Source organism: Buteo buteo, chromosome 18 (assembly GCF_964188355.1).
Source record: "Buteo buteo chromosome 18, bButBut1.hap1.1, whole genome shotgun sequence".
NCBI lineage: Eukaryota > Metazoa > Chordata > Aves > Accipitriformes > Accipitridae > Buteo > Buteo buteo.
In genome coordinates this window covers 4087982-4159114 of record NC_134188.1, presented here as the reverse complement: position 1 = coordinate 4159114, position 71133 = coordinate 4087982, and the positions used below count along the sequence as shown (strand labels likewise).

At 44.3% G+C, this 71133-nt stretch overlaps 2 protein-coding genes and 2 non-coding genes across 6 annotated transcripts; 2 read left to right on the top strand and 2 right to left on the bottom strand.

Moving 5' to 3' along the window:
• The first annotated feature begins 19008 nt into the window (after positions 1 to 19008).
• Positions 19009 to 38997, top strand: USPL1 (ubiquitin specific peptidase like 1). Of its 3 annotated transcripts, XM_075050643.1 has the most exons (11): positions 19009 to 19081; positions 19301 to 19367; positions 24772 to 24938; positions 25505 to 25633; positions 27937 to 28594; positions 31467 to 31553; positions 31973 to 32102; positions 33358 to 33483; positions 34156 to 34316; positions 35483 to 37385; positions 38627 to 38997. In XM_075050643.1, exons 3-11 carry the CDS (start codon positions 24840 to 24842, stop codon positions 38634 to 38636), a joined length of 3303 nt encoding a protein of 1100 aa, XP_074906744.1. In that variant the 5' UTR covers positions 19009 to 19081; positions 19301 to 19367; positions 24772 to 24839; the 3' UTR covers positions 38637 to 38997. The 3 variants fall into 3 exon arrangements, with proteins under 3 accessions (XP_074906744.1, XP_074906746.1, XP_074906745.1); XM_075050645.1 differs by lacking the exons at positions 19009 to 19081; positions 24772 to 24938 and having other exon boundaries at positions 19363 to 19367; XM_075050644.1 differs by lacking the exons at positions 19009 to 19081; positions 19301 to 19367 and having other exon boundaries at positions 20578 to 24938.
• A 3609-nt stretch (positions 38998 to 42606) lies between these two features.
• Positions 42607 to 42679, bottom strand: TRNAV-AAC (transfer RNA valine (anticodon AAC)). The gene has a single exon. It is a non-coding gene; the product is annotated as a tRNA-Val (tRNA).
• A 235-nt stretch (positions 42680 to 42914) lies between these two features.
• On the bottom strand, positions 42915 to 42988 carry TRNAN-GUU (transfer RNA asparagine (anticodon GUU)). Its single transcript has one exon. It is a non-coding gene; the product is annotated as a tRNA-Asn (tRNA).
• A 6900-nt stretch (positions 42989 to 49888) lies between these two features.
• On the top strand, positions 49889 to 58579 carry ALOX5AP (arachidonate 5-lipoxygenase activating protein). Its single transcript, XM_075050407.1, has 5 exons — positions 49889 to 50026; positions 54620 to 54719; positions 55812 to 55882; positions 56827 to 56908; positions 57538 to 58579. The coding sequence occupies exons 1-5, from the start codon at positions 49957 to 49959 to the stop codon at positions 57698 to 57700; spliced, it is 486 nt and encodes a 161-aa protein (XP_074906508.1). The 5' UTR covers positions 49889 to 49956; the 3' UTR covers positions 57701 to 58579.
• Positions 58580 to 71133: the final 12554 nt, after the last annotated feature.

Sequence of the window (71133 nt, the reverse complement as noted above, 5' to 3'; positions counted from 1 at the left end):
AAAGGAGAAAAGAGCTAAAAAAAAATAAAATGTTTTAACCAGTGTGTTCCCCTTAGGACACTATGAACGGTATCTCCCAGACAACTGTTGAGACACCAGAATCACCTGATAAAACAAGAATGCATTTTCCTCCTTACTTATGTCTTGGTTTACAATAGCTTCCAAACCAGACTCAAGATAAATGCATATATGCATGTTTTTGTCTCCCTATCTCCCTCTACCCTGAAAATAAGATCCCTGCTCCCAGACATCTTCAGATAAAGTGAAATATCTACAATTAGCTTGCTTATCAAAGGTGACCTGTATGTGCTTCATTAAGAATAAGAACTGTATTGACCATAACCTAGCTAGCACATAGAAAGTACTGACAGGTATATCAGTTATTTTATATTTAAAAAAAAAAAGGTGAATTATTTATTTTTTATAACTTAAACTTGTTCTAATCTTAGGGATGGATCTGTGTTGCAAACTGAGGTACTTAAAAGTTGGGGGTTTTGTTTGCTAGTTGGTCAACCTCAGTAAGAACAAAAAAATTGAAACTAAAAATCAACGAATCAATCCTTGTAACAGTATCACCCTTTCATAAATAAATGGGAAGGGCACACTTATACAGAAAATCTTGTTAAACAAACATGACATCTCTATATAGAGAGATTATCTCATTACAAATAGTTAACAGGGCACTTTAAGGGTCTGCCAGTAAATGTAGTCTATCACATATAGTAATTGTAATTTCTCAATGCTATGAAATTCTGTAACAAAGTAACTTCATCAAAAATATTTGTTACTTATAAAAAGCATCTTGAATGATGCAATGCTGTAATTTATTACTTTTAAATCAACTTCACTGCTTATTTTGACACATGCAGAATTTTTTAACAATAGGATATTTTTTTCAATAGACTCGGGGCGGGGGGATTGAAGAAAATAGGTCTTTTTCCTGGGGATTCCAAAGCTTTCTTCCCCAGATCCCTCAGACAAGATTCTTTTTCCAATCCTCAGAGGTCCTCCTTTCTTTATTACTAAGGTGAGATTAATCTTGGATATATATATTCTGCTAAATAAAACATGGCTAGGAAATTTACTCCACATAGCACTTGCCTCTGGCCCCATGTTGTGCCCCTAAGAGGTATAAGATTCTATTCATTACCCTTTGTTATGTGAAGGATAGTCAGATAAACAAGGTTGGAGGGCAGGAACATATACAACTGATGTCTCCAGGATTAAATGATCCAGTAGGAAGTTAGTCCACAGCAAGTTGCAATGAAAGACACTGTCTTTAAAAGCGGAGGAGAGAAAAGGCAATAGCAGAAACAGGTCAGACTCTGAACAACCTCACCTACTGTTCAGAAGCAGAAGGCTATGCCAAGACAGACATTGCTTAAAGAATCATGATCATCTTCACTGATGAGCTAGATAGTAAATCAATTCCAGAAGCAGTCATGAAAACAACTGGTAGAACTTAGCAAACAGATAAGTCTCCAACCATGGTCTTTAATTAAACCAAAGCAGAGGGCACTTCATCCATCTACAAACTGAAATACTTTGCCCCTTAATTTAAGAGTGTCTTCAGCTGAACCACTGTCCTTTTGAAGTATCTGGAGTCCCAAAGCCAGGTCTCTAAACGACTGCTGTATTCACAGTGCAGCAGAAAATGAAATTCAAGTCACTGACTATCCCTCTCTGATGTACTCATTGGAGTCCTTGTTTGATAGCAAGTACAGTATTTGTATCCTGTAAGATGGTATTCCATAACATACACAATTACCCATTCCACAGTAGGATAATGAAGTTAATCTTCAAGGCCCTACACAGGCTTTGTCACCTCTTCTTGGTGAGCATGTGAGGAATGAGACATTTTCTCTTGGAAAACCCTGAAACTCCCATAGCCGTATTGTAGATAAGGCAGAAGAGTCGTCGTCTTCAAAAACATAACCAACTAGCTCAATATGACAACATTAAAACGGTGGGATCCAAGAAGAGAGTATTTAAGCTGGATGTTGATGATCAGGACAACAAATTTCTGGGCCTGGTCTCAAAAGAATGTCATGATGCTGAGAACCAAAACCAGCAAAGTGTGTGTGGGTGGTACCCAGTCCTGCTATCACTGTTAAGCCCTAAGGTAAGCTATACCTCAGCTCTCACAGCCAACAAGCCCTCTCCCAGACACTCTTGGATCACAAGCCCCAAAAGCAAGGTAAGATATGTCTCTCTGAGACAGGGGAGAGGAAGCTAATTGTGTTCCAAAGAGGAATGGAACAGAGATACTCCATAATATTAAAACACCAATGTGTTATGCACAAAGAGAGGTATGTGCACAGCTTATATATTGCTCAGATACCATGCTTCTAATTTACAGTGTTAATGGCACATACTTACCTACAGCGATATGAACTTTCTCTTAAAATACACCACTTCTCTAAGATTGAATGTTCTGTCTGCTATGTGAATTTTTTAAATTGAGAACTCTTAGTAACTGTTGCTCAGATTTTAGATAACTTTACAAATTCAAGAGGTGCAGAAATTTGCCCCCAATTGTTTAGTATACCTCTGACAAGAAGTACAGGGATTACTGAATTGTCTAGGGCAAAAAAAAACCCAGACCTGTATTTTTCATCAGGCCTGAAGAAACATGCAACTTGCTACAAGCATGTGATATTTCTTCCACTTAAATTAGAGAGCTACTATGAAAACACTTGCATTTTAATAGTTTTGTTTAACCAATTGCTTGGCAGGAATAGTTGCTTACATTCTTAAACCAGATGATCTACTTTAGATGCACCTGTTTCTCTCACAGTCTCTATTGCCTATAGAACTGAACATAGAAAACCCTAAATATCTCATTGATGTTAATGGTTCACTGAAGTTAAATATTTTTAAAAGGTAATACATAAATTTTTTTGATTTGTTATCATCTTTTCCTCTTATAACACTCCATTTTTATTCTTGATCTTAATCTCAAAATACTGATCTTTTACAGTATCTGTTTCTGAAGAAGGCAAGGAAGTAAGTATAATTGAAATTGGGTAAGTCTTAAAAAGAAAAAAAATCCCCAAAGCTTTAGTGTTTTCTCTTCGAAACACTATAATGCAGAAGAAAAACTTTTTGTTTTTTTAAACAGGAAGATTTCTTGCTCTTTTTTCTATAAATTACAGAACTGTTTTCCACCTTCCTCACCCCCCCCCCCCCCAAACCAGAAAGACGACCCTGGGTGATAAACTAGGGAAGATTACTGGAGATGGCCATAACAGTTCCTATTCCCATTGCACACCCTGTTCCTTTCCAAGTTTCCTGCCTCCACTACTGAGGCAGCAGTACCTGCTGCACCACTGTACTTTCCAAGAGCAGAAATAAAATGAAGCAGCACCAGTTCCAGGTGACTTTAAGGTGCTAGGTTACAAACTGCATTGAGCTGTTGCAACACAAACAACTGAGCTACCCTTTCCCTGGAGAAAGTGGGGCCCAGCTGGAGCAGGAAACAAACCATGATTTGAACAGAGCCCCTAACACTTATTCCAGTATAGAAGCTGTTACTTCTAAATTATGCATGCATTACCAAGACATCTCTGTCTTTGCAAAATGGAAATTGCAGTAGCTGAACTAGCTATACGCTCATAGCTACATGTTGGAAAACAAGATAAAAATGTGGCTGGGAATAGAACTAAACATTCATGTTGTGTGCCAGTAAAGAAGTCCTCTTTAGAAACAGTACTGCTGAAAGGTTAGCTAACTATATAATGCTCAAAACTGTAACTAACAAATCCTCTCACAAATATAGGCATATCTGTTTAAAATGTAAATGTTAAGTGGAAAATATTTATAGTTTAAGTTGCACCCTTTGCTACTTAATTATCATAATTCAAAAAAGAAGAAACCTTTAAGTTCCTCCTCCAAAGAAGTTATTTACCTGAACTGTAGCTTGGGAGTCCCCAGTAGTCAGTCTGTTCTGAGCTTCTCATCCCACTGAATGTCACAGACCTAGTACTTCAAGGATGGGATTTCAAAATCACTTAGTGATGACTTAACTTTGTCTCACTAAAGATAAACCAACCTTTATTCCCACTCAGGTCAGCTCATTGATTTCAGGGAAAACACATTTAGAAAGCAGGGCTGAATACTTTCAGAAATTCCACCCATCAGATAAAAAGGAAAAAAACCAACAAACAGAAACTGATATAAACCACTCGAGACTTCTTGATGCATGATAAATCAAGTATTTTTGTGTATTTGTGTGCATTACAAGTCATTGAAATTACTTTTAACTGCTCACTGAAATAATATAATCTCAAGTACCTTACCTTCTTATTCTTCAGACACAGGACTCTCTTCGTTGAGGAAAACCCAATTTTGTCCATGTACAGGAGGTTGTGCTAGCAACAATAATAGTTCTGCTGAAAGATTCAGAAGAAAAAATACACTTGCTGCTCTCAATATCCATATTATAGACATCATAAGCACTATTCTTGAATAATACTGAACTTGTTTTATGTTTTACTCTTGTCCTACTTTGGCTTCTATGGAATTGTGTTCAATAAAAGTTTGACTTCATGTACAGCCAGATCCATTCTCACCAACGGGAAAACCTAATAAGCTTAAGAATATGGTTCTTTAAATATATTAAAGTCAGATGCATCAAAGCCCTCAGTTTTTATAATTCTGTAGCATTTATAAAAAAAGCATATTAAAATTGGTATCTGGTGGATAGTATTCATACTGCAAAATAAAACCAGAAAATTTAAGAAGTATCTCCAGAATAAATTCTCTTTTGTGATGATTTCATGGAAATGCATTTCAACATTTAGAACTTCACTGAAGCAACAGCCTCCTTTTCACTAGTGCTGTCCCTGTTTGGAGTACCCTAACAGTTCTATAGCTTTTCTTAACTAGTTTCTGATTTTTAATTATCCGTTACATTTACAAAGCATTTATTTAAAACAATATCTTCATATTTTCTCTAAGTATAGGGATAAAGTAAAGGCTTACACTAAAAAAAGTACTGTTCTTTCTATGTCGCTGAAGTTCTTCGGCATCAGTACTGTACCAGGATGGCATTGATATTAAGTTAAGCATGCACACAAAAACATGCAGAACAGGAGCCTCTGTTTCTGGACCCAAAAGATATAATAGTATTAAATTTGAAAAATCAGTACTTTTCATTCTGTAGGATTTTTAGCAAGACAAATGGTATTGTTAAGGCTTCTCAGATCATATATGCACCTATAAAGATATATTTTTATATATGCAAGTGATCCAGTAATTTAGCAACAAAGTAGACAGATATCATAAAAAGGTTCTAGGTTTGTGTGCACCACTGAAAAGTCTGACAAACTGTACTCTGCCTTTCTGATAAGAAGCAATTTGTTTGGTGGGGATTTTTGTGGGTTTTTTTTTTTTTTTTCAAATTATCACTTGTTTGACTGCTGGTTGGAACACCAAACCCATAGCCAGTGAGAGAACCCCCACAGTTTGCAATGAGAATGCAGGAAAAGAAATTCAAGTACCTGTTTAAATATTCACAATTATTTTATTATTCTACTGCTAACACTTATTGTTGAATGTACATTGCATACAGCTCCCATGCAGAATATGACTATAAACCAGCTTCTACTGTGTAGTCATTATTATGTTATAAAAATAATTGGATGTCTAGGAAAAAATAAACACAATGTACAGTAACCATTCGTCTAAAATTAAATCCTGACCCAGTGTTACCATGCCAAGATTTAAGGATCCATTTTAGAAAAAAATTCTGAGTGGCATAAAATTGAAAAGCTGATTTTTTTAAATACAAAATTTGAAGATATTCCAATTTGTGAAAACCTGACCGTGACTTCCTCTTTATTTCCCCTGAATGATTTGAGACTTAATTATTAACACTTACAACCAAAACAACTATGGGTTAACAAAATTGCAAATTCAGAAAATCAAGAAACACATAAGAAAACTCTGAAAAAGAACTTTTAGCAAAAGAGAATTGTGTCGTTGCAATCACCATAATCTCCATCCTCAACAGCTACTCCATGGATAACAAATTGTGCTAACATAATTTTCCAGACAACAATTTCCCTCCACGCATCTCGTAAGTATGCGTGCTACTGCATGTGCCTTTTCATTTCAAGATACTTTATGTGTCAAATGACCAATACAAAGGCTGCCAGGCTTTGACATGACACTGCATGTATGCTAATTTAAATGAAAAACCAGCCTACCAAAACCAAATAAGTATAATTTAAAAAATAATGAAGAAAAAGTACTTACCTGAACCTGACAAAGCACCTCTTAGCTGCATCAGTACTATTTCCCAAATGAAGACTCTTCATTGCAAATAAGTGAGCTTTCATCAGATCATTATTCTGTGGCACAGGCTCCTCCAAATGGCAGAATGAATGTATTGCCATTATTGAAAATTTACAAATAATCTGAAAAAATTGAACTGAAAGCAAGAAATACAGTGGCTTTATTTTGTGTAAAATTACTGAAAAGACTTTACTTAGTTTTCAAGAACTTGTTATTTATCAATAGCATTTAAAAACACACAGAGGATATGTATATGCACTGACTGATAAAGTAAGTATAAATGACTGACTTAAACCAGATAGATGGTTCATTTAAGCAGAAATGCCCAGGTAAAGAACTTCCATTTAATGCTACTGTGGAGCACCATTTCAATAAATTTTAGGGCTGTTTCTTTTACAGTGGCTGTTTCTTTTACTGCAAAGAAGTTTTCACCAGGGCATCTATAATGATACATGTATTTTTGCACAACACTTACTTTTAATTTAGAATTATCTTCACATAGTTCAAGTTATTCCTTCCAGTGTGAATTATTTTCTAACTGCAAATACCAAATGACATTTACCATTGTTATGCTAACATATCCAGCCTTAGAAGATTGCCCTCAAGTTCCTTGCAACTTTACCTGATTTCACAGAATGTATATTTTACTTCGGATACTTATTTGAGGACAAGATTAATCACTTCAAAGACAGATTCTAGAGGCGTAATTTGATGAACATCTATTTTGGTAAAAGTGCCAATTCAAACAGAGATGACCCTCCTGCTGCTTATTCTCATCCTTCTGCCACAACCTCATTTGTGCAGATGTATCTGCTGCTGGAGCCACTCGCTATACCATATTGAGGAACTAACCTGGGTTAAAAATTGATGCTTGCCATAGACTCGATGCTTGCCATAGACTCCTCTTGAAGTCAGGATCAATTTTCTAATCCAAGTCACTGCATGATGACACAAATGACTGTGCTAATACAACAGGAGGAAAAATGAGGAAACGAGCACATAGTTAATTGCAGCTACAAATGTCAGCACCTCAGAAACTACTGTTGTCACCTAAATGTAAATTACAAGGTAGATCACAGATTTGCCACCGAAAGCAGGATAGGGTATTCTTGGACTGCTTTAACTTTCACCTCCATCTCTGCATCACAGTACACCATCCCCACAATTGCACCAAAAATGAGTGCTTGTAGGGCCACACCAGAATTGCGTTACAGAGACAGTTTCCTGCCATAGGCCATGTGTTATAAACTTAAGAAGGTGGGATGAACTACACACAGCACGCAAATATATGAATACATGTGTGGGTGCGTCTCTCTCTTTTCCAGTAACAACAGAAGCATCTCAGATCACTGTTCAGACTGCTAAAGACAGAAGAGATTAATGCTGTTCAATGTGTCTGCCTAGGTATGCCTGACCCCTTCTAACTTTTGAATCCACTACCTGATTTCAAACAGTTTTGTCAAAGAGTAAGATTCAAAAGTCATTTACAGTTTAGTAAGAATTCAGATTTCAGAATTCCAAGTACTGGGCAGGTGGATAGAGAAGACCGACCTGCAAACTGCCCAAACTGAAGTAAAAGCTGCAGCATATGCCCATGTGGTGAGAGAACAAACGTGTACCTAATAGACACACCTTATAAGTACCCCAACTGCAGCTGGTACTTTTTATTACTTCTAAGATACAACTACCAAGGAGACTAGGCACTGTTAGATCTTGTGCTGACAGAACTACTTGACTATCCATTTAGTATTCAAATCTACTTATGTGGCATTAAAATACAAGTCCTTGGTCTGCAAGTTCCAGATCTGCTCCTTGTGTTCAGTTTAAAAGTACGGTACGTACAACACTTGATAGCTTCCAGTCTTCTGGCACAGCATCTCATCCTAACGAGATGCATTCTTCTTAGCAGATCAGCCACTTCATCCTTTAGAACCACTGAATGAATGAATCACATCGAATCCTCATGACTTAGGGGTCTTTAGCACTTTATTCTGGCATTCAATCTTTTGATTCTCTAATCCGATAATCAGATAATGTCCCATCAACATTATCTGAATGAACAAAATGTCCACAACATCTTTGTGGTGAAGAGTAACATAAAGAAATCACTCCGCTCCTTAGTGCTTCTTACTCTTTTTAATTGCTTTCCATACTCCCTAACAGTCCAGAAGACCTGTCAAGTCCTTAACAGATTACTTACTATGTTACCATCCTCCTTTTCTTTTTAAATAAAAGCATACAAACAACAAAGTATTTCCCTGAAATATGCTGCTACCAATAAGACATGACAACAACTATATTCTGTTACTGTGGTTAATTCACATATTTGGAAGGGTTAAAATGTTACATAAAAACATTTCTGGTCACATGCATGTGAAAGTGGCCTTTTACAGCCAGTAATTTTTTCCTCCCTCATCACCAACTTCTTGCTTAAAAGTAAATAATTAACAATGCTAAATGAGAACAGTTAAAAGACGTATCAATAGGTACAAATTTTATCCAAACACAGGAAGGACACCCATATGAATTCCCCCCACATCTTAATGAGAAGGATCATACTACTGTTAATCAAAACACAATTTCTTAAATAATTATAAAGACTGTTCATCTTAATATTCACTTAACATGTATTAACATGTAAACTCAACCAGTTGTGTCTCAACATTTACATATATTCAGAATCTACATAGTATAGACTAACAGCAGGGAAGGTTGTTAGCGTTTTTTTGGGGTGGTGGTAGGTTTGGGTTTTTTTTAAATATAAGAATGCCATCTCACATTCTGAATCCTTGCTTTGGAAAGTTTTTAAGGCCTCAAGCCTTTCTTAGACCGCTAACCTGCACTGATGGCTTTGTTACTGTAGTCTCAGTGCTAGCAGTACTTGAATTAGGCAGAGTAAGCTTAAGTGCATTCACATAGCTCAACTGCACATAAAGCATCAAATATTCAGGCACTCTACTCTGGACTAGTTCCAGAACTTGAACAGAGTCAACTGTATGCCAGGAAGGAATCCTATACAAGGAATTAAATCTGATATAAAGCTGTATACAATGAATTCAATGCAATAGACAAAAAGGCATGCATGTATTTCTCTTACTGTTTCAAATCTTAAATTTGGGTCAAATTTGGGTCAAATTTGCAACTCCATGCTACAACATGATGCAATAGGTAAAATAATTGCAATGATTGGCTAGAGGTTCGCTTATTCAATTAATAGGATTTTATAGATAAATTATCTATTTGCATAATACAAGTGTGATAATCATAAAATCATTCTAGTTAGAACAGACCTCAGAGGTCATCTAGTTCAACCTTCTGCTCAAAGCAGCATTAGTATGTGAATACTCATTAATGATACAGGTCGTACTTTTAACCTTGCAGACCGCTAATCGCATGTAATCCTTAATCAAATGCACTCAACTGCCTTTGATAGGATTACTTATCTGCAGAAGAGTTTTTGGGACCAGTTACTTGCCATACATTATTCCTAAGCATGGCACGTTATAGTACTTCCCAGCCACACCTGTAACCAGTATCACACTTTCATTACATTTTAAACATCTTTTAAGCTGGTACTGTTTTGTGAGCAATTTTCAAAGTGGCCCTGCTGTATGTACATAAGTAGATTTTGATATATGAGACTAGGATGGAGTGAAGCAGGGGGTGATAAACCAGTAAATGAGGCAGGAAGCACAGAGTTGGGTCCTGGTTTCAGGTGTGTTTCACAGGTTGATGAATGTAGGATAGAGGTCCTGCTCTGAGATACACCTATAAAACCAGAGAAATTAACACCATTGGCACCAACAGTCCTTTAATCACCAATGCCAGTGACCGAACTTCAGTAGAGTAAGTTTGGGAATCTCTGCTTTAATACTGTGGTTTATTTTGTTCCTCCAATTTTGCTCTGATAAGGATCTCCATTTTGGATTTGTATTCAAGTTTACACCTTTCTTTCATGCATGAAGAAATGATTTAATATGGTACAGCATCGCTAATAAAAAGTAAAAAAAAAAAATAAAAATTTAAAAATCACTGAAACAACCCAAACGTAAAAGAAAAAAAAAATAAGTTGAAGTGTTTTATAAAACCATGATTACCCAACAACACAAGCTGAATTACGAAAGAAATTTGCCTTACATTAGTTCAGGAATGTCCCTCTATTTCAAAGAATGAGCTACAGTAACAGTTTATATACGTGATACATGATACGTGAACGATACATGAACTCTGCCACACTACCTAAATAGAGAAGAAAAACTCATCTTCAAAATAAGGATTTTATTTAAACATTTATTACCTACTACTGGAAATAATTTCAGATATTAATAAATTAATTTTAATTAAATTGTATTTAATACAACTGAAAGAACATAACATTTTAATTTACTTTGTTTGTTTGTTAGGATTTCATGGTCATTTTTGTTTACTGTGGACACTTTACTGTAAACCATAAAAATGCTATTTAAGAGGTAACAACAGCAACAAGAAATAAACAGCAGCAGGCTATAGAGAAAGAAATTGACTTTAGCAGCTTTGATAACCTTGGTCTTAGGCCTATCTGAAATGCATTTTTAAACAGCAGTATTTTAAAAAATATACTGAAAGCCTTTGAAATTCTACAGTTCAAGACATTATTTACATGCCTTCCCCAAGCATTCATTAATAGCCACTGCTGTCCTCTAGGTTGCATAGAGGGCCTGTCCCTATTTGACCTGATATACTAGTTCTTAAAGTACAGGGTACTCCAAGAATTTTAATTATCCACAAAAAGAGCTAAACTTAGACCTCTCAGCAAACTTTCCCACCAGTGTATAAGTGGCACAAGTTAGGTCACATGATGGTGCACATGCATCAACCGCACGATCACGAAAGGGATGTGGTTGAGATGTAGATGGGAAGGGGCAAGAGATGGGAATCAAGCAACCGATTCTAAAACCAAATATGAGAGATCAGACAGATCCCCAAACTGACAGAATATCTTCACCAGCAAAATTTCCACCTTAAATATCTTTATTTTATAGTTTTGTCATGAAACTTTAATATTTTTCTGATTAATAAAGCTGAATAATTGATTCTACTAAATATTTAAGTTCCCTTTTAACACCAAACTATATTGCTTTTGTGTTTTAGAAAGTAAAATTTTACTAAAGAATACTTGTTTGCAACAAAAGTAACTGCACTTCCATATTTGTGGTAACCTTGTATAGTAGTATAGTATTTGGCATTCTAGCGGAGACAGGAAGCTCAATACCTGACTGCCAAGTAACAACTCACTGTCCTGGCACCTTGTCTGAAGGAAGAGTGAACAAATTGCAAGGAGATGCTCTTGTGATTTCTTACAAAGAAAAATATGCCCAAACCTTGCTAGGTGCAGGGCAAAAGGGAAAAAGGGAAAAAGGGAAAAAGGGAAAAAGGGAAAAAGGGAAAAAGGGAAAAAGGGAAAAAGGGAAAAAGGGAAAAAGGGAAAAAGGGAAAAAGGGAAAAAGGGAAAAAGGGAAAAAGGGAAAAAGGGAAAAAGGGAAAAAGGGAAAAAGGGAAAAAGGGAAAAAGGGAAAAAGGGAAAAAGGGAAAAAGGGAAAAAGGGGAGTTGTGAGTGTCAATTATACTGTATTGTATACAAAGAATGACAACAGTATACAGACGACATGAAATCAGCACACCTGAAAAACTTCTGCATTAACACACCAAAGGTTTTATGAACATGACCAGTGTGGCTAGTTAATAACGTTTCTGATACAATGAAAAAGCACTATAGGACTGAAAAGGACAGTTACAGCCATTCCCTTCTGTTCTAAAGGCAAAGGTAGAAATTATGCTTTATGTAGAACAATTACTGAACATCATCACAGCTTTGGAACATATTACCTCTAATTTTAAAGTATAAAGAAAGGTTGAGAGATTGACAGGGAAGAGGACATACAATTAGATGCATTTAACATGCCAGTAAGTGGCAACACATGAGAATGAGAGGGGTGATAAATTTACATGAGCGAACAAGAAAGTAGTAATATTTGGTTTCAGCTAGAAGTTGAACTATTGATTTTCATGCTCCAGGGAAAAAAAATGTAATAGCTTTTTCATCACCACCATCATCCCCTCCATCCACTCCCCACATCCCTTGCCAACACAGGACCTAAGAATTATAGAAAAAATGCTCCACAAACAGTTTGGGGATTTTTAAAAAATACTTATTTATTTATTTAGAGAAGGATACTGGTCACCAGGCCCAAAATGTTTGCTTTTTGAGGGTGAAGAACCATATGTATTCTTACAGTAACCAGCATAACAAAACTCAATCATAATGTGGCCTTTCAGCACCACCACAAAATAAAAACTGACATGAAAATATCTATGTCCTACACTTCATAAAGACAAATTATTTTCTTTGACTAACCCTACCTAAGGCATGAATTCATACCATCAGATTTACTAGCTGTTTCACAAATACACATTAACACCAAGCCTGATACTACATTTTCAGACGTTAAAAAAACCACCAAAGGATAATTCAAAAACAGGAAAGATTTTATGAAGGCTTTAAGTTCACACAGAATTTTAACAAACTATCTAAACTCATGCAATTCTGTGAAAAATCAGGGAAGTATGCAATGTTGGCAATTCAAGAAAGAGAATTTAAAAACTCTTAAAATACTCTCTATAATACTCTTTAAAGAGTATTTTAAACTCTTCATAATAAGCATTAGTCTTTCTTTGCATTTATACAGCACTTCTTAGAAGGAGATGCTAGCAACTGGGGCCTCTGCTCATGCACAGTGTCAGTGGCTGTAACAGTACTAGCATACCTACACAGGATGTTTTCCTAAATGGGATTGTAGAAAGTAAAAACGTCCAAGACTGAGCAAGAAAAGGACCACAAGATAATGGTGATAAATTTTATCGCAAGTGTCTGTAAGTACCAGAGGGAAAAGTCTCTAATGGATAGGTAACAATATGTCAGTATAAGTTTATCTAGTTAAGTAAGAATGGATAATCCGTTACTTTTAAACTTTTCACGAAATATATCATTGCTCCTTCTTCTTTCTCAGTGTAGATTGCCATCTTACCAACACAGAATCAGTTTACTTGAAAAGACTCCTTTCTTTTGAAAGTACCAGGAACTGGAATACAAGAAAATGTCTGGAGGCACGTTATAGAGCGTAACAAGGACTGGTTCATTTCTTGGACAGCAAGTGTGTTACTTAATATTCTTCGTTCTGCTAGCATCTGAACCGAGTTCTGCAAGCAAGATATTTAGAAACTTTGTCCAAGAGTCACAAAGGTCTGACTTTAATTAATATGTTTGACTACTGCCTATTTTCAAGAAATCAAAACAGCCAGCCTTCAAAGTTACTTCAGAAACAGAATAAAACAATTAGACCCTTTTTTAAAGAGTCATGTGTTACACCAAATGCTGTATACTTGCATAGGTATAATTTGGAGTTGATTTCTCTTTTATAAATACACACAAAAGAGAAACAGCACATTTTACATCATCCCAATTTTCCTAAGTCCTGTAAACCACTGGTGATTTTCAGCAATAGCAGCTGAAGGCATTCTCAAAACTAATGAATCACCTTACTCATAAAATGTCTTTGAAATCTGCCATAAGTCAATCACTTAAAACTATAATCACAACTAAGAAAACAAAAAATCACCTTAGAAATCTCAGACTTTCAAGCAGAAGAACAGAAAGCCACTATAAAGGCCAAACAAAAAGAAGGAGAGTCAGATATAACCTGCCTTTAAAGAACACCACCAATTAAAGAAAAACAGTATGAGTCCAGAAACCAACATATCATATTTGGGCATCAAATACTATCTATGATTTGTTCACTTACTTTCAAAACACTTTGCTTACTCTAATGCTTTTTATTTTGTATTTGTATGTCTTCTAACCAATGCATCTCCAAACTTTCACATCAGTTTTTAAAGTCCTTACCATCATAATCAAGATAGCCAAGATCTTTGCCCTTACAGAGACATGAATTTTGTTTGACTGTGGTTATATAACCTCATGCTGGGTCCCATTCAATTTCTTCCATCAACATTAAAATGTATTTTCTATTTATGCTGACTTGCACTAAGAGTAGCAATGCAACACCATGATGCCACAGAAATATAACCTAACTATTGGAAGAATCCTAAGGACACAAGTGCACAACACAGTGACCATGATCATATCAAACATCACCCACCTTTACACAGGTTTCTGAAGCAACATTTCATCATTGATACTTTCCCACTAGAAATATTCCTGAAAATAATTCATTTCTGAAAACACATAAGCTACTAAGTTTTGGCTATTGTTCCCTACTGGAATGGAGTCAGAAGCCTACAGGCTGTAGGACAGGGAGGTAAAATAACTGAAAGAATATAATGAAAATTAAGAAAAAGTATTTTGAAGGCCAGCTGCAATTCCCAAACGGAAATCTTTGCAATGATTTCTGAGAACACTGAGTCAGGCCTAAAGTGTTCAGTTTCTCTCTGTGATACAGAGCAAAGAATATGCTCCTGTTAAGGATGACAAAATAAGAGCAACTCTTAAGAACCAAGAAAAAAAAAAAAAGGTCTACCTTTAACTCAGAGCAGTGAATAGATTTCTCCTGCTCTGGCAAGGTTCCAGGCACCATAGTAGAAAACCAATGTAGCATTTATTTTCAAAAGTATGGGGGGGGGGGGGGGGGGAAGTCATTAAAATATCTTAGAGGTTTTTACTCCAGAAAAAGCATTTAAACAGGTACCAGTCGACAAAAAGAGAACCTGGCCTCATGTTTTAGCTACTCATTTTATAACCTCTGTCTCAAAAAATATCTCCCTCTCCTTGGTTAAAATACTGTGATGCAATAGCCAAAGGATACTACCTGTACACTTTAAAATCAGTAATGTTAATAGTTTGTGAGCTTAAAAACTGTTATGAAATGCAAGAAAGTTTACAATCACAGTAATCTTGACTGACTTTATATACACAAAAATTATCAAAGTTGATTATTGTGATTAAGCTTTCTTGTGGTAAATATTTAACAACAGAACATTAACAATGTATTTAAGCATTAAACAGAGAAAAAGAGGTATACATAGAATTAATTAGTTAATTTATTCTTCTTACATTTCCAAAATGGCACTTTACAAGTTTAAAATTTAATGTTCTTTTGTTAGTTTTTGGAAAAAGAAGAAGGAAAGCCAAGCACACATAAAACCTGAGAAACAAAACCTTCAGAGCAAGTTTTCAGTTGGTACCTCCCACTTCATATTCAGTTTCTCAGGGACCATCATGCAGCGACAATCTGGTTAGAAGCAAGCAGCCAACGGGTGTGTAATTTGCATGTGAAAATATTTTTAGAAGACACACATGAATAGCATATGTTCTCAGCCTGAGTACAGTCTTCTAAATATATGCCCTGAATATTATTTCCCCAACATTCATAATTATTTTCCAGATAATGATTCCTGCTACAGATACGTTACTCTGTGAAAACAACATACATATCAAGCCTTAAACAACACAGATTTTAGAGTTCACCTTGGGGGCTGGGGGGAGCCTCTATATGATTAATTTTTCTCCTCCATATCTGGACATACTAACAGAAAAAGAAAAGAGGTTTTTTTCCTATTACACTACATGCTCGATGCATATGCCAAGAGGCTTCAGTCACGGAAAGTGCCCATTCCAGATACGCCTTTTAGAAATATTGTAATAAATTAAAATGAATTAATACTTAAACTGTTTTAAAATCTTTACTGCTGATGTAATGACAAAGTTGGCAAATTACGCTTGAAAACAGAGTGCAACAAGAGGATACACTGATTCAGAAAGTTAAATCAGATATGTATGTTCACTTGCCTGAACCAAAGCAGCTTCAAAAATTGTGTCAGAAAACCCTTCTACTCTTCCTATGCTTAGAAAAAAAGTTAAAAAAGCTGAAGATGGAAGTCAATAAAACCAGAAACAAGCCATGTGCTCATACATTGTTAGTTAAATCTAAACCAAATCTAGTCAAACTGACACCACATGCCAGAGAAAACAATATTTGAGTAAACAGCAGTCTAACTAGATCCCAAAGTCATTACCAGTCCACATCTGGAACACTCAAACCAATTTCTGGTGACTCTGGAGTTTGCATCATGTAGCAAGTATTACTTTAAGACTGTTTTGTTCAGGCCAAATGAAGTTCTATTGTATTGTGAGAGGAAAAACCTCAGTTTCTCTTCTTTGCCAACATGTAAACATTCTTCCTCAAGCACGTGGAAAAAACTCAGGTCTGGATTCTTTCTTTGGCCCAAGTTGTCTATTCAACTTCAATGTCAGGGAGGAAAAAAGGAAGGATACCAGTAAATTATACTGTGGTACTTAATAGTAAATAAAAAATACCCAAAATCACAGAATGGTTTGGGTTGGAAGGGATTTTTAAAGGTCATCTAGTCCAACCCCCCCTGCAGTGAGCAGGGACATCTTCAACTAGATCAGGTTGCTCAGAGCCCCGTCCAGCCTGACCTTCAATGTTTCCAGGGATGGGGCATCGACCTCCTCTCTAGGCAACCTGTTCCAGTGTTTCACCACCCTCAGCGTAAAAAATTTCTTCCTTACATCTAGCCTGAATCTACCCTCTTTCAGTTTAAAACCATTACCCCATTGTCCTATTGCTACAGGCCCTACTAAAAAGTCTGCCCCCAAATATAAGTTAACTTACCAAAAGAGATGGGGGCAGTGAGGGGAGACAAAAAACAGAAAATGGAGGCATTAGGTAGCTTTAAAAATCTAAACAACATCAAGTAATGAATTCTAACTGATCAGAGAACTGGAATCTATACTGGAGCTTTTTCAAAGTCAGTCCATGCTAACAAGCAGGAAAAACATCTACTTAATCATTCTAAAGCACGAACACACACACACACACGCAAACACCTTTTACCACTTCATCTGTTAGGCACTATACACTTGGAACAAAAGCTGATGCTTGGTAGAAGCCCGAAACAAAACAACGGACACTAGTCACCCCTGGGAAAAGTAAAGACTTAAACTACAATGAAAACAAGCTAAAAATTTATTATTGAAATTAATAAACAGAGCATATATTAATTTTCATACATCCAAACACTGTATTTTAACCATAAGTACTAGTAGGGCTAAAACCACAATACTCAGAGAGTCATAAAATGCCACGAGAAAAATCATTGCATACATACAACTACTGAATGAAACTACTTAACGACATTATTCAGTGGCCTGCATTATTTGACCAGTTTTAACAGTGAAACAGAGCAACTGAAAAAGAGATGAAACACACACACTGCCTCTGATGTGTATGTAGAAATGCCAGTCTCAGTGGCTGTAGAGCCCATTGGTTCCTTGTGCTCAACATACCTAAAAGTGCTTTACACTCCTGATAAAAGTACACAGAAAAAATACATTCTCCACAATGAAAGCACTAATGAATCAAAGCCCAGGATCAATCTAAAAAAAGTACTCCTCACAAAATTATTAGCAAGCTTCATTACAATCTTTCTCCAGTCAGGCAGTTTCCTCCAATACAACCAAATACCCTCAAATATTAATTCAAACTTCAAAACGTTGCTGTACAAATTAGAGGAGTAACTACAGCAAAAAGCCAGATTATGGGTGTTACAACGGAGCCATCATACTAACAGATTATTTCACGATGTAAATCAAACGATGCCAAACGCTTTTTAAAAATGCGACCAAGAGTAAGGTGTCAGCAAAGCAGAGGCAGGCAAGAAGAGAGGAGGCATTTTTTGTGTTATCACTAGAACAATTTCCTGACTCATTCCATCCTCCAGCCCCGGGGACCAGGCTGGCTTGGTCTGCACACCAACAGCCTTCTTGACGTAAATGAAGCCGAGCACTGACCTAAATGCCGTTGCTGTTGAGCTCCTTGCAGCTCACGCTGGAGGAAAAGGGGCCAGCACGGATTCAAAAGCCAGCATCCCACACTCGAGCTATTCCAGCCCGAGACTGCTGGCGCAGAAACGCTCGTCGAGACCGAGAGCCCCGCAAGGCCTCAACCTCTTTGAGACTGAAACCTCCAAAAAAAAAAAAAAAAAAAGACTGCGAGGCCAACTCTAGGCTGCTTAAGAGCGGAGATTATTAATTTTTGTTTTAAGGGGAGCCCGCACGTCACCGCAGCGCTTCGGTGGAAGCAGAACTGCCAGAACCGGCCTCTCGGTGCCAGGAGAGAAAGCCGAGACCCGAGGTACCGAACCTCGGACAAGGTGAAACCACACGCCGGGCGTGATTTTAAGCAAGTGTTCCACGAACGGCACCCTTCCTCCTCAACTCCCTGCCCCGACCAACGCGCAGAGGCGTTGCCGGGAGCGACTCGGTCCCTCCTTGTTACCGGGGCGGCCGCGGAGGCCGTAGGCCCGCGGCAGGCGGGGCTGCCGCTTTCCCCTCAGTGAGCTACGAGGGGCCCGGCTACCGCCCTTCGCCCCTCCGGCGGGCGGGCAGGCAGGAGGGGCAGGTGCGGGCCCCCCCTCCGTGCTCTCCCGGCGAAGGGGCGGCGGAGGGCAGCGGCGCCCTCCTCGCAAAGCCGGCCCCGGCGGTAGGCGGCCGGGTAGATCGTCCCCTCCCACCGCTCTTCCCGTGAGGGAGCGGGGGAAAGGAAGGGCAAGGGCGGGGAGGGGAAGAATTACCTCAGGCGCTGCTCGCAACCGCCGCGCAGCCCCGTTCCCGCCGGCTCCGCCTCCGTTGCCTGACGGGAGCGGGGCGGGCCGGCATGGCGGCGGGGACGCGCCGGAAACGGCGCAGCGGAGCACGCTTGGCGCTGAGGTGAGGGCCGGCGAGTTCACGGCGGCGGGGAGTAACGGCCGGCGCGGGCGGGCGGGCAAGGACCGCTGAGGGGAAGGCGGGCGGGAAAGATGGCTGAGGGGAAGGCGGGCGGGAATGGACCGCTGAGGGGAAGGCGGGCGGGAAAGATGGCTGAGGGGAAGGCGGGCGGCCCCGCGGCTGAGGGGAGCCTGGGGTTTAGGGCTGCTGTGTGCTTCGCAGGGCGCCGGGGAGAGCGCGATCGCCGTAAGGGCCGGGAGTCGGCGGCGTGGGGAGCTGAGGCACGGCGGTAGGTGGGAGAGCGGAGCCCCCGGGACCGAGTCGGTGTCGCCGGGAGTGGGGGGGGGCTTGGTGGTGGCGTGGCCCGGCGCCGGGCCTGGGGGTAGGGTTGTTGGGGGGTGGGCCGTGGCGGAGCGGTTGTCTCGGGGGGTTTCTGAATGCCGACTGAGTATTTCACGTCAGTAGCTGTGTGGTTAAGGTGTGCGTTGCCTCTGGGCGGGGGAGGCTGGAGGGTGCGCTTGGTGAGGTACTGGTGCGCGCGTGTACGTGGGTATATCCCCCCTTGCACGGTTTTCTTACGTTCGAACAATTAACTCCACAAACGCTTTTTTTTCTTCTGCAGCCTTGCCATTGCATGTGGATCGCTCTGGGTGTGGATTAGGAGCTAAGGAGGCTGTTTAGCCATAGGTTCATCTGGAAGTGTTGGGCAGCTCGTGGTGTGGAAGGAAGGGCAGCCACCAGCATGGCCCTGGCAGCTCGTTAGCTGGCATCCCACCCCCGTGCCCCTCGTTTCCACTGCCTTGGGTCGGAGACCAAGGCTCTGCCGACACCAAGTCCCTTCCTGAAATCTCGCGCCTCTTAGCTGAAGCTGTAATAAACTGCGCTAGTTAAGGCTGTTTTCTTCCCACGCTAACGCATGTTTTTTTCAGAAGGGCCGAATGATTTGTCAGCAAAACGCGTAGTCCCTGTCCCTTGTCATACACCTATATAAGCATTTAGTATGAGGAGGTTGACTGTATCGGAAACTTTTAGAACAGCGGAGTAATAATGCTGCATGCTGGTTTATTTTGCAACTTGATCAGTTTTATCTTTATTTGCTTTAGTCTTCCTTAGGCTTCTTGCAGGAAAGAAATTTCTGTTCGCTTCCACATAAGGGAGATTTGCAATTCTGCCCAGCACTTACAGGCTTCCCTGTAGAGAGAGTTACTTTGTGACAGCAATGATGTCTTGTTACTATTGCACTTAATGGAATACATTTTGTGGGCAAAATTGTTTGGGTTTTGGTTTTAGGGGTTTTTTTTATGGGCTGTGATTGAATATTTATAGTTACTAGCTCAGATAAAAAAAAACCTTAATACTCTGATTTCTTCTTGTATAAGGAGAGGATAGGTAACTAATAACACAGTGGAAATGTTTCTTTTTTTTCCTCAGACTTCTGTTTCTTTTAATCTTTTCAATGTCCCCTTGATCAAGGAAAGAAGACTTGTAAGGTGATTTACAAGAAGGTCATTTTTAAGTGTGCCTTTAGCTTTAAACAAAGAGGAGATGTTCTTTTCACTGTAATGTAATCAGTGTTGTGTCACCTGCTTACTGCAGTTTGTAACTGATTTTTATTTATAAGGTACTGTTTCACAAGGTACAGCTCACTATTATCAAAAGGTTCATGGCTCTTTTACCATAGAATCATGCAATGGTTTGGGTTGGAAGGGACCCTTAAAGATCATCTAGTCCAACCCCCCTGCCATGGGCAGGGACATCTTCAACTAGATCAGGCTGCTCAGAGCCCCATCCAACCCGACCTTGAACATTTTCAGTGATGGAGCAGCCACAACTTCTCTGGGCAACCTGTTCCGATGTCTTACCACCCTCATTGTGAAGAATTTCTTCCTTACGTCCAATCTAAATCTATCCTCTTTAAATTTAAAACCATTGCCCCTTGTCCTGTCGCTACAGGCCCTGGTAAAAAGTCTCTCCATCTTTCTTAGAAGCCTCCTTTTAAGTACTGAAAGGCTGCAATAAGGTGTCCCCAGAGCCTTCACTTCTTCAGGCTGAACAACCCCAACTTTCTCAGCATTTCCTTGTAGGAGAGGTGTTCCATCCCTCTGATCATTTTCGTGGCTCTCCTTTGGACTCGCTCCAACAGGTCCATGTCTTTCCTGTGCTGAGGACCCCAGAGCTGGATGCAGTACTGCAGGTGGGGTCTCACCAGAGCAGAGTAGAGGGGCAGAATCACCTCCCTTGACCTGCTGGCCACTCTGCTTTTGATGCAGACCAGCATACGGTTGGCTTTCTGGGCTGCAAGCACACATTGCCAGCTCATGTCCAGATTTTCATCCACCAACACCCCCAAATCCTTCTCTGCAGGGCTGCTCTCAATCCATTCATCCCCCAGCCTGTATTGGTACCAGGGGCTGCCCCGACCCAGGTGCAGGACCTTGCACTTGGCCTTGTTGAACCTCATGAGGTTCACACAGGCCCACTTCTCCAGCCTGTCAAGGTCCCTCTGGATGGCATCTCTTCCCTCTAGGCTATCAACTGCGCCACTCAGCTTGGTGTTATCCACAAACTCGATGAGGGTGCACTCGATCCCGCCATCTATGTCATTGATGAAGAAAGATATTAAACAGTGCTGGTCCCAGTACAGACCCCTGAGGGACACCACTCATTACCGTTTCTACTTGGGACATTGAGCTGTCAAATGCAGCCATCCAGCCAATTCCTTAGCCATCTAACAGTCCATCCATCAAACCCATATCTTTCCAGTCCCTCACCTTTTTCTTGTTTTCTGTCTTCTGCCCTGTCAGCTCTGTAGCTCATCAGATCTTTTTATAGGCCAATTTAACTCACTAGAATAGCAGAAAAACTTGTGCTTTATTGAGTTTTCTACTGGTTTGTGCATTCAGTTAGCTTGTGGAAAGTCTCATGAGATGTGAGCTGTCAGGGAAGGTCGTGGGAGAAAGAAGAAGAAGAAGAAAAAAAAAAAGAGAGACCTCCCTATTCTGCAGCAGCAAGCCTTTAGATCAACTCATCTACTTAAGGAAACATAACCATAGCCTTAATAATCACATCAGATCCATAGCATATTTTGCATTACATTTTTCAAGTATCCAGGATAAAAGAAGGAAAGTAGCATAAGTGGTTTAAAACATGACCCAGGAAGCTTGAAAGCACATCCCTGTGTACTTTCCCATCTGTAATGCTCTGATGGGTTGTTTAGTACTTGATACAGCAATCTTTTATTAATTGGCTGTTTTTCTTGGCAACTGTTGATCTGATGCCTGAATTTTGTACATTGTGCAAAGATCACTAATAACTTGATGTAATATTACAAATACTGAAATGTACAGGCAGGCCACTTGGTACCCCTCTGCGTATCTAGTACTGGCAGATCTGTTTTATTTGCTTATTGTATGTATGTCTATGAAATAAAAGGACAGTTAATATTTTTTTAATGTTTATTATATTCATACGTGCAATAAAGGTCTTGGACTCCAGTACTATAGTACTATTGCTGGGTCATCATAGTTGTGGGAGGTATTGTACATCTCAGAGCAGTATTTAAGCTTTAAAAAGAAGAGCAGAAGTAACAGAGAACATAACTGAAAAAAATACTTGCTCTCCTCTTGAGAGGGATGACAGGGAAAACAGGGACTTGCAAAGAAATAAATAAGTCTTGTAAAACCAAGGCATGCTTAAAAAGGAATAACCTGTGGGTTGTTAGTGTTATTAACATTTTTGACCCTGTGTTGTCTTTATGTGGTGAGAAGTTGCCTACAGTTCCAGTCATGTGATCTATGTATTTTATTTACTCTGAAGAGCTGAGACTGCTCCAGGCCAAGGAATTGACTAAAAGTCCCCTGAACAAGTTAGAGACATTTTCTTACTAGCTATAGCATGGAGAGTAAAGTTGTTATGTGTTTTAGTGTGGTTGATATCTGCGCAACTTGTAATTATATAAAAAAAAAAAAAAATCAAGTTCCTGGCTAGACCAAATATATGATAATAGAGTTGAGTCACAGTGCGATAGTGCTGTTGCCACTGTGTGAAAAATTGGAGAGCTTGCCTTTCCCGTATAGTCCAAAAAGCTTCTATACTTTGAGCTAATTAATTAATTTTTACCTTGAATGAGCCTGGGACCATGCTGTTTATTGTACACCTTCCAACTCCATTGAAAATGAAAACTAAACACGCGCTCTAAGGCATGTGGGTTGATATTTGTATGTTCTTACGTTCCCTTACAACTATTAGTTTTATGAGTCAAGGTATACTGTCTTTACATGCTGCAGCCCGGTAGTTCTGAAAAGTGCTGCTGAACACATTGGAAGTGTCAATAGGGCACACTGTCATTTCATTTTGACCCTCTCTTAAGTAGCCATTGGGAACTGATTTGAAATGAGTTGTTACATTTTCCTATTGTGATTTTTTTATTCATGCTCTGTTGTTTTTTAGCGTTCTGTCCAGTTCTGTAGGGTCTCTCCTTGCCCAGTATTATAAATGGTTTGGGATTGAACTGTTATTTACACAGGGCTCCAAGAATGCCTTGGGAAATTTTTTCTTTTTTTTTTTTTTTTTTTTTTTTGAAAGGAACTATAATCTGAGTTAGTGCTGTAGTGCAAGAAAGGGTTGAAAGGACATCATGGTGTGGGAGAGGATGTCATTCAGTGGAAGTATTGAAAGGAGAACAGTCATGGCAGAAGGAAAGCTATTACATTCATGACTTTGCAATTCAACTTACCTTAACTTCCTCCTGCTTTTTAAAAGAGATACGTATTTATTCTAGTTAGTTCCATTTGAAGTCAGCAGGGGCAGAATTGGGTTCCTGTAGTTCTAAACCTCTGTGTTTTTCTGGCTGATTCAGGGTGTAGTTAGCCTCAGTGCTAGTGATGGAGTTGACTTAAGGAGCTGCCTTCTGATGTGCAGCTGGTTCATACTGAATCTGTCGTCCGCAAATGTGTCTGTGTGTAATATGTGAGAAAGGCAAAATTTGGGCCTGAATTTGAGAAATCATTTGAAAGGGAATAGTCAATGTCATTTGTAAAATATGCAGTAGAGTTACATAGCAATGATACCTCTGGAAGAGCTTTAGTTTGCTAGGAAGTCTGTAACGTCCTTAAAATAACATTAGAAGAAGTTTCCAGAAAGTGGCAGTAACAGCAGAATGCCCTTCTGTAGTTAAAAATTGTTGTGTTTGCAGGATGAACTTTTAATAGTTTATTATGCAATAAATTCACTGTTTTGAAAGATACAACAGTGGGGGTTTTTTTGGTTGGTTGTTTTTTTTTTTTAATGTTCCTCAGCAACCTTCTATAACTGTATGGGATCTTACTGTAGCCATTTTTAAAGAAGTTCATTCTTTCTGAGGGTTAGATGCAGTAAGCTGAGATGCCCAGGCAAGACATCTACATTGCTGCCAAGTATAGTGCACTTGGAAAATATGTGAGACCTTGTAGAGTGCAAAGAATAGATAAGCTTGCAGATTCAGGGCCTAAAGCTGTTAAATCTATTACATGACTTAATTTAAAGTTTTGAGTTAATAATCTGCATTAGAAAATAGGTATTTTCAGTTAAGAAAATACTCTTCTGAATTAATTTCCACAGAATATACAGGCTGCGTTATTGTTGGTATTTTTTTTTTTCCAAAAAAATTTAATCTAATTTTTCTTTAATTGTTTTATTCACTTCTTATTTTTCAGGAGTCTTTGAAAAATCCTTAGTGGTCATGACATTGTAACAAGTGACATTAATTAGCCAGTGGCTCAGAATGATGGATACCCAGAAGACTACAAATGGTTTGCAAGTGATTGGAGAAGGGACTGGTATAGGGAAATCGACACTCCACATGGTGGGGTATTTGGGAAAAGTCAGTTGAAACTTGTTTTACATGTGTGCAAAGTTCATATTTTTCTCTGTTTTGAGAGATTTTTAATTGGTCTTAATTTTACAAAAAAAATTCTCAAAATTATTTTCCACGGAAATCTATAACAATGGCGAAAGATTATTCTAAGTAAATCTGTGCCTATGACTTTTTTACTGGCACTATTTTTACAACTGTTTGCATTCCTATGAAAATTGATTTGTCTTTCAAAGATCTGAGCTTATGTTCCCTGGCAATAAGTGTCCTGTGGTTTAGTTCAAGTAGAATGAAATGTTGCATAATTGCATTGTTAAAGATACCTTATTAAATATTTGAATATTTAAATCAAAAGATAAATTTATTTAGAACACTACCATACAAATATATATCTTATAAATATTTTTTTAAAAATCTAGTTTACTTTTTTATATTGTATTAGGTATTATATTTAGAAGTTGCACGTTGGTTTTCTATCTTGGTATGTATGTATGTCTTACCTTGGGATAATATATGAAATACATAAATTTATGCTATTGTGGTTTTCTTTTTTTTTTTTTTTTTTTTTTTTTTAGAAGTGTAATCCTGTGGAAACAACTGCACAGGAATATTGTCCAGTCTGCAAAGAGAAGGGCCAGATTCAAGTTTTACGGACTTACCGCATTAATTTTCAAGAGTCCATTTTTCTTTGTGAAAATCCTCAGGTATTACACTAATTAACAGTTTTATTTGATTGTGCAGGGGCCTTTATCTTCATCAGTTATACCTCTTTAAGTTCAAGATTCTTTTTGGTGGTAAGCAGACTGTTGAAATCAAAACCTGTTTGAGTCCATAGGCTGGATGATGTTTGCCTATATGTAGACAAAACCATAACTAACCTGTGTATGTGCGGTGTTTAGGCATAGCTAGCTACCCTAAAGAATTAAAAAGAATAGATTAAAATGAATAAAGGAGAGTTTTGCTTATATAACAAGGGAACTGTGGCAGGTTGACCCTGGCTGGATGCCAGGTACCCACCAAAGCCGTTCTGTCACTCCCCCCTCCTCAGCTGGACAGGGGAGAGAAAATATAACAAAGGGCTCGTGGGTCCAGATAAGGACAGGGAGAGATCACTCACCAATTACCATCACAGGCAAAACAGACTCAGCTTGGGGAAAATTAACTCAATTTATTACCAATCAACCAGAGGAGGGTAATGAGAAATAAAACCAAGTCTCAGAACACCCTCCCTCCACCCCTCCCTTTTTCCCAGGCACAGTTTCACTCCCAGATTCTCTGCCTACCCCCTCCAGTGGTGCAGGGGGACAGGGAATGGGGTTTACGGTCAGTTCATCACACGTTATTTCTGCCACTTCATCCTCCTCAGGGGCAGGACTCATCACACTCTTCCCCTGCTCCAGCGTGGGGTCCCTCCCACAGGAGACAGTCCTCCACAAACTTCTCCAACATGGGCCATTCCCACGGGCTGCAGTTCTTCACGAACTGCTCCAGCGTGGGTCCCTTCCACGGTGTGCAGTCCTTCAGGAGCACACTGCTCCAGCGTGGGTCCCCCACAGGGTCACAAGTCCTGCCAGAAAACCTGCTCCATGGGCTCCTCTCTCCACAGATCCGCAGGTCCTGCCAGGAACCTGCTCCAGCGTGGGCTTCCCACGGGGTCACAGCCTCCTTCGGGCACCCACCTGCTCCGGCGTGGGGTCCTCCCCGGGCTGCAGGTGGAGATCTGCTCCCCCGTGGACCTCCCTGGGCTGCAGGGGGACAGCCTGCCTCACCATGGTCTTCCCCACGGGCTGCAGGGGAATCTCTGTTCTGGCACCTGGAGCATCTCCTCCTCCTTCTTCACTGACCTTGGTGTCTGCGGGGTTGTTTCTCTTACATGTTCTCGCTCCTCTCTCTGGCTGCCGTTTCTGTCTGTCCCAGCAACTTTTTTTTTCCTTCTTAAATCCGTTATCACAGAGGCGCTACCACTATCGCTGATGGGCTCAGCCTTGGCCAGCGGCAGGTCCGTCTTAGAGCCGGCTGGCATTGGTTCTGTGGGACACAGGGGAAGCTTCTAGCAGCTTCCTACCGAAGCCATCCCTGTAGCCCCCCCCTCCACGCCCCCCAAAACCTTGCCACACAAAGCCAATACAGGAACACAAGTGGTACTAAATAAATCTTTGTACTAATCAGAATACAAGGCAAAAATTTGATGATTCATGTAACTAATACATGACTCCTGCAGATGTGAGTCTCCCATTTTCCCTTCCTTAAGTCTGGGTAATGCAAATAGGTTTGTAATTATAATTACAATGTTTTTCTTTTCTATTTATTTTTCGCCTTTTAAGTTTAACCTTAGCTGGATTTCTTTGCTGCTTAATATTTGAGTCATGATTTTGCTGCCTTTCCTTTCTCCGCCACTCTTTTTATGGGGGGAGGGTATAGCAATCCCATATGGACTGGTGCCCTTAAATTAGTAGACTAGACTAGATATGGGTCTCTGAGTTGCTTTTCCTATCCCTCCCTGCTTTTAAATAATCATAGTATCGTTCTGGAGATTGGTAATAGCGATTTGACTATATTCTGGTTGCAGAATAGCTATATATGTAAGGCCCTACAAACACCTGGTCTAAATCATCAGGCTAGCCTGAAAGAGACCTTGCCAGTTTTGGCACCAGTAGTCTCAGGCACAAGATGATGATGCCAAATCTTTGCCTAAAGGAATGGATTTAGGCGAGTAAGAGAAGAGGACTCTCCTTAGCAAAATTAGGTAGTTTTCAGGGGTTGGAAGCATTTACTGGAAAAGTAGTGTTGATTATCACTACTGATACATTTACTTCACAATTGCTTATAAGACAGTGGTTGGATAAAACACCCTTTCTGTCATAAATATGTTGAATTTATGTATTGATTTAATTAAAATATCACTTTACAGAAATCCTATATTCCATTTCAAGAGTATGGTATGTGATTTTTTTAGCTTTTGTTCACCTGAAATTGATTTCACTGTAACTTTTTTTCTTTCCTGTAGTGTATCTACCCACTTGGTTATAAACCATTAAACAGCATAATTACTTCTGCTGATTCAGAAAATCATCAAGTTTCACCTACTCATAAGAAAAGGAAATTGTGTAACATCAGTGACTTTTCTCCTGTTCAATCACATCCAAAAAAAGCAAGAACTAATAATGTGGTAGACGTTGAGCATTCTATTAATACAGACCCTGTTGTTAAATGCTATCAGAATAGCTTATGTATTCCCAAGTCAAGCCTACATGATGTGTTACAAAATGACCAGCAAAAACCTAGTAACAATATGGAGTCCTGCATGCAGAAGGTGGATTTTGAAACAACCACCAACGCCAACAACTACCAAGAAAGTCCGCCTAAGACTTCTAGTTGCAGAACACAACTCTTGCCAAATTCTGAACTTTGCTCAACAACATCAGAAATTTTGCTCAAAGATGGTAAAGGTTCCACTAATAACACAGATTTATGTCTTCAGTGGAGAAACATGCATAATCTTTGTTGGTTAGATTGTATTTTGTCAGCGCTGGTACACTTGGAAACATTAAAATTTGCTCTAGTAGAAGACTATAATGATGGAAAATGTTTACTCCAGAAACTCTTAACAAAATATAATCAAGCAACTGTGCTTCTGAATACCTGTAAAAGGAGTAAAGTAAAAGGTGAGTAAATTTAGCTGCTGTTTCTTCGTATTCAGGCTGATCTGATCTGCTACAAATATATGGAATTTAGCAAGTATGCCTCTGTTCTATTTCAAGATCACAAAAGAATGAGTTACAACTCATTACCGTGAATTTGCAGAGTAGTGTGCTTTATCTGGCAGAATCCCAGTAACCTCTGATATTGTTTTTCTTGGGGCAAACATGCACACTTTGAAAGCATCAAACACTAAGCATCTCTTGAATTTTTTTGTCATATCCCACATAGAGAATTTGTGAATTGTTTATGTAATTGAGCCCCACTTTGTTTCTTTCCCCTCTGTTGGTTAACATATGAGGATGCTGTTCTAATCTTAATCTTCAAAATCATTTCTGTTGTATAAGTGGGCAGTGCTTTGTCACACAAAAAATAGTAAAGTTGGGAACATATGTTCTCTTCTGGCTCCAGCTGTGCTCATTGAAGGAATGCTTCCCCTGAGGTCTGCAAGCTGTGCTGTGGATGATAGTGCTTCCTAACCTTTTTCAGTCAAAATTAGTCAAACACATTAACCTGTTTCGTATTTTCTGGAAAGCGTTAGTGACTACTCACATGTGCAGCTTAACAGGTTTGAGGACTTGAACCTCCCAGCACAGGGGCAGTGATGGGCAGCTGGGGGCAACCTTCTAGGCAGCACAGCTGGAGTCAGAGGAGGATGTGTCACTGTAATCTACTAGTATGGTCTTTGATCGTTTTCTGTACTGCGGATTCAGTTTAAGACTCTTAAACTAAGATCTGGTTTTGCTAAGGAGAAGGGCTTGCGAGTGTTGGTTGATGAGAAGCTCAACATGAGCTGGCAATGTGTGTTTGCAGCCCAGAAAGCCAACTGTATCCTGGCCGGCTGGTTGAAGGAGGTGGTTCTCCCCCTCTACTCCGTTTTCATGACACCTCACCTGGAGTACTGCATCCAGCTCTGGGGCTCCAAACATAAGAAGGACATGGACCTGTTGAAGTGGGTCCAGAGGTGGGCCACAGAGATGATCAGGTGGCTGGAGCACCTATCTGATGAAGACAGGCTGAGAGAGTTGGGGTTGTTCAGCCTGGAGAAGAAAAGGCTCCAGGAAGACCTTACAGCAGCCTTACAGTACCTAACGGGGGACTACAAGAAGGTCGGAGAGGGACTTTTTACAAAGGCATGTAGCGATAGGACAAGGGATAATGGCTTTAAGCTGCAAGAGGGTAGATTTAGATGATACGTGAGGAAGAAGTTCTTCACTGTGAGGGTGGTGAAGCACTGAAACAGGTTGCCCAGAGAGGTTGTGGATGCCCCATCCCTGGCAGCGTTCAAGGCCAGGCTGGATGGGGCTTTGAGCAGCCTGGTCTAGTGGAAGGTGTCCCTGCCCATGGCAGCGGGGGTGGAACTAGATGGTCTTTAAGGTCCCTTCCAACCCAAACCATTCTGTGATTCTATGATTAGTCCTCTTGAACTGACCCATTGCTGTCATAAGTCTGAACTTCTAAGAGTTCATCTGTTAGAGAATTAATACAGATCTCTGGTAAGCCAGTACCTTTCATGATTATTTTTTTTCCACAGGCATTCCAAGAAAAGTGTGTGTTTGAATATAGAGACTATAGTCCCAGAACAGCATTTGATAACTTAAAAAAATGTCCTATCTTTGCTGGGAAAAATAATAAGTGTATCAAAAATGGTTTAATCCACCTTGTGGCAGAGAAAGCATACTATTTTACAGAGGGGGGAAAAAGAAATCCAAAAAGATTCTGAAGTAGTTCATATACTCTGCTTGCCAGAAAGTCAGGCTGCTTGATTTTAGGTTTTCAGCTATTACCTGGAAGCCCTCTACCATCACAGAACCTGTCTGAGATGTTTTTCTTTCACTTCTGTTGTGCTCTGTTTGCCAAGGAGCGCTGGTGTGCAAGAACCCTTAAATGGAGATGTTAGGTGTTGGAATATAGTGTCGTTTGAGATTAACTTAAACCTTTTCATTTCCAGGAATTGCTGCAAAACAAATCAGTTTATTTGGGCTACAGTGGAGAGGGGATTGGATGAAGAGTACTGTTGTGGAGAAAAAGTGTAGTATTTATTCTGCCCTTCTGTGTAATTTTACAGCATCTTTTACATACAGTTGTTTTTAAAAACAATCAAAAGCAATAAAGCTGCAAGAAACTTCTGTTTACCTTTTTTATATCATAGATTTTATAAGTAATAGTTTCAACAGCTACTCTAAATCCTTCCTTTAATTTGTAGAGGTTATCATCATGATTGTGTAGTAGAAGTTATGTTCCTGCTCGTGGTTAAAGAATGTGTTTGTGTAGAAACAATGTAACTTGCAAATTTAAAAGATATACTAAGATATATAAAATAAACTTTTAAAAAATTATTTTTACTGTTTTAAAGGCTGACTTAGGAAATTAGCATTTAATCTGGAACAACATATTTAAATATTTTATTATGAATTGTATAACATTATTAGAAAGCATGTAAGCAAATTTTTGGTCTTTTGATCTTAATGTTTAGGTTTTAAAATCTACTTTTAATCTCCAAATCTCCAGAGTATGTAATGTCTGGTTACACTATCCTTAAATGTTGTTACTATCTAGCTGTTGGTACACACTGTTAGCCATAATTTAAGTCAGGTCAAGTAATTTCTGGTTAGCAGACTGCAGTAAAATGTGTATAACTTGTGTAAATTCTTCTCTAATTTTCAAATCAATTAATACCAAGCATTGGCTATTTTACCAGCAGTTTTAGACAAGTATGGGTCAATATGGAAGGTACTAGATTGCAGAGAATGAGTGTGTGTTAGGTGTACTTATGTGTGTGAAAGGGTCGGGGTGTTACACATAAATGTATGAAGACATATGTACTTTTTTCTTTAGATGTTCTTCCAAAAGCAGAATCTCATCTCAATGAAATCAGAAACAGAATGTTTACACAGCTTCAGCCTCAGCTTAAGTGTGAACTAGGTAAGTAATTAGTGCAGCATCTCAGTATTTACTTTCAGGAAACTCTACATGTAGAGCCTTGTATGTCAGTACATAAAAATATGTATGTACATATGCATACAAGACAGTTTGCAGATACATTTGGTTTTATTGGTGAGATACACATACTTTACAGTGTGATCAGCTGGTTTGTCCCTTGACTGGTTTTGACATTTTAGAGAGCGTATTCTCATCTTTGTAACTATGCTTCAGCCATGAAATTGTCATTGATAACAACCTACTAACATGGATCAATCCCTTTGCTGTGAGGATTAGAAATACAGCCTTGAAGGGATAACTGGTATTAAAATCATAGCAATAAGCTTATTTTCTTCCTTTTTGAAGTACTGAAAGCTGATTTCAAATATTCAGTGACTGTTTTTTCTGCCCCATCTTTGAAGGTCAGAAGGAGAGTCCAGTGTTTGCACTCCCTCTACTCTTACAACTGGATCAACAAGCTGAGAAACTATTCTTGCATTCATTTTCATGGAAGTTTGAATGTGTATGTTGTGGCTACAAATACCAGGACCGGTGAGATTTTTATTTAAGTAGCTTCTATATAAATGTTCTACCTTACCTTTTTAAATCTGCATGTAATAGTTTATTTTCTACAGATCTCCAGGTTTTGTACAGCTTAAGCTTGTTGGTGAAGTTTTACCTGATCCACTTTTTTAGGCTACATTTGCAAATAGTTTACTGCTATGTCATGTCTTAGGAAACCATGTTATCACTTAAGAAAGAAATAGGAGGTAACTGTGTGAGTCCCTGGCCGTGCTCACTCTGGTATTTTGCTGCGAGTATACAAATTGTTGTGGTTCTAAAGAATATATGCCTAGTACACTTTTGCTATTGGAGAAGATCTGTAATATTCATTTGTATTACAAAGAATCAGAGATTCTCTCACATAATTTATCTATTTTAAAATAGTATTACAGGGAAGTAATTTCTTGAGAATTGATTTAGTTCTGTGTAGTTGCAGGTACAAGCTAGTAATGTAGGCTCTTTTTAGAGTCGAAGAAAAAGAGAGACACCTTCAGAAGACAGCTCACTTTACTTGAAAAATACCTGTTTCTCTCCACTATCTTAGGTTTATACAATAAAATTCTAGATCCCTGAGTGAGATGAGATTAATGGTATCTGTTGCACTGCTAGCTAATATGTAGTCCTGGTTAATAGGATGTGTTCAAGAGCCTTTGTTACATACTGTGTCTTTTTAAGAAGCTGAAAAATCTAGGTTAGGTTGAATATAAAGGAAGCCCTTTCTGTGGCTAATGAATGAATAAACTACGTTATTTCACTTTAATATCCCGTACATTGTACTTTCATACAATATAACCTCTGTGTAATCTCTGCTCTGAATGTACTGTTTTTTGAAAACAAGACTTTGTATAACATGGATTCTGAGGTAATTTGTTACCACTTCCTTCTCTCCTTGAGATTCTGTATGAGCTAGTAAATTATGCAGATCCTGGTACAAGCTCTGTCTTATGTTGGAAAGGAAACAGAGATAACATGCTAAGGGAGAGCAAATAATGTGAAACTGAAGGCCACAGAGCTGCTGAAAACAAACGGTGACTGATACTGTTTGGCAGAACTGAATTCAGTGCTGACTTGGATGTGATGCAGTCACAGTGGAATTCACACAACTGGCATGAATATGAATAGAATTTGGCTTTGTTATAACATTTTTATAACTTTTTTTCTCCTGGTAAAGTGTGTACAATTATTGTTTTCTGATCAGCAACTCAACTTTCTCCTTTTTTTTTTTGTGTGTGTGTATGTCCAGATTTAGGAAAACACTAACAACATTCACAAATATAATCCCTGATTGGCATCCACTTAATGCTGTTCATGTTGGACCATGTAATAACTGTAGTGATAGATCTCAAAGAAGACAGATGATTTTGGAAAAGTAAGTTTGAATATGTGAACTTGAAAATAAAATACATAAAATTCTGAGAGTTCATGTATCGAGCATATCACTTTCAAAACCAAACTATTATCTTGGGTTTACAGAGATTCTAAACTTTAAACTCTGATAAATACTCACTTTTTAAGATTTCTAGCTCATTCTTAAACACTCTTTGCCATTTCAGCATTTAATAAACATGAAACATAGAGCAGTGTTTAACATGCTGACCAGCACCTGCGTTTGAGCCAGGTCATAAATACTTACTACCAAGTAGTGACTATATACAGCTGATATCCAGTGTCAGCCTTTTCATAACCCCTGCTGTTGGTGGATAAAACTGTTGTTTGATCATCTGTTTACTAATTTGACTTGGGAACAATGTCCTTTCCTACTGTGGTTATGTCACAGTTGTCTCCTGGTTTTTTTTCACCTTTTTCCCACTCCCCAAAATCCCTTATGTGGTGGTGGTTTTTCCCCTAATCTATAACAAAATGGACTATCCAGCTGGGGTATTTTTATGCCTTGACTACTGTGCAATCTGAAGAGTCCTGTGTGGAAGTAGACCAATAGGGGCAGAACTACATACTCTTTGAGATGCCTTACTTTTTCATTAGGAACTTTTGCCACTATTTTGCTGTAATAAACTGGTTCTTCATTGTTTCTTTATTATAGAGTACCCTCAATATTAATGTTACATTTCGTAGAAGGCTTGCCACATAACAACCTGAAGAACTATTCATTTCAGTTTGAAGAAGACACCTACCAAATAACCTCTATTGTTCAGTATCAAACAGATAAGAAGCACTTCATAACCTGGTCTTTGAATCCTGATGGTAAGAACCATAAATTCTATTATAATACTTCATGAGTCTACATCAAATACTGTTTTATGGGTTACTGCAGTAGTCTCAGCAGTCCATATGTAATAACAAGGATTTATTTTGTCTGCATTCTAAACTTATTAAAATTTTATGAATAATTGTGGGAAGTTTGTTACTCAGAGTGAAGGTTTAACTGATTTATTCAGCAGTGTTCTGTCCTACGCTCTACTCACTGGCAAAAAGTTATCTGGGTAGAGCTGTTTCCCTTCATAACTTTGTAGATGTTAAAAAATACAGTCTGAGCATCGCTGTGGGACAAATGGTATCAGTTATTTTGAAGCCAGTTATTAATCCGCTCTTGGCTGGAAGCGAGGGAACCTGTGGAACTACCAGCATTAAGGAAGTTTCTTTTCATCTGTGAACTTTACTGCACCTGAGGGGCGGGAGGCACAAATCCATGCTAGAAGCATTACTAATGGTATGATGGTTGTACCGTTGATGGGAACTCCATAATCAGAGAAGGTGAAAAGCTGATATATTGATTCTCACGCTTCTGTAGAGAGAATGGAGTGCAATCTTACCAAGTGTTGTGACAAAATGAAAATGGTCTAAATCATACTGCCAGGGTTTAAGAAGAAATAGGAAGAGGAAGCAGCTGGGAACTGCCTAGTTAGGAACATCCTACACATCATAGACACCTATTTTGAAATTCTTAAAGCTGTGAAATCTTTGCTTATGATCTATGAAGAATTTGCAGATGATGGGGCAGATTATTAAAAAAAGCAGTTTCTCTTAAACCCCTGTGCCTCCCACCCAGGCAATATAAAGGTCTACAGGGAAACTTAATTTGAGATATAGTTCTTCCCTCAGACCTGTGAGTGTATTTTCAGACAAGATGTCAGCATCATTAGCTCAGACAAAACAAAACTTAGCTTTGTTTTTTTGTTGACCTACTCTGACCTATAATAATATTGCTGCAAATTTTGCTTGTGTTTGATCTTTTTTACCGTGGAGATCTCCCAGTTTTCTCTGATGTAATAAAGAATGGAGAAAAAAACCCTTTCTTTTCTGCTTGTCAGGGGAATGGGTTGATAAAAATATTTGACAAGTGTCTGAGGATAGTGACTTCCATTTTAAAAGTCTCTGAGTCTCTCCACTGGTTGCTATTTATTTTTCAGGAACTTGGCTTGAGTGTGATGATTTAAAGGGGCCATACTGCAAGAGACATAAAAGCTTTGAAGTTCCTCCTTCAGAGATTCATATTGTTATCTGGGAAAAGAAAACATCCCATGTGTCAGAAGAACTGAATTCACAGTTCCAGAGTAAAAACATAGAAGATTTTCCTCTTAATAATGTACACTCAAATTCCACAGCATTGGACTGTGTTTTTGATAACACTGTAGACAAAATACCTGGAGAACATCGCAAAGAGGATTCTGTGAGAACTCCAGATAAGAAACAGCAGCGGGTAGCTGAGGATGAAAGTATTGTACATCATGGTTTGGAAGATCTGGCACATGATGATCTTGTAACACTGATGCTTGAAGAAATTCAAGTTGACTCAGAAGGTAAATCGCTGCTGAATGGACAGATGGTGGGAAATAACCTTGTTGTTGAAGTGGGCACACCTCAACAGCAGGAATCAGCTTTTTCACCTAACACTCCATATACAGGAGAGTTTGCTGCAACTAGTCTAGCTATGAACAATAAATGCATGTTATATGAAAATTCCAGCATTTGCTTACCTCTAGAAGAGTTGAACTCAGCAAATATTACTTCTCCTGTGCCCAAAACCCCCGACCCCGACCCATCTGACTCATCGCTTGCTCAAAGAATAAATGACAGAACTAATTTACCTAAAAGAGAACATGGAATAAATTCAGAACTACAGCTAAACACGAAGTTGTCGCCAGTAGAGAATATTATACAAAAATCACCTGACTTGAAAGATGCAAGCAAAATTGTAGTTAATTCTCAGGTTGCCAATTCTTCTTCTTCCAATAATTCCTTTCAGCCTTCACACAAAGACCAAAAAAGAGGATTTGTAGGAAGCTGGGTAAAGAAATTATTAAGCAAGAATACTTCTTTCATGCCTTCAAGTGCCTCAGCTCTCAAGAATGAGAGAAGTTGCAAAACTCCCTCAATGCAAAAAATAAGTGAAGTGCGGTTGCCAGTTAAGGGAGCAAGTAACTTTGGTGGATTTCAAAGCAGAAGTACAAACAAAACAACTGAGACCCCAAAGTCAGTGGTTCCTCAGAGTAATAATACTGATCCTTTATCAAATTTCAAAGGATTTTCTCAAAGCACTCGTCTTCCAACAGCAAGTCATACCACTATTGAAGGTCCAACTTGGAATAAGTCAGGAAGTACGTTGGGTACCGCAGGTAAAGTGTCTCACTTCCATTCACCTCGCTATAATTCTGGGAAGGCAGAAGAGTCGGATAGTGACAAAACAAAAAAACTTCGCCTAAAACTGTTAAAAAAACTTAATGCTAAAAAGAAGAAGTTAGCTTCACTGGATAGGCTGGCAGTGGAACAGATGAAACATGAAAAACCTGTGAGTAGAGATGTAAGCACCCCATCACAGACTGAATCTCACAATGACAGTGAATTATTGCAGAGCTTTTTAAGGGAACTGCAGTATCAGATTGATGTCGCAGATAATGAATCTGAATTTAATGCGAACTCTGTATCAGGGTGCACTAACCATAATAACAATGATGAAATCCTGGCGGAATTACTGTCCCCTACTTCAACTGTTGCTTCCTTAGAGGCTCCAAAAAGTGAAGATGAATGTATGTATATGGAAATGGTGGATAGCAGTGTTGCAACGACAACGTCCGATGAGAAGACCAGTGTACCACAAGCAGCAATGACAAGCGAGGACCACAATTATTACAGTCCTGTAAAGGACAGTAATTTGGAACTTCATACAATAAGCAAACCTAGTGTGAAAAAACTTGCTTTTGAAAGTCCTACTAGGGAGGATATCCTTGAAGACCTGTTCTCCATTTCAGCACCAAGCTCAATGGCAGGTGACATAGATTTACCTCATTTTGATGAAACTCTGTTTGAAACTTGGTAAATATTCACTTTCTTGTTTTAAGTACTTTTCAATATTATGTATATTTTGAAACAAAGCACTATTAAATTATATTTTCTAACTAGTTTAATTGCACACTGGCTGTACTTGAACAATTTACATTTGAGGTATTTTTTTTTCTTAAAATCTTATTGTAGCAGACAAGGTTTTAATGCATTTTATTTTTCTGAGAAACAGTTATTTTAGCTGTCAGATATCATGATGATTTTTAATTAAAAGCTCCTATGAGTCTTGATTTTTGCTGCTTTTAATATGGAAAACTTATCCATACTCTGCTGAGTTTGAGAAATAATAAAATTCAGTAGTCTTGATGATGTAATGGTGTAAGAAATATTATTTAGGTAGTAGTGGTTTATTTTACAAGATCACCCAACTCCTGAAGTTATTTTGTCTGACATTTAAAAAAAAAAAAGAAGTTCCTTCTGTAATCAAGGATGTTTTTATCCTTTGATAAAAAGATCATTTGCAACGCTAAACTTGAGGTGGGTATTCTGTTAGGAACTCTACTCTTCTCAGAATTACTGTTCTACAAGCTCACCCTGATGTATACACCCCTCGGATCCAAGGAAGGGTGGACATGTGGTAGAAATTTTCCTATTTAATGTTACAGCATGTACTGAGTTTTTGTCCTGGGTAACTGAAAATATAATTTGGCAGAATATTCTTCTGAGCCAGGTAATTTTTTAAGTAAAATTAGTAAGATTTGGGCCAGAGTTTGCAGCACTAAGAAAGAATATGAGATGTAACTTTTAGTTATTCATAGCTGCAAATTCACTAATAAAAGAAATGTTTCTAAGAATTAAAGTTAACTGTACGTTAGCACCCATTTCTGTTGTCACTAGGAGTTTTTCATGGTTAGAGCAGTGCACCCCTGTCCATATGTGACAGTGCCAAGGAGAGGCAAGGTCAATAGGAAGAAGGTAATGGAAAATGTGGCAAGGCAGCGGTGAGTAAGCAGAGGGATTCACATCTTGGTGTTACTGGAGTTGTATAGCTTTTGTTCTGCTAGATGGGAGTCTCTTTGAAATTCGTAGACACATTGCTGAGGGTATTGTATGCTAAATAAGATTAGCTGTACATTTTTCTTGTACTCGGAAATAACAAGGATTTTATCAGCAGGTCTTTGTTTCAGCCCTTTTTTTAAAGGTATTCTGCATTTTTTCATGGTTTTAGATCCCAAGTTCAAAACATTAAGTCCTCAGTCTTACTCTTCCAATAGGTGCAGTTGAACGTAATTGTTACTAGAAGGCATGGCTACAGATTTAAATGGTCTTGGATTGCTCGGACCAGGTTCAAAAAGTGTTTGAAAAACTGTCAGCGGCACTGAGCTCACCTTGCCACACTATTTCTTTTGCAATTACATACGTGTTTATCAAACTGGCACTTCAGACAATGAATGGTTTCATTCTTGAAATATAAGTCTTTGTAAAGAACTTGAACCCCTTCTTTGTTTTAAATGTTGTAATTGGTAATGTTACAATAGAAAACAAATCAATGGATTCTGAATGGAAAGTGCCAGGGTACTGCTGGTGAAATGTTCGCCTGTTTGTGAATTCACTTATTAAAAAAAAAAAAATGCTGACCAAAATTGGAGTTTGATTTATCAGTGAATAAAATAGGTGCCTCTGCAAGACTTGATAGGAGAAGTGATAGGATTTTCCTGCGGAGTTTTCCAACCAGTGGTTTCTATATATGCAAACCACTAAAAAGCAGTGTGTCTCCCAACCCTGACTGCTTGTTGCAGAAGTTTCTCCAAGCAGTGGGAAGCTGTCTTCAAGTGTGGATGCCATCTGTGACCGACTGGATTGCAGCTACCTGCCCCTGTGAAGTGGGAGCTCCTTTCACCACTGGCTCAGGACATGACAGAGACCCAGGGGTGAGTGAAGCAGCCAGCCTGGGGTTGGTGTGATGCAGAATGCATAGGGCAACGTGAGGCAGAGACCGCACTGGAAGATGAGAAAGTCCTGGTGGTAAGGGTTATAATAAGGTCTGGTGGGTTGACCCTGGCTGGACGCCAGGTGCCCACCAAAGCCACTCTATCACTCCCCTCCTCAGCTGGACAGGGGAGAGAAAATATAACGAGAGCTCGTGGGTTGAGATAAGGGCAGGGAGAGATCACTCACCAGTTACATCCTCCCCCTCCTTCACTGACCTTGGTGTCTGCAGAGTTGTTTCTCACATATTCTCCTCTTGCTGGCTGCAATTGCACATATTTTTCCCCCCCCTTCTTAAATCCATTAGCCCAGAGGTGCTACCAGGGTCACTGATGGGCTCGGCCTCTTGGAGCTGGCTGGCATTGGCTCTGTCAGACATGGGGGAAGCTCCTAGCAGCTTCTCACAGAAGCCACCCCTGTAGCCCCCTGCTACCAAAACCTGGCCACGCAAACCCAATACACGAGGTTAATAGCAGAGAAGGGTATGGGGGCACATCTGCTGTGCATATATGCTTAGACAGAAGCCAGAATCTCTGGTCACCACTGGCAGCACCTCCGCAAACAGATGTTAGGAGTCCTTGGTCTGCAGCTGCGTGGGATACAGCGTGGGTACACATATGTATAGAAGCTCCAAGAGCAAATAAATAGCGTTTGAGATTAAAGTTAGTATGAAATGAAATATGTTAGTGCTGCAAGTTCTTTGCTGCCTTTTTTCTGAAACAGTTAACTAAAAATGACACTGGGCAGATTTGTCTGTTTCCATAAATGTTTTGCTGCCTCTGATCCTGTGCAAGTGAGAATTCAGCTGAGATTGAATGAAAACCCCATGACCAAAGAAACTGTTTGGAATTTTGTGGTTACTGGACTTTTTGTTTTGAGACTAGTTTTAAAATGCAGCTTTTTATTTGCTGTAAAAAGAATATAAAGTATTGTCTTTGTTTTCTGTCAATTAGAAATACACTAGGTGGGCATATAGCAAATACAATTAGTAAGCAGAAGTTAGTCACTATTATTTTGGAGGTTTTATCAATGTTACAGGGTAAATTTCCAAGTGTCTAATGGCTTTGAGCACTTGAGGGGATTATATTTTACATGTTTCTTCACCTCATGCATCACATAAGCTTGTCAGTCTGTGTCTTCTGATTTGGGAAAGGCACAACTGTGGCACTTACTTAGAGGTTTACAGCTTTTCATTCAGAATCAAATCTATGGTGGAGGTAGCACTCTGAATCAGATCTTCCTGCCTCATGATATATTCAAACACTTTTTATCAAAGAGTACAGGTCAAAAAAAGGGCTGCCTTCTCAGATCCTGCCTATAATAAACCAGCCCATCTGCAAAGGAGCTGGCTGGCTGGATTTTTAGCTGTATGCCTGCTAGAGCACTGTTCTAGAAATTCTTTGTGGTGCCGATTACAAATCTGATTTTGATCTTGATGTTCTTAATGGCTGGCTATTGCCATTTATTCTTCTTCCAGCATTGGGTTTTGCTTTAAATAATTATTCCCTTCCTGACAATGTGTCAATGAGAGCGATTGTGTCTTGTCTGTGTTCCTTTTGCAAAGGAAACAGCTGCTGTTCTCCGTGTCAGCCCCTTGGTGCTCAGAGCAAAGCGTGTTACCTTCCGAGCAGATTATGCAGCTCTAAGTGTGTGCTGTGCTTTAAAGTCCACCAGGATTCAGTCTCGGAGTGGAAGAGCTTACAGTCTAAGTATAGATCTAAGACAGCGCGCAGACAGAGCAAGAGAGAGAATAAGGTTAACAGGATTATAAGGCTGATGGAGTTTGCAGCATGCTTAGTTTTGCGCCGCTACGCAGAAACACAGTGTAGTTGTTCATGAGAGAGATGCTGAAGCTGCACCGCAGTGGAGAACACGGTGGAGTCACGGGGCTCACGAAGGAGAGCAAATGCTGGGAAAGGAGCGTGAAGAAGTAGGCCTGGCCTTTTTTAATGGAGGGACTGGAAGAGTAACCTGTTGGGGCCCAGGTGCCTCCAGCTTATGTTTTCTGGAGAGAGACTGAAGAAACCCTCAGGGGATGTTTCTCCCTGGACATGGGTCTATATTACTTTTTAATGTAAATGACTATCTAAAGGGGCTTCTATAATGGCCAAGGCAGGGTTTGGGCTAGCTGTAAAATTGTCCCCAAATTTCCAGTTTAGAAATAGGGTGAGTAGGCAGGATCTTAAAATAACCAACCCATGAGCTGTAAGGGTTGGGAAACCCGCCACAGAAGTGCCTGGTGAGAGGGCATTTTCCTCTTCAGAAAAATGAACTTTGGTCCTGGTGACTGGTCCCGTTGCAGAACCTTTCAATGCCAATGCCAGAGACGGAGAGCTGAAGAGTGGGAGAGCCCCAAATTATTTTATATCCCTGTTAGTGGACTGTGTGTTCAACCTCTTTGGCTTAGAGAAAGGATGGCCCATGAGTTTTAACTATGAAATACGTATTTGAGCCTTTAAACAGTGTTTTACAGTTCTTCCGTACTGTAACTCTACCTCTGGTGTAGGTTGTTTTATTTTTCTGTATCCGTATTTTCACTGGCTTGCTCTTTCTACTGGTGTAGCAGAGCAAGAGAATTGAAGTAATGGGGAAAGCTGTGAGAAAGAATTTGTGCATTTGGATTTTCTAAGATAGCATTTTAAACTATTTCAGTGTGTATCCCTCTCTTTTTTCCTTCCCTCTGCCTTCAAGCCTTGCTTTGCCATGGGAAGATGAGATTTTTAAATGCTTTGCACCGCAGCACGATAAATGTTACCATTAACTGGCATTATCTCCAGGCAAAACTTAAGCGGTTCCTGGGCTAACTAACCAAACATCTTCTACAACTATGGCCGTTCAGGGGCAAGCAGTGAAAATGCTGTCGTTTGGTGGTGGAATCGTATCCTATTTTTGCAGTTTTTGTCCAAAGTTTTCTGATGACGTTCAGACCATTTCAGCTGAGGCTCACTTTTCTCCTCCTTTAAATCATCCTTCCAAGCAGACGAGGAAAAAAAAAAAAAATAAAAAAATATCTGTTTGCAGAGGGGAAGCTTGTGTGGGGGAACGAACCAAATCTCAGCCCAAACCAGCCGGCCCCGCTGCGGTGCGGGGCCCGGGCCCTTTGGGGCGGGCGGGCCGCCTTCTCCCGCTCCCGTGTGCCTCTCCGAGCGGTCCGGTACCGCCTCGTGAGCGCAGGCGGCTTTTAAAGGAAGAATCGGGAAAATTGGCGTCCGCGACGGGAAGGAGGAGGGGGAAAAAAATAAAAATAAAAATAAAAAAAAGTTGGTGTTTCCGCCCGGTTTCGAACCGGGGACCTTTCGCGTGTTAGGCGAACGTGATAACCACTACACTACGGAAACGCCCGTTGGAGCCACGCTGTCCTGCGATCCCCCTTGAGCGGGTAGAAGGAACATGGCGGCGCGGAGCGGCAGCCCCGGGGCGAGTTCCTCTCGGCGGAGGGCTGGAGGTGAAAGCCGGGTCCCGGGCAGCTCCCAGCGGCAAAAAGGGCAGCGCAGGCCGGGTCCGGCCGCCGCCAAACCGCTCCCCCTCCGAGGAGAGAGAAAAAACCCCGTTTACCTCAAAAAGATCGCACCCCGTCCCTGGGTGGGCTCGAACCACCAACCTTTCGGTTAACAGCCGAACGCGCTAACCGATTGCGCCACAGAGACGCGCTGGGAGCGAACCCCGCCGAGCCGCTCCTGACGCCCGCGGCGCAGAGCGCGCCCCGCCCGAGTTGGGCGCCGTGCTCGCTCCTGCTGCTCCTCGGTTTGCTTTTTTAAGCTGAAAAATATTCCTTCCCTTTTTTTGCCCCCCCCTCTGTTATTTCTGTGGCCATTCCCATAGGAGCAAGGGAGAGGGAAGCGGTAGACAAGCAGGAAAAAGAAAAAAAAGGGTTTAAAGTTATGTCTATTGACAGGACAACAGCTTCTTTCGGAGACGGACCAGCCGGCAAGCGAAAAATCTCTGTGAGTGTACGCCAAGGGCGAGGAAGACAAAAATGAGCATCGGCCTGCTGCTTAGCACATGCCCAGAGTATCCAATGTCCTTTCTTCCTGTAATGTCAATACGAAAAGGACTGGTCGTGACCAGAGACTTGAGGAACACAAGACAAAAGTCAACCCACCTCATTTAAAGACCTGCGATAATTGTTTGCAAGAGTTAATGGAAAGTGGAAACACTGACAGAAATGAGTCAAGGCAAAAGAAACATCTCAAGGAGAGCGGAAGGGAAACTGCTGCCCAAGCAGCCTCGCTTCAGCTCTTAAAAAAAAATAAAAATCTACAAAATGAATTATTAAACAATCAATTTGCAGCCACCTAAGAGGTAATAAGGTGATAACGACAGCTGACGTGAATCATGAAAACCAAATAATGCTAAAGTAGTATAATTTCCCTTCAGGAATTCCAGGTCCCAGAGACGGAGGGGACAGGCTGGAGCAAGGAAGAGGTACCCTTGGTGGATGAGGATCAGGTCAGGGAATACTTAAGCAACCTGCACATACCTACGTCCTTGGGCCCTGATGGGACGTACCCACAAGTACTGAGGGAGCTGGCAGATGGCACTGCAAGGCCGCTCTTGATCGTCTTTGATCGATCATCGCAACTGGGAGAAGTGCCCGAGGACTGGAGGACAGGACACGTCACCCCCAGCTTCAAGAAGGGCAAGAAGGATGACCTAGGGAACTAAAGGCCAGTCAGCCTCACCTCAGTCCCTGGGAAGGTGGTGGAGCAGTCAATGCTGGAAACCATCTCCAGACACATCAAGGACAAAGAAATCAGCGGGAGTAGTCAGCACGGCTTCGCCAAGGGGAAGTCCTGCTTGACCAACTCCGTAGACTTCCATGATGAAGTGACTGGCCTGGTGGATGAGGGGAGAGCGGTGGATATTGTCTACGTGGACTTCAGTAAGGTTTTTGACACTGTCTCCCTTAAGATCCTCACGGAGAAGTTGTTTGTGTAGGTGCTGGATGAGCAGACAGGTGCACTGAAGACTAGCTGAATGCACAGGACCGGAGGGTGGTGATGAGTGGCATGAAGTCCAGTTTGAGCCCAGTAACTAGTGGTGTACCCCAGGGATCAATACTGGATCTGGTCCTGTTCAACATCTTCATTAATGGTCGGAATGATGGGACAGACTGTGCCTTCAGCAAGTTTGCAGACAACGCCAAACTCCGAGGAGTAGCTCGTACTCCAGAGGGTCATGCTACCAGCTGGAGCGACTTCAACAGGCTGGAGAAATGGGCTGGCAGGAACCCCCTGAAGTTCAACAAGGAGAAGTGCAAAGTCCTGCACCTGGGGAGGAACAGTCCCAGGCACCGATATATGCTGGGAGCCACCCGGCTGGAAAGCAACTTGGCCAAAAAGGACCTGGGGGTCCTGGTGGACAACATGTTGACCATGAGCCAGCAACGGGCCCTTGCAGCAACGGCAGCGAACGGTATCCTGGGCTGCATGAGGAGAATTGTTGCCAGCGGGACAAGGGAGGTGATCCTTCCCCTCTACTCAGCACTGGTCAGGTCACACCTGGAGTGCTGGTCCAGTTCTAGGGTCCCCAGCTCAAGAGAGAGACGGGGACATACTGGAGAGAGTCCAGTGAAGGGCCACAAAGATGATGAAGGGGTTGAAGTCTCTCTCCTATAAGGAAATGCTGAGAGAGGTGGGACTGTTCAGCCTGGAGAAGAGAAGGCTCAGGGGGATTTTATCAACATATAAATACCTGAAGGGAAGGTGCAAAGAGGATGGAGTCAGTCTCTCTTCAGTGGTGCCCAGTGACAGGACATGAAGCAATGGGCACAAACTGAAACGCAGAAGGTTCCTTCTGAACGTCATGAAACGCTCTTTCACTGTGAGGGTGACCGAGCACTGGCACAGGTTGCCCAGAGAGGTTGCGGAGTCTCCATCCTTGGATAAGTTCAAAAGCCGTCTGGATGTGGACCTGGTCACCCAGCTCTAGATGGCCCTGCCTGAGCAGGGGGGTTGGACCTGATGACCTCCAGAGGTGCCCTCCAACCTCAGCCCTTCCGTGAGTCCGTGATTTTCCTCCCGTGACAGGGTGGCTGGTTGCTGGGGCTGTCGGGAGACCACCACGGTGACACCCCACCGTATCACAATGGCTGCTGAGAAGCTGCTTCTTGGGACCAAGGGAGGGAGAGATGACAGAGAGAAAATCCCCACGAGGTGCTTTTGTCACTCACCGGGCACCGCTCAAAGCCTAGAAATCAATAACTTCCCGAGAAATCAGGGGGCTTTTCCAAAAAGACCTCAGAAGGGGCTCAATTCTCCAGTCTCCCAACGGCAGAGAAAATACCAAATCTGCAGATGTGCCCAGGTCGGAGGTGGGTTTCCAGCATCCCGGCGGAGGGGCTTGGATTCAAATTGGTCTCGCTACATTGCAGCAACGCTCCAGGCTCAACCTGCTGAAATTTAATACAGATAAACCCAAACAACCGCTCTGGGGAAGGCGAGCCGTGGTGCACAAACTCCATCACGCGAGGCTCGCCGGCGAGGCAGGAGGGATGTCGAAATGGGCCCGAGGGTGAAGCGCAGCCGCAGGAATGTCAGCGGTGCGGCGCTTGGACAAAAAGGGAAATTTTACTCGGGAGAGGAACGGGTGAGACAGGGAGGGTGAAGAGGAGGATGCGCCAAGGGGCCCGAAGGGACTGCGGGCTCTGTCTTCAAGCGCCGTGTTTGAAAATGGATTTGGCCAAATGGAGGATGGAGACAGTAATGAAAAAGCTGAAGTCTGGGAAATGTGGAGAAGGAGGGGGTTTTTGAGGCAGCACTCTGACTGCTCCCACGGTTTCATTCTCTTGGCCACGCAAAATGAAGGCAGCATTTAAAAAACTGCAGCGTTGCCCTTTTCTTCATGTTGCGCTTCGCGTTTCCAGCTCTGTTCCCGCTCTGCTTTGGGGTTTTGTCAGGCTTCAGAAAGGATGCGATGCTGAAGCAGACTGACATAACGGCAGGTAGTCACACACACATATGTGTGTGTACTATAGATTTGGTGGTTCTATGGCGCTTTAAATTTGCAAAGCACGTTGCTATTATTAACCAACCAGTCCGAGGGACTTGTGTCCCGTTGCATTTATGATGAAGTGTGTCGGCTGTGCGTCGCCTGACATTTATACATAGGAACTTCACAGAAGCAGCTTTTATTTTAGTAGGAGACACACTTTCATTGAAGTCCTTGCAGCCCAGCGCCGAGCGGAGTGCATGAGAAGAGAGGAGAGATGAACATCCCAAAAGATATTTATAGATCTGTGTTCCCAGTCCTTTCCTCTTCAGTATGAAAGCAATTCTACAAAAGGATTATTTTGACTGGCTGTTCAAGATTTCCAGAGGAGGAGATTAATGTGCGGGAAGCCTCGCAGCACAACTGGCTTTGCACATTTTCCGGAGCTTCATGGCTCGCCGTGTCAAGGTTATCTTCCTCAGCCAGGAAGATGTGGATGTCAAATTGCAATGCAGCGAGAGGGAGGGCTGGGGTCTGACAGCGGCTGCTGAAGCGCAGAATTGCCTGTGCCCGGAGAGCACCGACCACAACTGGGGGTTACAGCAGATGCAGGCACTGTTCCCCAAGGTGGCCATCCCCCCCCAACACACCCCCTTTTTTTTTTTTTTTTTTGCATACTTGAGAAAATCCCCAATTTCAAATGGCCAAATGGGATATGATGGAGGTGTTTTGCACCGCTCTTTCTCCCAGGTGGACAGTGTTTTCGGGTGGTGCCAACCTTGCCTGACCCAGACAGTGATTCTGCGTGTATCTCACAAAAGAAAGGGAGGCAAGAGCCGCCCAGATGTTCAGGTTGCAGGGAGAGGGAACAATTTAACACGTAGATATGGCAGAAGCTGTTTGCAGAGTCATTCTGGCCCTACCTTAGCCCTCCCTTGCCAAGGCAATTCCCCAAATTGCAAAAAAATTGCCAGAACCTCCTTTCATCCTCCAGCTATGCCAGCACTAAGGGGTACAAAAAGGTAATGTCCCCTGCCCCAAGGGGGTTCTGCTCTGTCCGACTACATTTACAACAGTGTTCCTCTGCCACAGTAAAGGGACAGGACTTCCTCGGTGTCTCTCATACCTTCTTGATTACCTCTGCTCTCCCTTAAGCAAAGCACTCAGAGTGGTGTCACACTTAAAAAAAAAATAAATCAAAAAAACCTGCAGTTCTTCTTTAAAGGCAGCCACACCAAACAGATTCTCGCTGGCAAAGCTTTTTTCTCCCTCCGCACCCAGAAATCAGCTGAGCAAGCCCCGGTGTTGATGTCAGGGCGGTATTTTTTTGCAGGGAGGAGGGCGAAATCCTGTTTTCTTCCACGCATGTGTGAGGGATGACTTTGGAGCAAGCCTCGGCAGGAGGAAGCGATGGGCTGGGTTTCCAGCAAAGCGCCGGTGCTGCCGGTGTGTCCAGTGGTGCTGAGCAGTGCCGGGGACAGGCAGGAATCAGAAGGGGCAGAGCAGAATAGTGAAGCGGGTTTGAGGATGCGGTGAGAGGCGCTGAGCGGCAGGAAAGCAACGAGGTGGAAAACGAAGAGCAGGACGAGGAGAAAGCGAAGGCATCGGCAGCGCAGCCCTCGCGACCTGGTCTGCGCGTGGGAGGGGTTTTTTTTTGGCATTATGGCAACTTCAGACCTTAGCAGCCTGATTCCTACCCGCTTTATTATGAGACTCCTGCCAGACTGAAGCCACCTTTGGGAAGTCTTTGAAAGCAGGGAAACGTGTGCATTTTCGTGGCAAGTCGGAGGAGATCTCAGAGCAAGCTCATCTGCTTTTACTACCCCTCGTAAAAGCAAGCCTCGAGCCACGTGGTAGGTTTACACCGGTGTAAAACAGGCAGGAGAAAGAGAAGGACCAGTGCTGCTGTGGGAGGACGGCTGGGAGTCGTCCTGCTGTCGATGCCCAGATCCTTCCTTCGTGGTCACAGCACTGGTCTCCACTTGGACAATATTCCTCTTTTGTCTTAATTCCGTAACCGCTTTTAGGTGATGGGTTTTCCTCTTCAGGAGATTAGTAGAAGCTTAGCATTAAATACCATCCTTAAATACCAGCTATGATCCTGTGCTCGGTAGGCCGCAAAACGTAAACTTTGATGGTCAAGTGGGAAAAGGCCATTCTGTGGGGGAAAAGAGAACTTCAATCCTAAAAAAAGGTCAAATCTCAACCCAGATACTATTTACGGCCTTGCTGCTCACACAGTTGTGTCTGTGTGGACTATAGGGAAAGTATCTGAGAAAGACAGCCACCTTCTAGTAAGTTAACAGAAGGTCACAACTCACAACGTTAATCACCTACCTCTCAGCCAGCGTGTTTCTATAGATTTGTTTGTACCCAAAGTACCTGAGAGTTTTCCCTATCTTATAGTACAGGTGATAATAATTTGTATGATAAAGAGACTAGATAAAAATATCGTTGTAGGTAAATGTGTCCCCATTGAACAAGATGAATTTCACAGCTTGGCACCTGCTGGGAAGTCCTACCAGGCTGTCCCCCATCCAGGGAGAGGTAACCAGTTATCTGGCTGTGGTTTGGGTGCTGGGTGGCACGCAGACCTTCTGGATAGCATGTGGTGGAGTACAGACAGACAGACAGATGGGGCAAAAGTTGTCCAGGGCTCAGTCCAGTGAAAATTTTACTTTTATTAGTGTTAAATCCCTGCTAAAGGGAAGGATTTTTCATATGGCTTTCCCCCATCGGAATATGGGCAAAAGGGAGCAGAGCGGTTACAGTCGGCAAGTGATGTGCAATTTGGATGAAGATGCTTTCCAGCGATCTGACAGAAGCTGTGGGACTTTCCGCAGCCGTCCAACACCACAGCCTGTGCTTCCCTGCCATCTCCGTCACGGGATTGAGGCGTGAACAAGGTGCAGTAATTACATTCAACCGTATTGGGCTTCGACTACTAAAATTCAGGTCCACCTGTGACGTCTGAGCCTGTAAAGCGCTGAATGCTGGCAGCTGTCACTGTCATCCAAGAAGTTATTTGTAGGGGGAAGGATGCAGGATCCACCCCTGGTAATGAAGGACGGATTTCTGCGCCCACCCACGATGCTCACGGCATTTGCCTTCTGCCCGTTCAAACGTGCCAGGCGGGTCAGGAGCTTTTGCTTGTGACCTGGAGATCCAGGGTCTCCTCACTGGCAGAGCTGATGGAGATGGGACCAGGGAGGACACATGTTTGAAAGCAGCAGGGTTATTGAGACTTGACAACATTATTTCTCCACCCAGCTACTTGTGGGGTGGTCGGGCACTTGCAGGCGATGACATGAAAGCCTGGCTGGTCTCTTCCAGCCTTTCTGCTGTTCCACACAGCTAGCTCAGACATACTTTAGATATCAAGGTTGCTATTTTGCTCCTGTGCAGGAAAGGCAATAGGTGTCTTTCCACATTATATATACCCTGTTAGATCGCAGACATATAATCTCTTTTTTCTCCGGGCTTCATCTGTATATGATGAGTGAGTGAGCCTGGAACTGTGCTGCTTTCGCAGGCACCCGAGCGTAGGGTGCCGTCACTCTCCTGTGAAACCATAGGAAGTGTTTTATGATTCAAGATAAGACAGACCTTCATTTCCTCCTTCCGTGCTCGCAGGGCTGAGCTGCCGCCAAGGCTGCACCGTCCACCCTCACAGCCCGCTCGCAAAATGGACCAGGAGACCCTGGGAAGCATTGTCCTGCTCGCCATCGTCACCTTGATAAGTGTCGTCCAGAACGGTAAGACAAAAATAAGCTTTTATTTAAGGGCTAAAGGGGAGCTGAGAAGAGTTCAGGGGGATGTATGCCGATCTAATCTTTGGATAGATAATCTCTGGTTATAAGTGCGCATGTGCTTAGGCACGACTTTGGCTTTAGGAATGATCTTCTAAGCGTATAATTTTGCAGGCTGGTGTTGCAGTATCGTGGCAGTCACACAGTCCTACTCCTGTGATATTCTGGAGGGATTTTGTTATACATATGTCAGCTAAGGAAAGGAATAATACCCTGGGGTTCCCTGTGACAATATGCATTTAGATATGATGACTGGGACCTCCTTTCCTGGCTAAAGTCCCAAATGTGGGCAGCTCGTCAGCCGGAGCCCTGCCGCCGTGGGCAGGAGCCGGGCAACTGCGATGGGTCAGAGCTTTGCACGGAGCTGGGCGAAGGGGGCAAAACTGCACCGACTCATCGGAGGGCTCTGTTGGGGTTTTCTGTGGGCAGGCAGCTCTCCTGCTTTCCGACATCTCCAGGTCCTACAGTTCAACTGATCAGCTGTGGTCCCAAGAACGCTGTGCATTTCCTGCAATGGAGAAGTTTCCTTTTTTAGCTCTTATTCAGAACTCTACAGCCCCTAGTATTCTTCAGAATTTTAAAAATAAAACAAGTTTCTCTCTTGTGCAAATCTGGTTTTAACTCCATCATTGTCTCCTACAAATAAACACATAATCATTTTAGCAGGAAATTCTGCCCAGAATACAGAGAAAGGAGCGAGGTTTGCCCAAGCTGCACTGAGATCGCCCAGGTTTGAGAGTTTGGCATGGGGGGCTGATGCAGGTGCTAGAAATCTTCTGTGAAGGCTTCTTGGTGCGAATGGGAGATTCCCACTGAGTGCAAACCCTACCTTTGGTCCTAGGAAATGGGCTATTCTTGGGCTGCTGCCGAGAGGGGAAGTGGTGGGAGCCTCAGCATAAGCCTGACTGCCAGAAAGCAAAAAAAAAAAAGACTTACAGTCTGGTTTAGTTTTGACATAGGCACCAAATGCCACTTCGTGTAACCCAGTGCTCTTTTCTGGTAAATGCACAGTGTGTGGTGTCACCAGAATACAGCACATTGTGATCAGACCACAAACTGCAATTAAAAAAATGTTTCAAATACACATTTCTTGCTATTTAACCAAATGACTTTATATGCAGTTTTTTTCCTCTCACTCTGAAACTCAGGCATTTGCCTTCCAGCCTGACATGCACTTTTACCTCCTGGAAATCTGTCTCTGAGATTATTGACCCAACTGCTGCAAATGGGCAACGCGGAGCCTGGCAGAGGACTTAGCGTACCAAGGACGAGTGGCACACAGCCCTAAACCATGATCTCAGACCTTGCATCATCTGATTTCCTTCTCCCAAGCTTACTGTCTAGAAAGACCCAACTGATATGCAGTTCTGCAACAAGTGCAATACTTACGGCAATAGAAATGCTTGTCAAGGGATATCAGTTGTACTGAACTCTTGCTACGGCGCTGGTTCAGCAAAGCACTTGGGCACCTGCTTGACTGTCTTTAAGTGAAGTCGGCACCACGTCAATTCAGGTTTATATGTTTTTCTGCATCTGGTGCAGGATTAGAAAACAGTTTGGGTGAATGTTGTCATTCCCGAAGCTGGAGGTGGGCTGTGGTGCTGCCCCAATCTGACGTCCGTTTACTGTCACCTTGTTCGTGGCAGGAATCTCCGTATCCTACAGAATGACTTGTGTGGCCGGATGCCGCTGAGTCACACATGTAGCTTTAGGTTTTGTTCTTGCATCAGAGAGATGTTGCAATTCAGCAGCTTTTAATGCAAATCCGTGGTCATCGCTGAGCAGTGCAGGATGGAGGAAGCAAAGCAAAGTCAACGGGAAGAAGGGCCAACCTGCGTGTTTGCCAGCACTCGCTAGGTTCAAGCTTCAGCGCATGGTTTCTGTTGACATGAACTTGTGAAACAACCAGGCTTGCACTGAACTCTTGTCCATTAACTTGATCAGGGAGGGACTACAGTGGTTCAGGCTCAGGGCAGCCTGTGCAGCCCTGGACACCATCTCCTGGTGCAGCTGAGCAGAATGAAACCCCTCAGCTCCAGGCTTGCTCCACTCACTCATCTCATGCCGGCTTGTGAAACCAACCTCTTGCCTTGAGGTTTAGAGTAAAGAGCAGAAAGTACAACCACGGTGTTGCAAGCCGCTTCATGCTGTAGTCTCCCGTTTCCCTGATGCCAGGTTAATAGCAGCCCAATGTTGCCGATACGTGGCGAGGTCCACCGCTGGATGTGGTCTGTGGGCTCTGCTTTGGTCCTTTGCAGAGCTTCAGCAGCTGGGACCCACCTCTCGGGTCGCCTTCTGGGGAGATTTTGGGAGACTGCATGGCGTGTGAGGTTGACAGGGCTAAGGAGCCGCAGAACTGGGGAGCTACTTTCAGGGTGAAAATCTCACTTGAAGCAGGAGGCTCTGCCTCTCCGTATGGCGGTGAGATGCTGGGTTCTCTTCCGATTTACCGCCCTCACCTTGGGGGTCCACGTGGTCCTAAGGAAATACGGCCGCTGCAGTGGGTTGGAGGCGATCGACCCAGGCATTTTCTCTAGCGAAGAGGTGGGCATCTCGTGGGAGGTGGTTGTCTAAGCTCTTTCTTGAGTCAATGGAGAAAGATCAGCACTTCAGGGGGGTGGTGTCCCTCATGCCGGTAGCTCTCTGAGGGATGGATTGATCTCTGGAGGTGGCTTTCCCCTGTCTCCTTCTGTCACCCACTGTTTACAGAAGGAAAACATCCATCTCCCCAACACTTCTCAATGTCTCTGAAGAGAGGTGAGACAAATCCTGCTCCTCATCCGTGGTGCGGGTGTACATGATAACCCCACCTCTGTCCTTTGCCCTAATGCCCAGTCCGTTGACCAAGGATCCATACGCCACATCGGAGACGGCAAGAGCTTCCAGGACAGATGCCCAGACCTCCACAGCCAGATCCTTCCCAGGAAACCCAGCACCCCCATGTCTGCCCAGCCCTGATCCCAGAGACTGTACACCCAGAGTGTCACCACCAGCACCTCCAAGTTCTTGTCCTCAGTGACCGCCGTCGCGTTGGACATGTCTGTGTTCAGCCTGACGGCTCTTGGCGTCGTGGAGTCTCTCTGCAGCGGCATGCTGGTGTTTGGGAAGCGGCAGCAGAGAGGGATATATATATATATATAGCTTACTCTTGGCTTTCTCTGAAGCTGTGGCATCTTCTAGTGATTTCACGTACATGCTAAAAGGAAGGGAGGAGGTATGCTACCTATCCCAGGGAGCCCATGCAGTCCCAGACCTGCAGAAAGTGGTTTCCCATCGCAGCAGCTTTGCACTGTACAAAAAATCGCCGTCCAACCTCATCCTCTTCAACTAGGGTCTCTTGGACCCCGTAGGCAGGTTAATAACCCCATGCCAAAGGCTGGGGTGGCGTGCGGATGGAGATGATGGGAATTCTTGGTGACTCCTCCAGGAGCCGGCCAGTGCACCGCGCTGGTGACAGTGGGAAGGAGGGTCTGCAGCCTGGCTGAGAGAGGGGACACTGGCTTAAAGCACTGAGGGTTTTTCTGGAGAAAGGCTGTTTTTACTCAGGGAATCACTTGATATTGGAAGGCAGAAAACTCAGTAGCTTTTAGTGAAGGCAATGGAAGTACAAAAGACCTACTTACAGCATCAGTGAGGGGAAAAAAGAGGTAACTCTTCAGATTCCAGGGATGAAATCCTGCAGCTTATCAAGTTACACTTCTGTTGTTAGAATAACATCTTTCCAGATGGGTTATCTTTTCTATATCTCTTCGGCTAAAATTCTAAACCGCAGAGTGATTTGGGTACGCTGAGGTGGGATGTGCGACAACACAGAGCTTGCAGCTCGCAGCTTGTCAGGGCTCTGCCTGGCGTATTTAGACACACGATTGATGGTCTCAGGTTTAGTGTCATCAGATAAAACGTGTTTGTCAAGCGCATGGTACGTTATCTCGAGGTGCTGCATTTTTGCAGCAGCTAACACCCTGACACAACACTGGTGCTTAAAAGGAGGATGCGCGCAAGACGGACGCGCAGAGATCAGCCATCAGGACCAGGATTTCAAGGGGCCTTTTGGGAAAACGAACCAGCCCTGCAGGATGTCCCTGCTTGGGCAAATGGGTATGACTAACAGAGAAGGGACTCCCTTGTCTCCGTTAGAGACCGAGATTTGGGGTTGGCAGCTCTGGCTCGAAGGTTTTTTACCCGCCGGGGACTGAAAGGACGGAGTCCGGGCTGTAATTCTGCAGCAGACGGAGGCGCAGGCTGCCAGAAGGGCAGCGCGGGGATGAAGGAGGGCTGCGAGTTGAGAACCTGCTGTCAGTCACATAGGAACCTGTGGGCTTGTCTGAGGTCGCATCGCCTTGCACGCTTGCACGGAGGGTTTGGTTATACCTCGGTGACAGAGCAAGCACCCTGGCCACATCCTGCACCTCCACGCACCCGCGTCCTCTCCTGCCATCCAGCCTGGATGCTTGTGAGCACAGAGCTGAGCCCACAAAGCCCCGCTCCTGCAATATCGCCAAATTGCATCTCAGATCGAACACTGTGTTCTCTTAACAGCTTTTTTTGCTAGCAAACTGGAGCATGAAAGCAAACACTGCAACGGCAAGGGGTTCCAGCGGCCAGGATCCTCCACCTTCGACCGCGTCTACACCGCCAAGTGAGTAAGCAAGCCCCGAGGAGCCGGTGCGGGCAGAGCGGGGTTCGTCTCTCTCTTCGTTAGGGTTTAATCCAAACTCTTTTATGGTCCAGACTTTGCTCTGCAGTCCCATTGCTGTGGCGTGCATTGCAGCCACATTTAGACCCATGGCTCTCCAGTATGTTTGCTGGTGAACCCAGCTCCTTTCCGGACACCAGTGCTGTACGTGTATCGGACTTGCAGCCCTTGTGTGCATTATGTCCTTCCATTCGGGAGCCCATTCACGCCGCAGTAGCTAATGCTGGAAGTGTGATACAAGGACAGCTCGTGTCCCACGGGGGCTGCGGATCAAAAAAAAAAGAGCTGGCGGGGAGATGCTGGCTTGCTGAGGAGCAGCTCTCCGCTTCTCTGCCCCATCGGTACCTCTTGTCTTTGACATCCCTTCAGAGAGAGCAAGGGGGGGAAATTAATTCCAACCCAGAAGAGAAAAGAACATAAAACATTTTTTATTACCCATGAAGTACTGCTTGAAACTGGATGGGGCATCCCAGTGTTGCCCTTCACAGGTGTGCAACCTCTGCCAAGGGCAGAGCGCTTCCCCCTTGGAAAGCATTCCCAGCCAAAAGAGGCAGCTGGAAATCATTCCTGTTCTCCTGCAGAGACATGTTAACTGTCAGACACTCCTATTTGCTGTGGGATTTTCCTTTTGTTGGTTTCACGAAGCTCTCAGTGCCACTAATTTGATTAATACGACTTAATTACAAGGATTTCCCAAGCCAATAAAGCACACAACATCTATTATACACATGCCTCGATCAAACAGGTTAGAGGCTTTCACAGGTGCCGGGCGTGTGCGCAGGGCGGTTTGTTTTCCTCGTCAGGCAGGACAAAGGCATCCTTTATCCCAGTAAGGACACTGGGAAGCAGACCTGCCGGCCAGGTTCGGGCACGGACACGCCAGCCGGCCCCTGGCAGCTGCCTGGGGTAAAAGCCCACCCGCAAGGGTGTTAGTGCAACCCAAATTCACGGCCCACCACCCTTCGCTGGTGAAACGTGTCGATTTGGGTTCTATTTCCCTGTGTTCTGATTTCTCTCCTATAAATTTCTTTCTAGCCAGAACTGCGGACACGCGTACCCTACGTTTCTCGCCGTGCTTTGGTGCGCTGGCCTTCTCTGCAGCCAAGGTAACACCCATTTATTTTTTTTTCCCTTCAACCTTGCACCACTTTCAGCAAGGGATGGCAAGCGCTTCAGAGGTTACGCTTCCAGGGACCAAATCCTCCTGCAGCGGAGGAACCTGTCCCACCCGGCCGTCCTGCCACTACGCATGCTGTTTAATTAGCAGCACACTCCTGGCAAGGTTTATGCCAACAGATGTAATAATAATACGGGCTGGGGACACTTCCCATACAGGCATTTTGGATGAGATCCCTCTGTTTTGGGAGGGTTTAGTACTTGGATGCTGGATGCCACATTATTCGCTCTCAGGACTGGAAATGGGCTCATTTGCTTGAATTGCCAGAGCTGTCAGCCTTACCCAGCACTGAGGGCAGCCCAGGAGTATCTACCTGCATTTCTAAATATGATCCCCTTCGATGCAATTTGGGTTTCCCTAAAGTTGAGTACTCTCCTGGGGTGCGTGGCTATTCTTTCTGGAAAAGAGGAGTTTCCTGGCCAGAATAATAGGGGCTTTTGCCTGCAGGTGTGGGGAAAGCTAGAATTAGGGGGAAAAGCCCCTTTTTATGTGCTCAGAAACGAGTATTGGACCCTAGTATAGTCCTCCACCTGCTCCTAGAGAAGTGCATCTATCGGCTACCTTTTATTTCTGGTGAAGACAGTGCCTGGGCTGGCACCCTCCTCCCCAAGCCCGACATGTCCCACACTGGATTTCCAACAGGGACGAGTGTTTGCTCTGCAGTGGGCAGGATTATACCCACAAAGTCTTCAGAAAAGCCGGAGTGAGGGCAAAGCGAGTGCAGTTTCCCATGCAAAGGTCTCTGTCCCGGTTCCAGCCCTTGTCCCATAACCCAAGGCTGCAGATTCCCATTTCCCAGGCAGCAGATGGGGACAGCACGTACAGCGAGACCCGGGCTGGCGTTTGTAACGCCTCGTTTTACCCTTTACCCAGCTCCTGCCGCCTTTGCCGGCCTGATGTACCTGTTTGTGAGGCAGAAGTACTTCGTGGGCTACCTCGGGGAAAGGACTCAGAGGTGAGGACTCGAAGACCCTCTCCACAAAACCCGCGATGCGGCGGGAGCGCAGCCGGGCGCTGCCGATTCCGCAGGCACCGCGTCTGGCTCGTGGTGCTGCCCGAGACGGGGGCTTGCACGGGGGGGAGCGGAGGAAAACCCTCTTTTTCTGGGTGCAGGAGAAGCTGTGGGAGACACGGGAGATGCGGCGGCACCGGGGTGAGGGGGGGTGCAGGAACAGAGCGGCTGCTCGCAGCCTCTGCAAAGGCAAACCTTGGCACGTCTGTGCCGCTATTTGGACAAGGCTGTGCTTTTAGATTAATAAAACTCGTTACGCACACGTGAAGGAAGGTTGTCCCACAGCCTGTGGTGGCTGAGAAGACATACGAGCCCCTCTGAAGAGCCACTTTTGTAAGCAGCAGCCTGCACTGAGCACCGGAGGCCAAATCCAGACCCAAATGGATACTGAAAATGGCATTTAAGAGCTCACGGCTGCCTTGTGGTACAAGACAGAGCAGAAATTTGCCCCCCTCCATCTCAGCCCCCGAGGTCTTTCAGCTTGTCTTAACAGCAGAGTCCAAAGTCTAAGGACTTCTCGCATGAGGTGACGTACATTAACGAATTGCTTTCCCCTCCTTCTGTCTCCTCAGCACTCCCGGTTACTTGTTTGGAAAGCGCATCATTTTGTTCCTGTTCCTCATGTCCGTGGCTGGAATACTCAACTACTATCTCATCTTCTTTTTCGGAAGTGACTTTGAAATGTACATAAAAACGATAACCAGCGCAATCTCTCCGTTGCTGCTCATACCCTAGCTCCCCGCAGCGCTGAGGGGGTCAGCGTGCTTAATATATCGATACCCAGAAGCAGCCATAATTCAGCTGTTTAAGACGTGAACCCGTAACCCTTTTAGATTGCTGTAAATCTCATGCTTGATGGTCTTTGTAGTTTGATTTAACCTTGCTTTTTCCTTCAGGAAAAAGATTTATTGTGAGCACTCAGCATGCCCAAGGAATGGTAACAACTTCTAGTTAATTCTATAGAGTTTTTTTCCCTAAACTGCAGCCTGCAAGCTGATTGCATGACTGGAAGGGGCATTGTACGCTTGCTTCATAACTGCGTTGTACTTAGCTTTTGTCCCAAAACCCAGCGTCATTCCCGACCAATAGCTCCTGCAGTTATCCTCAAGCCCAGGCATAGATTTTCGCCAGCATCCCGCACGCCCCTGCCCACGCAAAAGCACGGACCAGCCTCTCCACCTCCCCTTTCCCTCCCACTTGTTGATGACCGAGCTCCCGCTGCTGCAGAAGGGTGGCAAATTGGCCTCTGTCTGGTCTTCCTCGATAAATATTCATGCGCGTAACGCTCCCAACACTCATCTCATTTACACTTCAGCCTTTTTGTTCTCCCAGAGCCGCGGAAAGGGGTCTTGCGCAAATGAGGAGCCGGTGTATTGGCGGCGGGGTTGGTTTTGTTTTGCTTGGCTTTGTTTAATAAAACAGGCTAAAAGGATGAAATCTGTTTGCTCCCATTTTCTTTGCCCGGTGCATGATCCCAGTGCTGCACGGCTCGGCAGCTGGCCGGTGAGCGGAGCAAGGGGAGCAGCATTGGGTTTTTTGTGCAAGATGCTGATCGCCCCGGGCACGGCCTCACCAGGGCGCGAGTTTAACAACTCCCTCTCTACTAGCAAGTTCAATTTTCTGCCTCTGTCACCAACGATGTGCCCCTCCAAGCCCACACCAAGGAGCGAGGTTGATGAGAGAAGCGGATCGAGGTGGGCAAACAGGCCAGCGCAATCGTTTTAAACCTTGCTACCCTGTGAGTGCTTAAGCTCTTAAGGCTGTCTGATTACCGCACGCAGGATGGATAAAGCTGTATTTTATGACTCCTTTGGGAGGGACAGAGACTCCTTGCTATGTGAGAAGAGGGTTTGCAGAGCTGTTTGCAAACGCAGGCGCAGAGAGCCGACTGCCTTTGTACCACACCAAGGCTGGTGGGTTTTGTTGCTGCCCGGTGGGGCAGAGGCATTTGTGCGTGGCTACTCTCCTCTGCGCCCGGCCATTTGCCCTGCCAAAATAACATACATCTGGTTTTTTTCTTATTTTCTACAGGAATTTTAGATGGGAAAGATTAGTAATAAACATACTTATTGCATGATGATTATAATAAATGTTCTCACTGGTTAGAATAGGTAATTCAAAAAATATAATTTAACCTCCTAACCTATAGCTGCTGAGACACCTTATTCCTGGGTACAGCACTTAGGTTCCTTCCCTCCCCTCCTTCTCAAACAACCGTAACACACCCCAAACCCTGCTTCACCCAGGCTGGATGAGTTCCCCCGGTGCCTTTTTCTCCTCTATCGCAAGAAGCAGCTCACTTGACCTCCTTCTGATGTCTCACACCAGCATGGGAAGAGGCGCTCCACCAGCCAGCTAAAGGGCAGAGGATTTGAATGTCTATTTTGGGTCAGATAATCTACCCCAGCACTCTCAGGCCTCTCTGTTGACTCGATGATTGGTTTCTACACAGCTGTATTCAGATAAGATCAGGTCATCTTCTGAGGGAACTAAGGCCCACCTTTTGCTGTAATCATTTATTTTGCAAGAGTATCTCCCACTTACTTCCTCAAAGCTTTTCTGATAACAAAAGAGATGAAAATGTAGGCAAAATCTGGTTTCCATCTATCTATAAATGCAAATGGTGATAGTATCAGACAAACAGGTGATACGTAAATCGATCACTATGAAAATTCTCTGTGAATGTCATGCTGTGTTTTCCACGTTACAGGCAAGCCTTGTGGTTGCATTTGCCTTCCCACTCTTTCTATGAAAGGAAGGCAACGTCAGCGCTATTTGGGCTTTCCCCACTGTGTTAGACAGCTCTGGTTTTCAGTTTTGGCAGTAAAACCACCCCGATCTGGGTGGTACATTTGCCAGGACTTTGCACACAAGTGAGTCAGAAAGCCACAAACGTAGGGTCATTCCGGGGGTGTTGGACTAGATACCCTTTGAAGGTCCCTTCCAACCCAAACCCTTATGATTCTATAGATCCACATACAAAAGTCGTATGCTACTGTAAAAGATGTACGGGTGCATACTGGGATCACACACACGTGAACTCACTAGGACCTACTGAGCTGCATTGGACGTGGGGACGTGACCGGTTGCAGAAGTGACCGGTCCTCTTTGATGGCTCCCCTTCAAGGCTGGCTTGCAAGCTCCGGCGGCCAGCACCCACGTTTTGGTGCAGGGCTCGGCACGGCAGCGCCCGGCCTGGAGTCAGGGCTCCGTGCAAACAGCTTTCCCATCCCGCTGATTGCGCCCATGCTGCTAATTGTCCCGTTCGCCGCGTTGCCAGGCTGTGGGCTTTGCTCAACCGTCGGTGCCCCGGCTCCTTGCGATGGCGTGCCACCACCGTGCCACGCGTTCATTCATCGAAATCCCCGGTACACCGATAAACATAGTGTCTGTGTATGTATATGCATAGACACAGTGTGTTTACCTACTATATCTGTATGTGTGTGTATATATATATATCTAGTAGGTGCTGAGTCACGCGAATGCTAGAGGCTTTTCAGGGAAGGCAGGGATTGCTCAGGCAGCAGCCCTCTCGCAGCTTGCAGGCTGTGTACACCAGAGACTGCAGAGACTGCTGGAAGCCGGGCTATCGCAGAATGCTTTTTGATCTGCTGACAAAGGCCTGGAGTACGCACAATATTCCTGCCACAGGAACGGCATCTGCTTCTGCACAGCACTACAACCCTCTAGTGGAAACTCGGCCCTATCGGCACGCCGGTGCTTCTGGCCACGGGATGAGCCGTTCCTTTGAGGTTTGAAGCCTGACGGCAATGCAACGGCATCCGCGTTTCCGAACAGATGCGTTGCTGCTATGGAATGCTATTTTTTATTATTCTGGCACGTAGGAGCCTTGGTCCTGAAGCAGGACCCCCATCCTACCCATCACAAAGCAAGCAGCCCTGCTTAGCACGGTGTCTGAGCAAGCAGGTAACATCCAAGTGGGATAAGAAACCTGTGCACACCACCCACAAGGGTTTCCTGCAGTATTTCCCAGATTCCCAGTTTCCCAGAACTTGCAAAAATCAGCCTGTGCAGTATCAGCTCGGCCTGAGTCACGTCTACACCAAGTCAAATTTCCAAATGAGTCTCTGAGGATCAGGAGGGCAGTTCTGCTGGCGTGGAGGAAAGACTGGCTGTGGGCAGCTTCTTCAGCTCTCACCTGCTCTGAGATCACTTTCTTCTAGCAGAGCAACTGGTTTAATATTCACAGAAACCTTTCAAGTGCCCTGTTGGGGTGGGATGCTGCAAAACATTGAGCACGGGCCCAAGTCAGTGCTGTGCCTTTTGCAGGCTGCAGTGGGAGCAGAATTAGGCCATGCAGGGAATGCTTGGAAATAGTCCACCCTCGGTAAGTGAAAGGGCAGTACAGAATGAGAACAGTGGTAAAACCATTCCCTGGGTGATTTTAAAACGGTCTCACGTCCCAGCCGGAGTGAGCAGGGTGAGCCTTCTCGTGGAAAAATCCCCTTAGAGCTGCAGAGCCCAGCGTCCTTGCAGAGGACACGCTGACACCCGGGAAGGGAAAAGACCTTGGAGGCTGTGACGTCCCTTCGAGGCACCCGGGGGACAAGTACGAGCTTCACCGTCCCTTTGGGTAAGGAAGACTGCTGTCCCCGGGGCTGTCGGGGAGGGGGCAGGACACCCCAGCCGCGGCTCCTCTGAAGGAGGTTCAGTGCCTGGAGGGATTAGGATGGAGAAGCATCCTCTGCCCCACTAACTGGCTGCGGTAGAGAAAGAGCTGCTTTTAGCAGCGCTGCCACGAGTGCCAGGAACACACGTCTCGTGGGGAAGGACAGCTCGAGCTGGTGCCCGACGTCTGCCCCTCGGTGTACCTGTCCCGGCGGAGGGAGGCTGCTCCGTCCATCCCGCCTGCCAGAGCACCTCGCTGCTCCCAGCCAGCCCGCTGGGAAAGCTGGCGAAAGTGAGATTCCTGCCCCAAAGGACAAAGAGCCTCCACGGCCAGCTCTTGTTCCCTTTTAGAGAAGAAATAAATAACTTTTCCATTTCAGCTGCGAGGATCTTCACACTGCGAGATGATTTCATCGGACAGACGAGCTCCCGGGGCTTCGTGCCGGCTGCCTACCGAGCGGCTGGGATGCCGTCCACCATCCCGCTCATCCCCAGGGGAAGGGGACCAGACACGACGTGGGGCATGGAGAGCGAACGGGATGTGGTTTTCGCTTAAAAACAATAAAGGCGTGATGGCATCGCTGCGGAGTTGAACTCACGGTTACGGCAGTGCCATCTCTGCCAAGCGGGAACCGGCGGGGACTGCTTGCACGCCGTGACTTTTTGCAAGGCCACGGGATGCTTCAGGAGGTTTAGGAGAGGGGCTGCCACCTGCCACGCTGTTATTTGCCAGCACTCATAAGAGCACATGGTTGACTTATTGTTTTCCCAAGGGATCGCTACCACCGCCTTCATCCCCAAACAACGTTTTCCGTACTTTTGGCACTTCGGAGGGGGACACTGACCCAGCAAGAGCCCCCTCGGTGCTCTGGGATTAAGCAGAGCGGCACAATGTCTCCTGGCCAGCCACTTCACGCTTTCTGTTCGTGCTGCAGCAAAGGAATTTCTTTTCAAAAGGCCTTCAGCAGACGGGAGGGGATGGGGCATGTCCCTGCCCGCAGCCGTGGGGCCGTGGGACTGCCGGCTGCCGTGTGCCCGTGCTCTCCCACCTCCACGGGGACCGCGTCCCCTTGCTGGTGGACAGATTTACTTCCTTCTCTCAGACTAGACAGCTTCGGCCATAAACCGAAGCAGGCAGGCGTTTGTCAGAGTTTAAGTCGCAGCTCCATCCTCAGCTACGTTTAACAATACCACGGTTTCTTGCAGCGTATCTCGCTCCACGTGCCTTCAGCAGAGGCTGCGCTAAAGAGCAGAAAATAATAGTTTTCATGGCATAACCCCACTGCTCAGCCTAGCTCTGACCTCATTCCCCAAATCCCACGTGCCCCCTTTCCCTGCTCCCATCAGGCTTCCCAAGCATCCCCACTCCTTCGTCCCTCTCCACGTTTGTTGTCCCCTCCACATCCCTCCGTCCAGTCAATAAGCCTGTTGGTGGAGCTGCCTGGTGAGCCAGTGCAGGGAGCTGATCTGGCTGAAAACAACCTTTTTTTTTCACCTTTTATTAGCTTGTTTTTAACCCATCTGAGCTCCCTAATCACAGGCGGGGACCCCGACAGAAATACTTGCGGAGCTCACAGCGTTTCCCCTCTGCGGGGTGTAAATGTTGTGCTGATGTGTTAGTTTTGAGGCGCTTCTACGCGTGTGAGGTTTCCTTCCCCTAATTCACAGAGTCACCCAGAAGCCAACGTCCCCCTTCTCTCACCTCATACCGTCCGCAGGATCGACACGGCATCCCACGCAGCGCAAATGGGACCGTACCTGCATTCTGCCAACCTTGCAACCTCTGCTGCAGATCTCTGACAGCACAGACCCTACTCACGACATACTAGTGATGCAGCTTACAAATGGAAAATAGGAGCAGGAAACTCTGTGCAGGCATTTTGTGGGGACCAAAAACCCTGCCAGTCATTGCTTGTCCCACCCACAGTTGGTTTAAAGGCTCCTGGGTTGCTGTATTTCAGAAAAGTACTTTCATTTCATGAACAGGGGCTTAAGTTTGTGATTTTTTTTTTTTTTTTTTGATCGAAGTAGGAGGATGTAACCCTTCTGACAGGGCTTCACTGGCGCCATCGCGGTCTCGGCTCAAATTTAAAGAGGTTGCTAATAAAACAGCAGCTCCAGCTCCCTGGCAAAAGTCAGCTGAACTTTTCCTGTTCACACGCAAGGCACACTGCCTTGGAAACAGTCTTTTACGAAAAGGGAGAAATGAAAAGCAGAAAGGTAGATAAACAGTGATACACCCCTACCCTTCCACAGCCCAGTCTCCCCAGTGAGGTGCCAGCAAGTCCCCATCCCACCGGAGCTTCCCTGCGGGACTGCACACACCTCCCCGAGCCCGGCATTTCTCCAATGCTGCGAGCCCGGAGCTCAAGCCTTACCTCGTTTACACCTCAGTGGTACCTAGCTCCAATATTTCGCTGTAAAACATCTTTGCAAGAGGCTGCCCTGGCCTCCGAGGTGTTGAGAGCCCTCCATCACCTCTCGCTCCGTGGTGGGCTGGATCACCCCTCGCCTCCCTTCCCTCTGCACCCCCAGATCCCCTGTGACATATTCTGGTCCCCCCCCCCAGTGCCATGTGTTTTTTTTTAATGCCAGCCGGCAATGGGCTCGACACCCTCATTTAAAATCCTAATTGACCCCACCAGGGTTCCCGGCACCGCTGACAGCCGATGCGACGCGCGGGGCTGCGCCGGGTTCAGCTTTCGCACCGCCGGGTGGGTGCGAGGGGATCCGCTCGGGTCTCCCACCCCGCAAATAACGGCGAGCGAGAGTCGAGGCGGGAGGTTGCACATCCCATGGCAAGGCTGGGGTTTCACCCAGCGCTGAGCACCTTTGGTAGCCTGCAGGCACTGGAAGGAGACGGTTCCTGACTCCCTGTGCTTTTCCCAAGCCTTGCTTTCCCAGTCCGGGTCCTGGTGGCTCATCCCCACCTTTGCTTCGGTTACAGCACCCAGCAGATCTTTCCCTGAGCCACTTCACCCTCTCAAATGGCAGAAAATTACCCATTTTCTGTGTGTTACAGCTGTCTGCAGAAAGAGCCTGGGAGGCCAGAGCTGCTGCAAGATTAATTGCAGGGTGGGAAGCGAAGGGTGCAGCCTCTGCCTGCGGCTCCGAGTTGTGTCCGGCTCGGTGGAGCTAAGGTTGCGCTTGGATGATGCCCGGGTGGTTACGGCGTTGGACTTGAGATCAGTGGCGTCACCCTGCGCCGGTTGAAAAGCTGCTTTTAAATGCAGCCAGAAATCGTAGGAGGCTTGGGGAGTATTGCTGTGTTTGCTCTGTGCTTACGCCCGTTCACAGGGATCTGCTCTCAGCCACCGTCAGAGGCAGGATCACGTCGGCAAGAATCTTTGGTTCGACTCAGTACTGCTGATCTTACGTTTTGATGAATTTCTGCTCCCAGCTAATTTTGCAAAGCGCACCATGGCTCTCCACCAAGGCAAGGGGAACAGAGCGGTGATGCATGCTGCAAATCAATTAAGAGACACCCTGCCAAATCTGTTCCTTTGTCAAACGACTCAGCAAATGACTACGGGATGGTACAAGTGGGTTTTATTAGTAGAGCATGAAAAATTCAGCACTGTAAAGGAAAGATTAGTCCACCAACCCTCAAGACTGTACCTGGGCCGGGCTTCTTCTCGCCCTCCACCACACAAACCTCAAGCCTGGATGGCACCAACCTGCTCTAGGGCTTGCAGCGGAGAAGTAGCCTCCTCCTCCACGTTTCCCAGGGGAAGAGACCTCTCTGCTGGCCCTGGGCACGGCGTGCTCCTTGTTCAGGAGCTCTGCACAGCCACAATCCCCAGGGCAGTAACAGCCTTGAGTTGGGTACAAAAGTCTCCTCGCACCCTTTTCCTGGACCTAGACCCCACGAGACGTGGTGCTGCCCCTCCGAATCTTTGTTATCGATGAGAAATTTAGCAATGCAGCCAGCGGCAGCGGCTCTGCTCTGCGTCTGTTGTGTTGCACGGGGGCTGGAGTGAGTAGAAAACCAAGTGGTGCCTGAACTGCCACTTTTAGGACGGGTGGCACGTGCCAACCCACGCTGCTGGACCCGCTGCAGCTTGCAGAAGACACTCAGCAAGGCTGGAGGCTGGAGCCCTCATTTAGGGAAAAACTGGCATCCTGGGACCCATGTGCTACCTTCACCCAGGGTTTTTTCGTACAAGCACGGCAGGAGCAGCCCTGGAGGGAGCTATGCAGAAGGGATGAAAGACAGGGTGCACCCACCCTGCAGGGCCACCAAAAGCGCCTGAAGCCTGCACCGGTGCACCCACTGCGTCCCGTGCTTGGTCCCCTTCAGCAAAAATGCCACCGAAGGCAGGCTCAGGGCAGACCTAGATCAGACGTATGCCTCCAGAAAAGCCAGCACAAATACAGTGCCAGCAGCTGTGAAAGCGTGGCTCAGGGCAACATTTGGCAGCATCCTTAATGCTTCCCTCCCTCCCTTCTGGGCTGAGAAAACACAGAGGGTGATGCAGCAATCTTGCCTTCAGCACAGCCTGTGTTGCAGCTCTTTGTTTTACAGTGGCGGTGTAGCAAGCCTAGGAAGGCGACGCGTCCCAGGAAGCATCTATACGTGGACAGCTTCTGCAACCTAGTTCAAACCAGTCTGCGATGGGTCTTGGCAAGCGTCAGCTGGACAGGGTTTCGTGAAAGTCTCATTCCCAACATGGCAGTGTTCTTTACTGTTGCTGTCTGGGGTTTTCTAACCCAGATGGCAAATGCTAATTGGCTTTTTCCTATGCTTGACTACAGTAATATGTTTTACACTAACAAGGGATCTAAAGTTCATTATGGGTCCAGTTTCTTGGTCTTTCATTACAAACCACAGTAGAAATTTGTGGGAGGTATGTTTAAGATATCCCTACCATAAGTGTACAATTGTGGTATAGCCCTGTGGAAGCTATACAAGGGTACATAACTCATTCTTTATACTCACCATCTATGTGGGTAAAGCTAAAATTGTGGCATATATCCAAAGTTCTTGCACTGGTACCCTGCTCGTTATACCAGGAGACCCTACCGATTACATTATGGAGTTTATTACTTTACCATCGGCGAATGTCTAGTGACATTGAGATTTTGGGTACAGGAGCCTTCCAGGATTAAGTGTGCCTTGGATGGGGGGTGCAGAGAGCACGGAAACAGTGCCAGCGCCAGCTTCTAGCAAAGGACCGCTCAGTGCGGTGGCTGGGATGGAAGCAGAGCCGTGTCCCCTGCTCCTGAGGACCTGCCACCGTCCTGCGTCTCAAACACTGTAGCCTCGGGGCCGCAATAGGATCAGCTGAGCCTGGCTAACTCGCACGCTCCTCTTCTGCCTCAGCACATATTATATCACTTAGGGAGATGCTCTTCCAACAGGTCTCAGGATTTAGTGCAGTTCATATTTGATCAGGCAGATCCCCAAGGAACCATTTGAATAGCAGAGGATATGAGTACAGAATATGAAGGGACCACCTGGGTCATTAAACCCAGTCCCCTGTTGTCCCTGGCAACCATATAATAGATATTTAATCCAGAAAGGCCCAACTACCTCCATTCCTCCTCCCCTGTGTGGCCGGAGCCTGTAACACGATATTAAAGCCGTCACTGAAAGCACATTTCTTGCTGCAAAAAGGCAGAGCTCCCAGAAAATGGAAAAAGTCTCTGGTGTCTTTGGCCATAATATATCAGTAGGAATAACACAGTTCCCAGCAATAGCATTTCACACAGAGCCAGACTTGGCATTTCCCCAAACACTTTCTCAGCCATTTTAGAGATTTATACCTAATAATTGCATAGCTGGATAAATAATTAGACTCTGAGGTTTTGTCTTAGCTTTTTTCTTATAAATAAATCCCTTATTCACAAGCTATATTAAAACACCTGTCAGTAGTGTAATGTGCATTTCATATTAGTGACTTGCTTATTTCCTGCCCGGGTACATTGATTTTATTTCCATTATCTGTACTCTTTTATTTATGCAATTATCAGACCTGTCTTTCATCAGAAATACATCTAATCTATGTGTATAGGTGTATAGCACCGTATTGGAGGTGACTCACATACACAAACACACATGCACAAAGGGTTACAGAGGATTGGGTCAGTACAAGGCAGAAACCCACCACAAAATGATGGAGCCGTCCTAAATCGCACCCGATTGCTCTGAGTGAACGCTGAGATACGGCAGAGCTCTGGCAGACCACGGTGTCCCACTGAAGGAGCACTCTGAAGGAAGAGCAGTGACTCCCAACCACAAACTCGAACGCTGCAGAGGAACTGTTGGTTAATGTCAAGAAATACCTTCGGAAGATTTTTCTAGGAAGGGGAGGATTAAGAAGGCGGATAGAGCTATTGCAGCACTGAGCTCTCACGGGACCTGGTGTTAGCAGGTATGGATTAAGCAGCTAAGAAAATGAGGGATAAAGAAAACAGGAAGAACAGCATTAGCAATATATTCACCTTTCGGAAACGTACACCGCCCCCATTTCGTTCTTGGCGTGCCCAAAAGTTACACGACTACTTAGAGACAAGGAGAGGAATATAGATATCGGGTTAGATTTATAAAAGGACAGGCACCCTCAGCTCTGGGAAGAGATGAGCACATCGCCCTTCATCAGCTGGAGGCAGATTTATGGGAGGGAGGACGAGGGATGCTAACGGGGCTGTTGCTCTCTCCCACCCCGTTACCGCTGCCCGGTGTGGCACGTGTTGTGCATTTGTCAAGCCGGGCTCTGCTGCCCCGCATCACTACCGCAGCACTCTTCTCCCGAGTTAGATGAAATCTCTCTTCCAATTTAGGGACCGCCGTTTGCAGCCCACAGGAATTAGCATCTCCTTGGGGGATGCGCTGGGGAGGAGCAAGGAAGGCGAAAGCTGTCCAGGAGCAGCCTGACTCTTACGTAAACAGAAAGGTAAACTCAGAAGACCCAGAAGATCTAAAAGCCTGCGTTTTCTCTGCGCTTGATTCTTTTCCCATTTTATTACAGCTGGGTGCAGTTGTGAGCTAAAGCTGATGGAGCTGCAGCGAGTGGGGCAGGGAAGACCGGTGACCATTGCTGAATTCCACGGCAAAGGTGGGGTATAGCCAGCATGGACCTGAGCCCACCTGACCTCCTGAGTGAGAACTGGGCTCACTTTTGTGTCAATCAACTGGATTTCATGGTTGCATTGGGACAAAAGAGCAAGTAAAGGCACTGGCTTCGGGCCCATCATCTTGTGCCTCAGCCCCGACCCCGGGCAAGGGTGACAGATTATGTGCAAGAGATGTTTCTTAGTGACACTAATTTCTTTTTGTCCACCTGAAGACCTTTGGCGCAGCACCAGAAAGTACCAGTAGTAAAGCAGGTGGGTAAACATTGCTTTTGCTATTCTAAGGATGGGCATATTTTGCATCACACAATTGCAAAACCCAAACTCTAATGGGTTGAGTCAGACAAAAACAATCTGTAGGAACTCATTACTATTTCCTCATAACCACATTTTTCTTTTCAACGTCGGGTCCGAGCCTTGCGGCAAGGGCCGTAGGAACATTTCCACAAATGCAGAGGATGCGATTCTGCTGGGATTCCACCCAAAGCGGAGGGGTTGTGGAGCCAGTGAGCCGGCCTTGGCCGCACGCCTCCTCTTTCCCAGCGCCCCAACCACACGCTGTGCTTTATCTCCAGACCTTGGGACACCTCCTCCTCCTCCTCCTCCTCCTCCTCCTCCTCCTCCGCGTGGGCTCGCACAGGCACATTTGCCAGGGTCCGGGCCAGCCGCTGCCTGCACGTGTTTCGCTCATGCCCCGTGTAAGGGTTGGTCTGAGCAGAGTCCCCAAGGACTCTGCAAAATTTAATGTTTTGATCTTGTTGGCTGGCAGGAGGTTCGCTTGCCCCTGGCTTTCGTGGAGGGGAGCAGCCGGTCCACGGCAGGGCTGTCGAGTGGTGACGGTAGGTGGCCGGCTGCTGGCAGGGGGCCAGGAGTTTCAGGAAAGACATTAGTCGTGCTATTTACCAGAAAAGTCTTTGGTAACCACCAAGTGCTCTCCTGGCCCTAGGAGGGTTTGGTTTTTGTTTGTTTGGGTTTGGTTTTTTTTTTTCATTTCTTTGGCCTGTTGAGTTTTATTTTCGCTATTACCTTGTGAAACGCCCCAGAGAACCTCTGCCCTTAGCAGCCGAACCTGTCCTCTGCCTGACAAAGCGGCCGTCCATCCCCGCTGCCCCGCGGCCGCAGCACGGCCGCTGCCCAGCCCTCATGATCCCGCCTGGGCAGCATCCCTCAAAGGACACCCACCAAGTGTCACTGCAGCCAGCATCCCTCGAAGGGCACCCAGGCACTGCAGCCCCTGCCCTGCGCTCATCTGTCCTCTTAGAAGGGCAGCGGCATCGTAAAAAAAGTCACTATTCTTTACGCCATGGGGTGCCTTTGTGGGTCGCTTCGCTCTGTACATAGAAGGGGATGAGGGGGATCAGCTCACCTATGTTTGTCATAAATTTTCACGTAATTAGAAGGAATTTCTGCCTAGGGTCCATGCTGGTTGGTGGAGACCTGTGCGGTAAGATGTGGTCAGGGCAGCACGGTGAGAACAGCCAAGCTCTTCTCCGACGAGGTGACCTGTGGGACTGAGAGACCGGAGCACACTTCATAGAGGGCTGCTGCGTCTGGAATTGGGGAATTGCGCTGCGTAACCCACAGGGAAGACATTCCCACTGAGGTAAGCTATGTCCTCTCCAGGATGCGATGGAGTTAGAGGAAGGGCACAGAGGGACAACTAAAACGATCAAGGTAATGAAACAACTTCTAAGGAGAGACCAAAAAGGCTTTGGAGAGGAGGAGGCTGGAACCGTGAAGGCGGTGGATGAGGTGAATGCAGAATGGTTATTCACCATATCCCAGACACTAGAACTAGGGGGAGCGTGATCAAACTAGTAGTAGATTAGTTTAAGATAGATAAAAGTGCTTCTTCACATAACGGGTAGTGAGCCCTCCTCACAGCCCTACCTGGGCTTCGTCTTGGAAAGAGCTGGATGGACCACATGCCAAACTGAATGAAGGAATGAACCAGAAACTGAGCCATGGGTCAGTCAAGGACGATCAGGGTCCAATATCTCCTCTTTTATTTATCACTGTCATCATAAGCATTGTGTACATGTCTCTAGCCCATTTTCATCAACAGTTTTGAGATAAGCCTTGTAGGAACTCATTTATTTGGCTTATTACAAGAACACATCCTCAGCCTGTAATTCTTGCACAAAAAGCAAAATAAGAATTAAGAGCTGTGATTTACAAGAATGAGTAAGGCGGTGTTTAACCTAGCCAGCTAATTCTCCTTTAAATCTCTGCTGAAAGCCACAGGCATGCTTCCAGCATGTGTCTGTCTTCAGTATTTCCTAAAATTTGAACAAGAGTTCAGCTGGAGTTCTGAATTACTGGGGGAAATTGGCTCTTCTCCATCTGATTTCCACCAGTTCTGCAAAGATCACACAAAAATTGAAATTAACTTCCTACAATTTCAAAATATCCTGCAGTCATTGGAAGTTAGTAGGAAACACTCATGCAATAACCTACCAGCAAGG

Bases quoted from the DNA above. Each gene is read 5' to 3' on its own strand.
- USPL1 (XM_075050643.1), top strand. From the start codon at position 24,840: ATGATGGATACCCAGAAGACTACAAATGGTTTGCAAGTGATTGGAGAA. The intron at 24,939-25,504 runs GTCAGTTGAAAC...TTTTTTTTTTAG, and splicing joins TGGTGGGGTATTTGGGAAAA to AAGTGTAATCCTGTGGAAAC. The intron at 33,484-34,155 runs GTAAGTTTGAAT...TCTTTATTATAG, and splicing joins AGACAGATGATTTTGGAAAA to AGTACCCTCAATATTAATGT.
- ALOX5AP (XM_075050407.1), top strand. From the start codon at position 49,957: ATGGACCAGGAGACCCTGGGAAGCATTGTCCTGCTCGCCATCGTCACC. The intron at 54,720-55,811 runs GTGAGTAAGCAA...ATTTCTTTCTAG, and splicing joins GACCGCGTCTACACCGCCAA to CCAGAACTGCGGACACGCGT. The intron at 55,883-56,826 runs GTAACACCCATT...CCCTTTACCCAG, and splicing joins TGGCCTTCTCTGCAGCCAAG to CTCCTGCCGCCTTTGCCGGC.